The 54,071-nt window shown below is 38.3% G+C and overlaps 1 protein-coding gene across 1 annotated transcript; it reads right to left on the bottom strand.

The window, feature by feature from the left end:
* Positions 1-18,700: 18,700 nt before the first annotated feature.
* EIF3E (eukaryotic translation initiation factor 3 subunit E) lies at positions 18,701-40,540 on the bottom strand. The gene is made up of 13 exons (XM_054059413.1): positions 40,383-40,540; positions 37,690-37,804; positions 34,679-34,796; positions 32,064-32,106; positions 31,513-31,617; positions 30,529-30,654; positions 29,380-29,504; positions 28,174-28,300; positions 26,020-26,121; positions 24,916-25,025; positions 20,394-20,496; positions 20,008-20,142; positions 18,701-18,870 (listed from the first exon to the last, which is right to left on the bottom strand). The coding sequence occupies exons 1-13, from the start codon at positions 40,470-40,472 to the stop codon at positions 18,832-18,834; spliced, it is 1,338 nt and encodes a 445-aa protein (XP_053915388.1). The 5' UTR covers positions 40,473-40,540; the 3' UTR covers positions 18,701-18,831.
* Between the last annotated feature and the right edge of the window lie 13,531 nt (positions 40,541-54,071).

The following is a 54,071-nucleotide window of genomic DNA, read 5'->3' as shown; positions in this document are numbered from 1 at the left end:
TTAAGATATTTTTAATAAAAAATTACATCCTTGAGATGTAATTAGCCCTTAGCCCTCAGCCCTGTCTCATCGAGAAAACTACCTTGTTTTCCCACTCTTTCTGTTGATCACAGAAGGAAAGAGGAGCAAAGACCTGGAAACACAAAACTGTTATCACTATGAGCACTAATAATCAAAAGTGGCTCTCAGAATGATTCCTTACTGAGAGGAAAGTGATATGATGGAAACTTTGACTTGAAATGTCAGAATTTGCGCGTTATTTTCTTATCACAGAGGCATTGTTCAGCATAGACATATTTTGTATTCAACATCTTGTCTGAATAACCTTCTAATTTAGTAAGTGGCTTTGGAGATATCATCCATGTACAGTTTAGTGACATTTACTACTTAATGGTAATAAAGGCTATGTGTTAAATGTTGTGATGTTAGGCACATGCTTTCCCCAGCATATGTTTAGCAATAAAGTGATTGCAATATTTGTTGGAATATACAAGAAGCATCTCTGCCAAATGATAATAAAGAAGGGAGTTTTAAAAGAATTTTGGACAGTTAAGAATTCCTAGATAAAATCCTAACAATTTTTGTAGTGTAGTTAATCTACAGTGAGTTTCAGAAGTAAAATTGCCTCCATTAACATAAAAGCATATGTTCAAGACACTTCCATAATCTGCAGAATATTGTACTTCTCCACTGTCACGTCATCGATTACCCCTTGTCCTATATATGTAACAAACAAAGCTCAGGAAAACAAATTAAAAGAGAACTCGTGAGCATTCTCTCCGAAACAGTCACCTCCTTTAGCCCAGTTCAGAAGAAAGCCCAGAGCAGCAGATAATTTTACACCAAAGGTGCAACAGATAGTAACACTATAACAAATGGGTATATGATCTCACTGTGTGCAGGATGCTACCCACTGATATGTTGTTGTGACAAATATCTAAGCAATAGAAATTAAGGTTCTCAGAGAGAGACAAAGGAAGAGCTTATATTCAGTTTTGTCAGAGGAATTGCATAGATGTACCCAAGGACATATTTTCAGAATCTGAGAGCCATAAAATACAGCTTTTAATCTTAAAAAGTGCATAAACCACACTAGAATCCTGTTTTGTTTGGGCTCTATACCCTGCTAATCATGATGGGAGCTGAATGCCAGCTTTTGCTTGGTTGCAAGCTTTGGAAAGGTGTATCACACCTTTCTTCTGGAAGAAAAGTTTGACTCCATTCTGCCCTTACAGTAAAATAGAACTAAACCATAAGGGGGAAAAAAATGAAAATTTAAGGTCATCATTCCTCAGAATAAAATTAAATTAAAAAATAGGGCAGAGAAACTGTGATGTCTGCCATTTCAACAGTACCCCAGGGGCTGAGAAGGGGACTCTCGGAGCCAAAAGTATGAACCACAGTATGTAAGTAGCTGTAGACTTAACTATGCCTATCTTCTGTTGATCAGCAGAAAGCCTACAAATCATGTTCCTTAGGGAATGAAAGGCTCAAATAAGTATTAAAAGACTCAGTTCTGCACTGGCAGAATAATACATATGACAATCTAGAAGATGTTGTCTGCCTTTAATTTCTACTTTCTTTTGGACTCTTTCCTTTTCTCCGCTGAGCCGTTTAAAGGAGAACATGTGTGGCCATGCCAAATGCAGATATTTCACTTTGCTTTCCCTGAACTGAACACTGAATTTTTTATCATCATTCCAATGGATACTTTCAGATTGGTTGGACCTCAATGATGATTTTCATTATTTAATGCCAGCCTCTCTTCTTGGAGAAAATACAATGTTTGGGTTTTAGACAGTGTGACAATTAACAAAGGGAATGTTACAAATCACATGGTTCAGTCTAAAAACAGCTACTGATCATCTGCAGTGCCCTCATGACACTCCCAAACCTTCCTTCACCCCGGCCTTGGTTTGGCCCACAGCTGGCAGCTGAATATTTTCTGACAGCTGGCTTGGTAAATACAACTAATAATAACACTGGGCCCAAGTCCACTCCCCACTGTCTAGTACTTCTGGGGAACAGCATCTTGCCCAGTAAGCAATTGTTGCAGTATCAAAATCCACATTTTATCTGCTAACATGAGGGACGCAGAGGGATGCGGCAGGGACAGTTTCGGGCAAGGATTTTTAAAAGCCAATTCATCTTGTGTTACTGCTGCCCCCTTAGCAAAGTGCCACCTTCAACACTGAAGGTATTTTAAATATTAGGAAAAGATAAGATAGTTTATACCATATGCATATATATGTATATGGGGTAAAAACTATGCACTAAACCCCTGAAGACTTTGTAAGGATCAATCAAGTGGAATGTATTGAATGTCTGCAACTAAATTTCACCTGATGCGATGCATGTAAATCCAAAGTGGAAATGACGGTAAGAAACCCCCCTCTCTTGGCTTGCTCCTCACCCCAGAGGTATTGAACTCAGTGGCACCATTTAGCTTAATTTCAAAAGTCTTGGAGGAACAGAGCTTTGCTTCTACCTCAAATCAGCAGACATGGAAGGCCGAGACCCTTCTGAGAAATTTTTGACCAAAAAAAAAGGTTTGTATTCACAAACCTTAAATGCAAAACAAGAACACAATGTGCATCAGTGTCGTCAGTCTATCCCCGTATCCCTGTCAGTCTGATTTATCAGACAGTTCTGAGGAAACCTCTGGCAATGGTCTCCTCCCAAAACACAACTATGTGAATTTTTAGTTAAAGGCACAGTTGGTGCCTGTACACTCATGCATAACAACTGACTACTTTCCCTCATTTGCCTGATGATACCAAAATCTACCTCTCTGGTTGTACCCTAAGTAATTAGAAGGGGAAGGCAGGGCAGGGAGCGGGTGATCAATACGGTCCCTATGGCAGCTGGGCCTCTATGCAGGAACGAAATCAGGATTTGTTAGACTAGAGAGATTCAGGGGAAAGTAACCCATAGCTCACAAAAAGGAGCCATACATGGGTTTCTGCTCACCAAAAGATGTAGCTATAAATTAATCAGTGACTGCATAAAACGTTACATGCATCAAGCTACAAAAACATCTCAGAATGGAAGGCTGGGAGTCCACAGCTGTACATTTCCTTTGGAGCAATCAGCACATGACACACTCTGCCTGAGATCAATAACGATAGAGTTGCCGTGAGAGAAGGAAGCAATGCTGGAATCTCTTGCTGGTTTCCAGTTAGCAAAACACATGGCTACCAGCAAATGGAGGGCAGGAGATGTGGATGTGGATGAACATTGAGGATAAGGATGGGTTTGAGTACCTGCCTCTCACTCCCTGGCTGAGTCACCAGTAAATTACTGCGCAGAAAGAAGACATGAACTTTGCAGGCTTCTTTTAAAAGAAAATGGTGAACTTTGTTCTGTCCTTTGACAGAATGGCTGTAGGTAAGGGCATGTGATGACCATAGTTTTCAAAACCCTTAGTTGGTGGAGGCTGTATCTTCCTTATGGCAGCTCTTTGGAGAGCAGTAGAGACACTGTGCTGCCTCCCTAATATCTTTGATCAGGGTATCATTCACAGGCAACTGTAATCTGCACCAGGACTCCTTCAGCAGTTTCCTGATCAGCTCCATGGAACAAATATGGGTCAACTTTTGGGCACTTGCGAGGGAAGCAGAGATTTCTGTTTCACTGGCTTACAGCTCCTACCATTTCATGAGTTTTCATAAAGGTCCTTGAAGAATCAGGGATGAGAAAATGGTCAAAAAGAGTACCAGCACTAATAGTGTACACTGAGCCTCAAACGCATCTCACGTTGCTCCAAGACTGCTGTGTAACACACCAGGGCATGAAAGTCACCTCATCATCCAAGCTAAATGATGCCCAGACCAAGATGCTTTGTATTGTTATCTGTTTCTCTAATATCATTTGATACACTGATATGGCAAAGTGTATCAAATGATATTTGCTTGCCGGGGCAGCCAAGGAGGCTGCTGTTCTATGAAATATTAGGTGAATATTCCTTTGCTAACTCAGGTTAAAATTCACAGATGTCAGATCTTTGATACTTAAATTATGATCATCTGCAGGGAAAGAATAGAAAAGAAAGTCAGGAAATAGTCCATAAAACCAATCTAGCCGAATAAGTTTTCTATGGTCTTCTTTTTGTAATAAGACGTGTTTGCCATGCCTGAGCCTGTATTTGAATGCTCAAGATTGCCACCATGTACCTGGATGTGATCTACCTGAAGCAAAAAGCAGTGAGCACAAAAGAGACCAGGCCGATAGAATCACAACATGTTATTTTGTCAAAAAAAGTCTACTTTTTACCCAACGGCCCACTCTCTGTTTGGAAGAGGCCTGGAGAAAGGCAAAAGTTGTTGTCTGCAGAGGGAACACAGAGCAGAAGCTGTTGCTCAGCCAGCAGCACTGCATCCAGCAGCTGCAGAAATAAAGGAAAACCGCACCTCACAGCTGTAAAATTAAGGTAAAACTTCTTAAAAGCTAATCCTAAACTTACAAGGTGGGATGGCAGCAAATCATCTTTCTTACCAGCGGTAATAAAAGCAATAGAGTTGCAGTATGAAACTCTGCTGGCTAGACTTGGAGCAGACCTCTCCATACCACTGATGGTTTTCTAACCTCACTCACTCACTCACTCACTCACTCACTCACTCACTCACATCATACGTCATTTTTATAGAACACTTCCCTCCTGAGAAGTGTGAGCTGTATTTGGAAGAAGATGACTCCTTCAGAATCTCTCCCATTCATGTTTGTGCCCAAGGTATGACTGAAATCTTCAGAACAGGAGCAGGACGCTTTTCTGTCTCCAGAGGATCCATCAAGGTCCATAAACTTTCTTCCAGACCTTCATCAAGACACAGCTTTGGCCAGCCCTGTGTCAGAGCCTGGCTATATTCATATTGCAGTTGCTGGGACCAATTTATTTGGGACATTCCCAGCTACTGTCCTTGCGTGGATGGTGTGTACTGGTGGAGATATTGGACCTCCAACCAAGGCAAGAGGGAGCATATCATGCCAACCTTGGAGAATACACTCCTAGTAAGTCCTGGGGCCTGACTTTAGCTTTGGCACAGCTGCATGGCTGTGTCATACTTTTTGTATTAAATATGGGAAGTTGCACTGTTTAGTACTGGCACGTTTCCATGGAGTTTCCAACTCATACACGAATGGGATTATGACAAAATCACAGAATGGCTAAGCCTACAGGCAACTCCGGAGGGTCATCTGCTCCAACTGTCACGCTCAGTACTGTCACGCAGAGCTAGCTCGCCAGGACTATGCCCAAGTGGCTTTTGGATATCTCCAGGGAGGGAGACTCCACAAACCCTCTGGGCAATCTGTGCCAGTGTTTGATCATCCTCACAGTAAAAATGTGGGGTTTGTGTTCAAATTGACTTTATGTATTTTAACTCACGTCCATCGCTTCTCACCCTGTCACTGGACACGACTGAGAAATATAGCTCCCTCTTCTTCATTACCTCCCATCAGGTATTTATTTATACACACAGGTAAAACCCCTCTGAGCCCTCCCTTCTCCAGGCTGAACAGTCCCAACTGTCTCAGCCTCCCCTCATACGTGAGATGCTCCAGTTCCTGAATTATCTTTGCGACCCTTTGCTGGATTCAATCCAGTAAGTCCATGCCTCTCTGGAACCAGGAAAATGAGTGGTGGATCTCAGCTGGCACAGAAAGGACAAGCAAGAGGGACGCAGGCCTGAGACCGCCTAGGAAGCCCAAGGACAAAAGATCTAGGCATGGTTGCTGACAATCTAAACAGGCTGATAAACTGTCATGAACGTACAATCCCAGATCCAGCAGAATAGAATTCACATCAAAGTTACATGACAAATATTATTTTAACATCTAACCTGATAGAGTCTGTTTGTACTGGGTCAGAAATTTGGCTGAGGTAGCTGCAGTGTGTTTAATTAAATCCCAAACTGTCTGCAACTGTTTTTGTATTTGGCTCTGTAATACATACAATATTGACTGAGAAGTTTATTCATTTTTATGATTTGCTTTTTCAATCTTCCAGCAAGCTACTCGGGAAGCTGAGAGATTTCATAAAAGCAAGCAGCACCTCAACGGATAGAACATGCCAGAGCAGCTAATGAAAACAACCTAATACTTTTAGTTTACATATATCTAGATATATACAAACCCCAAACTATTTATGTCATACATGTCCAGCATGGAAATGTGGGCATATAAGAAACATCCTGAAATACTGTGTGAATTGTTCAAACAAATAGTAGAAGAGAGCCACCCTTTGGGCCAACCACCTGAAGTCAGCAATTAGCATAGCTATGCTAAGAATGACTCCTGTTGCAGTTATCTCATATGTCAGAGATATCACTCATACCTCAGTCAAAATAAATCCACTTCGTCGCTCTGTTTACACCGCTCAGGAGTTCTGGATAGACCAAAACCTTTCATAAACTGCACTGGTTTGTATAGAAGGTATAGAAAGTGTGTTTGGGTTACCGGACTGGCTTCTCCATAGTTGATTTCTTTTTCTTAGAAATAGCTGGTTTGCTTTGAATTAACCACTTAAACATCAATAAACTTGCTGGGGCAGACCTGCTCCAAAAATCATTTAAGAAGTATGAAAATGGAAAGAGCAAAAGCCACCCTGGTGCTTTCTTGAGAGGTAAGGTATTTACATTCAAATCCTTGTTCTAAATCAAGAAAAAGGGAGACGTAAGCCCACCGCTGAGTGTCTCAGGCATGTGCTCAGGCTATAGACCAGACATACCCCTCTTCATCTTCTCTGTTTGTTTTCCTGCTAGGCCAGGTCTCATGGGTGCACTCAGAGAGTGCCACCATGCAGGATGGATGCCACGTGTGTGCCAGGCAAAGGAACACATCATCAGCTGCTGCAAAGCTCAGCCTGCGTGCACAAAACTGGCATTTAGCTATACAGGGAATTCAGAAGTGTCAAAGCTTAGCTCACAGCTGTGGAAAGTATCACAGGTTTAATTTTTGGATGTAGGCACCTGAAAGCAGAAGGAGGATTTTCTAGCACTAATTCATCCTGAGACTCTAATAGCTATCAAAGAAATTCCCCAATTACTGTGAGCCCACTGCCTGGCTGGAGAAAGACGAATCAATACTGGCTGTTCTTACACATTTCTGCCTGTTAAACTAACAGAACCTAATGTGTTAACTAACACGTCTCTTCCTTCTGGTTTCTTTATCAATAGAGTTATGGTTGAAAACAAAAATTAAAAATTAAGTAAACACCATACTCCAAGACTTGGAGGATCTGAGTAAACGTTGCAGAAGATTTCCCATAGACTTGATGCCAAACATAAAAGTACAATTAGCTACACTGTTCAATTGAAAGCCAGACCATTTTGGAAATAGTGCAGCTGGGACAAAATTGCTGTAGCAGTCACGGCACGTCCTTACTTTTTGATATTTACAGGGCAATCCTACCACTGCTATAGTTTGGAGGACTTGTAACACATAGATTAAATCTGCAAACGAAACTGCAAGTGTAAGCCAGCAGGCAGGTAGGAGAGGAGTACAAGGTGTTTGGGCTTCACTGTGGGCTGTGCACAATTGCTGAGGACACCAAGACCTTTCTGAGAGTATGCCTGCAACATGGCATCCTCATTGCTACTAGCATCTTGATGACTCCATCAGTGGACATGGGAAAAGCAATGGATGTCATCTATCTGAAATTCTGTAAAGCCTTTGACACAGTCCCCCACAACATCCTTTTCTCTAAATTGGAGAGATATGGATTTGATGGATGGACTGTTTGGTGGATAAGGAATTGTTTGCGTGGTCACATTCAGAGAGTAGTGGTCAATGGCTCCATGTCCAGATGGAGATCAGTGATGAGTGGTGTCCCTCAGGGGTCCATACTGGGACCAGCATTGTTTAATACTTTCATCAATGATATAGACAATGAGATCGAGTGCACCCTCAGCAAGTTTGCACATGACACCAAGCTGAGTGGTGTAGTTGCCACACTGGAAGGACAGGATGTCATCCAGAGGGACCTGGACAAGCTGGAGAAATGGGTCTGTGTGAACCTCATGAGGTTCAGCAAGGCCAAGTGCAAGGTTCTACACCCGTGTCAGGACAATCCACAGTTTCAATACAGGATGGGGGATGATGCAATTGAGAGCAGCCCTGCAGAGAAGGACTTGGGGGTGCTTATTGATTGAGAAGCTTGTCACGAGCCGGCAATGTGCACTTCCAGCCCAGAAAGACAACCATATCCCGGGCTGCAACAAAAAAAGCGTGGCCAGCAGTTTGAGGGAGGTGATTCTTTCCCTTTACTCCACTTTGCTGAGACCCCATCTGTGTCCAGTTCTAGAATCCCCAACATAAGAAGGATGTGGAACTGTTGGAATGGGTCCAGAGATGGGCCGCGAAGCTGGAACACCTCTGCTATGAGGACAGACAAAGAGTTGGGGTTGTTCAGCTTGGAGAAGAGAAGGCTACAGGGAGTCCTTACAGCAATCTTCCAGTACCTGAAGGGAGCCTACAAGAAAGCTGGGGAGAGATTTTTTACAAGGGCATACAGTGATAGGGTGACAGGGAACGGTTTTAATTTGGAAGGAGAAATATTTAATTAGACATTAGGAAGAAATTGTTCACAATGAGGGTGACAAGACACTGGAACAGGTTGCCCAGGGAAGTTGTGGCTGCCCCATCCATGGAAATTGTCAAGGCCAGGTTGGATGGGGCCTTGGGCAGCCTGGTCTAGTGGGAGGTGTCCCTACCCATGGCAGAGGGGGTGGAATTAGGTGATTTTTAAGGTCCCTTCCAACCCAAACTGTCCTATGATTCTATGATCTTTATCAGGTAATTTCAGGCTGGCATGGGTATATCCTCTCATGCAATGGTCACACCTCTGTTTTGTGGGGTACATCCTTGGCTCTGTGAATAGTTTAGATTGTCACACACAACTGGTTATCAAAATTTTTATGGGCAGATCAGGTGGGTGTAAAGAATAGGCTTAAGGCTCTTAATTCTTCAGTGAACTTTATGTTCCCAGTTCACCAGTTTGACAGATGCATCTAGAAAGGGGTTTATAGAAGGATCCTGAAAGCAGGTCTGCAGTTGGAAGGTCTTGACTAACACAAAAGCTACATTTCTAGTTCCATATTCCAGGCCTTTTGACAGCATCAAGACACATAAGCCACCTATAGTGCTTGGAACAACTATGCCCTGTAATTTTTTTTATCCTCATTTTAGATCAATCTAGCAATAATAAACTCATTCTTACGGTTCCTGGCAGGCTGCCCCAATATGGGAAGTATTCTCTCCCTTGTTTAAATGAAGGATTTTTCAGCCAGACTTCTCTAGCTCTGGGAGATTTGGACCGTGGCAACTTCTTGCTTTCTGCCATCCCCATATCATGTTATTTGTTTGTGGCATTTTGTATAAGAGCTCCTATGCAAATTATAGCTTGGAGCCTTTGTCTGATGGATAGAGAGAGCTGCAGTGTGCCATTCCTCTAGTGGCAAGCCTGCTTTCGTATCACTTAATAAATCACCATTCCAAACACAAGAGAAAAAATATAAGTATGTTGGAAATTTAAAATTGGATCTTTTCTGTCATTCTTCTCTCATCACAAATAAACCAAAAAGAAAAGAATGATGCTTGTGGTACTAGAAGCCTTTGGATTGTTATAACTACTAACCAAAACCTCCAATCAGCTGCCAACCAGACTACTCTCCTCAAGCTTATTATTCCATTTCTGTTTCTGCCATTTAAGTCCTCAACTGTAATATTTCCATGCAAACAGCACGGTGTGCCCAAAATATCTTATCTTACATTAGAGAGAAAACAAACTTTTTCAGGGAGGACACTGTATCTCTTTTTCCCCATATGGCCACAACTATCCAAAACCAAAATGGTTTCTCTCCTGGCAGGCAGGCTTCTTAATGAGCCAACACACAGAAAACAGACAAAATTAAGACACAAACACAAGAGCCTATTTTATCCTCTTTCTTTTCCCATCGTGCTTTGTCCAGCTCTTACATCCCTACTATTACCACTAATTACAGCTGACAGATATTTAGAAATTGTTTCAACCAATGTCATTGGCTGATGATCCCCATACATTGATGCAAATTTATCACTTCTCCCTCATACTCATGACTATCAAGGATTTTTACTCTGCCTAGCACGTTGTCTTCTTATCTGACAGCTTCTTCTCTCTCCTTTTCCATAGCATGCTTTATGCCATTCCACACTTTGTGCTTTCCCTAGGCTTCTCCTCCACTCGAACATCCTGTTTGTTCAGACATCCTTTTCAAACTTTCTGGAGTGAATACTCTCCCATGTCTTCCCTTCACATCCCTTATTTTTACTCCCTTATACAAATCCATAATAATTTCTCAGCTTGAGAATGATACACCTGGAAAAACACGCAGGGGGCAAGTACCACACCTCTTATTCCCCACTGCTCTGGAAGCTGCAGTTTGGAGTTGATGTATCCTGCAGAAATGTTAGTTATGCAGATAATGTTAGTTACATATATGGAACCTGCCAGGATAGATATCCTTTTATATCCTATTTACTTTTCTCGCAGGTGTAGTTAACACATAGAGGGCGTGAAGGAGAGGAGGGCTGTGTTGGCTCTCTCCTTGGGATCAACTCAGAACTTGTAGAGCAAGTGAAGATAAAAGAGAACATGATGGGATACCGGAATATGTGGGCTTAAACTAACAGAACATATACCACTTTGTGGCTCCCTCTGCCTGGATGTTTGACAGTCCCACTGAGTCTGGCTCTATTCACGAGTAAAGCACATATATAATAACCTATTAATAATGTTTTATATATCGGTTTGATTTTTTTCCCCCAGAAATTTTTGTCTAGTATTTTATCAGCTTTCAGTTCTGCTGACTTCTAACAAGATTTTTGGCGATTTTTTTTTCCCTGAGCTGGTTTTGGTGGTGAGTAGGAGTGAAGAAAGAAATTCAATAAGCCTGCAGGCAATTGCTGTACTGGCAGCGTGCATGGCTTTTCATTTCAGAACTGGCATGAGGGCCCTCCAAGTAACACAAGCTCTTCTTTTTGACAGAATTGACAGATAAATTACATAACAAGATGCAGCCGGATAGTTTTTTTGGGGGGATGAGGATTGAGTGAAGTCAAAACGGAAAGCTCATTTCACATCAGGGCTATTCCTTCACTGGACTATTAAAATAAAGCACCTTTGATCCAAAAAGCTTTTATGGCACTTTACAAATGTAGCCAAGATTTGAAAGGACATGGCTGTCTAAATTAGGTTCCTCAATCTATAGCTGGATATACCAGTAACAACTCAATAATCACAAGCGTTTGACCTCTCACAAATTCTGTTTACTTGGCAGGGCAGGGACACTGCAGATTATTAGTACCTTTAAGCTGTGCAAGTAATTTCAGCTGAAACTGTATATTCTTTGAAAACACTGATTGAATTCGTACAAGAAACTAATACCTAACCATGTTGAAAGCCAAAATAAATGAGTGTCCTTCTTTCTTCTAACTTAATTTGAACCTCCTGGAGCCCCACAGAAATTCTCTGACATTTCCCATTCTTAGTACCACTTGCTTTATATTCAAATCACACAGCACATTGGAATATTTATTTCGTACTAATAATTTCCAATAAATGTTTTCAAAGCTTAGGAAGCTGTCTGTCCTAAGTGAGTTTCGGATCCTTTGGGGAGATTTATAAGGTGGTATGAAGTGAGGAACAGAGAAGAAAAGAATTTGAAATAAGTGTTTTCCTACATACAAAATAAGAAAGGCATGGCACTGAACAAATAGTCCTAGTTAGATCAAAAATAATTAGGAAAAAGGTTTTTTATATGAAGGAAATCATACAACACAAGGTTCATATTAGTGAGAACGATGAACTGCAGTTTTATGGAGAATCAACTCCTACTGTCTAAATGTCATCACCTTTATGGCTCTTCAAAAAGGCATTCATCTGGTATCATGGGATGAAAAATGCTCCTTAAAGCAGTAGAAATAGCAACACCCCTCCTGCCCTCAAATTAAGTATCATCTGAACAAGTATTATTGAACAACACACTGCATTTCTGTGGTCTGTACTGGTCAAGAATATGAAAACATACCAATATAATTAAATTAACATCCCAATACTCCAAAAATGTTCTTTAACTTCTAACTCCTAAATGCAGACACAAAGATTACATTTTTTTCATGAGATTACTCAAGAACTTTGCATCCAAGCCATGTGTAGAATCTAAATCCTTCTACGACCAGCCTCCTCATTCAATCACAAGGTCCATACCTCCAAACATTGAATAAAAGTCTCTTTGGCACAGCACAATTTCTCCTTTAACACCATAACTTCTGATCACTGAGGGACAACATTTGTGTGTTTCCAACATGGGTATAAAAAGATAGTTGTCTGAAATAGTTGCTTCCACATACTCTGCCCAGGATCATTATTAGAGGCATATAATCTGCACGTTCCCACCTCCTAAGAATGCACGCAGTACAGCTTCCAGCCTGTGGCTGTTTCAGCCGAGCCACCCATAGCTGAGCAGCATGGCTAGCACCTCTCCACACTTCTGTTGCAGTATGTAAGCTCTCACAAGCATGTTTGTTATTTTTTTCATAACAAATTCTTCCACTTACATGGAATGTTCACTGCAACAAGTAGCTCAACTTCTTGAAACAAACTTAACCTTTTGTTTGCATTAAAATTTCTCTTCATGGCCAGGTTAGTATATTCAGGGCTGATTAGTTCCAGGAAGACAAGCTCCAACGTCGCACTCATCTAATTCATACACATTTTCAAAACTCCTTTAAGCTATGGAATACGCTAATGCATTATGATTTTACTTGATACTAAAGTTCAAATTTGTCCAGTAGCCATAATGCATGTATGAATGCAAACTCACACAAATCTATTTTGTGACATGGTGGGTGGAGAAATTTAGTCCATACTATGAGCGCAGTGTGGATGAGCAAGTTGTACAGCGCCAGGTCTAGTCTGCTACCACACAGCCTCTGTGACAAGGGAAAATACCGATTGCACACAGACTAAATTTAAAATGCCCTCCTACTACTGAGGATGCACTGAGCAAGAAACAAATATGGTAGTTATGAAGACATCCGTGGAGTCAAAGAAGATGCTGAGGTATAGCTTACATGTCAGCCCAGGCTGCTAAGCAACCAGAGCGATCCTCTACTTAATGTAAATATCTTTAGATAAGTACAATACAATGATTGTTTTACCTTTTGTAAAGCATTTCTCATTCTCATACAAATTGAAGACAGTCGTTAGGAGCCTTGCAGCTTTGCATTTTCATATATTCAAATTATAGTTTATTTAATTAGAACTGCATTATACAAATAAAGAGGAAAGTTATTTTACTGCCTGTCAGCTTTTTGCTCAGTCATGGAAATAAGTTGGATTCACAACTGCTCCTGTGGCCAACTGTGAACTCAGTACAGAAAGGATGACAGATTCAGTCCACCACTGCGTAACTCATGTGTGGACATGCCGCTCCTGCACGTTTTACCCACATTCTATTCTCAGTACTAAACATCCTTTAGGGCTCTTACCTGCTGGCCTCAGAGGTCTTTCGCTTTCCTCTTCGATATTAAAGGTTACACAATTCCAAGCTAATTGCAGGGAAGACAGGAGTTACTCTCATTCTCCCACTTGTACGTGCTACAAAAGGAGCCTATTATCAGAGACAGCGGTGCTGTCCTTACCACCACCCTCCTCTTTTAATTAAAGTATTCGAGTGGCTTTTGCAGGCATAATTCCTGAGGGCATTTCTGAAGTAGGAATTGAGAAGACACTTACTGAAACTATTAAAAATTTTATTTAAAAAAATCACAAATATGACAATACATCTTCTCTAAATGAGATTAGAAATGAAAGTTTAAACCCCAGAAAATCATAGGTTTACACATTACACTGGTTCAAAGAGAAAACTACAATCTTTATTTTCTATAAAAGCAGCAGATTTTGACAATATAACTTTGTAACTGCTCAACAAATTTACTGAAAAAATAAACCAATTTGGTTCAAAGAGTCCTTGCAGAAGTACAAAATTTCCCCATCTTCCACCCTTCTTCCCTCATCCCCCAAAAAGAAAAAGAAGTCTTAATGCTTGTCCTCTCTCCCCTTTCCAAGGGCTTCTTTTAGCAGTTACAGCAAATCTTTTGGCTTTGCTTTTACAAAAAAAGAGCAGCACTAAGTGGGTCTTATCTTCATGTGATTTCTTAAGAGCAGCTACTCTTGCATGTTTATAAAATATTGCTACTAATGATATTTCTAAAGCTTAGTCAATGGACAGTTATGACAAATTTGCAATTGTCATACTTGGAAGTTTCATCTGCTGCCAACTTACTGCAAACTCATGCTCTAGCCAGCCTCGTCCTTCTGCTGAGAGCATGCTCTCCCCTCCCTGTGTAATTCAATCATAACTCAGCTATTTTATGAAGACCTCCTCAATTCACTGTGCGAGGAAGAGTGTGTTATCAATTTCCACGGCAACAAGCATTGCTGAGCACACATTTAGCCATGTGGAAAAGCTGTACAGAGCATCAGCAGTAGGGCAGAGCACTGTACAGCACTGTCATGTGCATCCCATGGGAAGGCTCATATTTTTGAGATTTAGGTTCAACAAAACTTCTCTCTGAACAGCAGTGCTGGCACTTACAGAAAAAAAATCAGGGGACTAACTTCTTACTGGGCCACTGAAAGCACACAGTGGATTTACTCCGCCAAAGCCACCTGAAACTAAAGCCCTTCCTATCTCACAGGATACCAGCACTTTGAGTAAGACATTCTTCTTTCACCCATCAAACCCAGGTGAGATCAAGAGAATGATTTTAGCAACATAATCCTAACTGTGTAACAGCAGATAAGCTTCAGAACACACACACTCCTCTCCAATGACATATCCACATTTGTGTTTTGGTTTTTCTTTTAAAAAGAGCAATATAAATACTTTGACAACTTCTCCTAGGCAGAGATAATGTCAGGTGATCAACAGATCAATTAAAACCCAATCATCCAAAATCTGAATTTCAGAAAACTGGAAACATTACTTACAATATACTTGCAGGTACCCGAGATATCACCAGCAAATGCAGCTTGCTCCAAATTTTACATCATTTTTTTATGATTTCTATTTTAGTGAACTGACTAGTAAACGTCTCTTCTAGAAAGTGATATGAATTCTCATTTTGAAGTCCTGTTCTGAGATCTACCTGTGTAGTTAAAGTCAGTGGCTTCAGTGATCACTGCACCAGGATTTAAATGCTAGTATAAATCAAGGAGCTCCTCATCTACCACCCCTATCCAAAAAAATGAAAATCTACCCACAAAAGCAGTAGTTTTACACCTACAGCAAGTTTAATAAACTTCACACTTTAAGCTTCCTGGAAAGGACAAAAAAAAGCAAAAGGTGACAATCATTTACTGCATGTGTATGTAGTGGAAGCATTGGTGTTTTGTGAGCCGGACTGAAGTCAGTCAGATGTACAGTAGCTGGTTACTGCATGGATCACAAAAAAATATTTTGATGCACAATACATTTACAGAAGGTACTGTAAAAATTTTGAACTGAAGTTTTCCTGTAAGGTTTACACATGGAAAAATTTTTCAAGCCTCAAGAACTGTCCATGTCCATACTCACATTTCACTCAGTATCCAAGAGAAACTACCAAGAATTTAAGCAGTGTGACAATCTGCACATACCTTTTCTATGCATGTGCACCTGACAGATGAAAGGTCAGAAACAGAAATCTATAAAACAGCATTGTGCTCCTGAGATGAGGTGATTTTAAAATATTAAGCAAATCCTTCCTGTCAAAAGGAAAGCTGCGTGTGGGCCATGTCCCTGCTGTTTACAAAAAAACATTCCAGTTTTATCTCATTTAAAAATTCTTTAATTATTACACAACAGCACTTTTGTGATTGTCTTATCAAACAGGGAAAATGGCTCTTACACAATCTGGATTGTTCTGCAATGAATGCTTTGGGGCTGCAGTGATACAGAGTGAACCTAGAGTTTGTAATTTAGTCAATCTCTTGCGAGAAAACTTGAGGAACAATAAGAAACTTAGCATAAAGAGCATGCTTAGCTTTGGGAGACTCTGCTCTCCAGAAGCAACTTGGCTAACTTCAGCTATGATTTCAGACTCTTCATCCCCATCACAGGAACCAATCCTATACATAAAGTGAATCCTTTTGTTCTTTGGGCTGATGTATATATCCAGCAACCATAACTGCTTATTTCCACCACCTAAATTCCATCTGCTAGGCCAGCACATCTATCTTGACACTCAAGACAAAATAATAAAGCGTATCGAATAACATTTATTATAGCTAGATCAGCTCTTTGAAGGCACAAACCATTGTGCCACACAAGGGGTTTAGACAAAAACATTGTCGCACAATTGGCCAAGGAGCACTGCTGCAAAATCAGAGTGCTTACTGAATGTTAGTAACCAAAACCTAATGCTTTCTATGAAAAAGGTTTGTTGAAATCATCAATTACATCCCCATTCCACACGTATCACAGTTCTAATTTTATTCTTCTACAGTCCTTTGTGTAATGATAGAACACCTCCCACTGCACATGCCCCATACACCTACTACTTTCCAAGTCATGCAGGTAGGATTTTTGCCTGCAGTCTCTCCTTTTTACACCTATGAGCATTACAGGATTAGACTGTAGCATAGTGAGGTTGCATTAAATCACCTACTGAAACCCATTTTGATTATCCTGTTGTATTAAAGCATGTTTTAAAATAAGTTATTACTATGCATATTAATAAATAGAACGCATTAAATAACAAAATATTTAGACTGAAAAGGATCTCTGGAGGTCACTGAGTCCAACTCCCTGCTCAAAGCAGGTCCAAGTCTATCAGGACGATCTGGTAGTTAACTTGGGCATCTCTAAAGGTGGAGTCTGGGTGACTGGCTCCAGTGTTTGCTTGTCTTTGTGGTAAAACAACAAAACCATTTTTTTTTTACCCTTAAATTAAATCTGAATTTCCCCATATTCCAATTTGTGTCCATTGCTACTCATCCTGCCCCTATGCACTGTCAAGGCCAGTCTTACTGCCAATCCTCCCATTGAAGGGACCAAAGACAGAGATAAAATTTGGTCTTAGCCTTCTTTTCTTAAGGCTGAACGTACTCTGCCCTCTCAATTTCACCTTAATGTCACATGCTCTTACCTCCACTGTTTTTACATCTGCCCATAGACTTGCACCAGAGCATCAGTTATCTGCCTTGTATTAGAAAGCCTAAAGTTGGTCACAGTATTCCAGCAGCATTCTCACAAGGGGGAATAACCACTTCCATAAAGCTTTTTCTGCTCTTTGCTAATCAAGCCCAGACAGGACACTATGGTTCTGGTATAGGCATGTCTCTTACCACAAGGGCACCTGCTGACTTGTGTTCAACTTGCTGTCCACCAACTCCCCAAGTCCTTCTCCATAAAGCTATTCTCCATTCAGTCCATGACCCCCACCTGCACTGCCAGATGAGGTTATTTCATATCAGGTGCAGGACTTGACACTTGGCTTTGCTGAACTTCAAACATGTTCCCATCAACCAATGCCTGCAGCACAGGGACTTGTCATCCACAGTTCAGTATGGTACTTAGTACAGGATGAAGAGTAAAGAAAAGCCTGCCTTGAAAATAATTTCTAAAGAAAGACATGCCATATTAATGGATAAATCAGTTCCTATAACTGTTTACTGGCAATGTGTACTGGCAGACAGTAGGGAGGAGGTTTGGAGAGTTAAAAAAACCAAAAGCAAACAACTTTCCACGTGCAGATGACTTCCAGAACTTTTAGAGCAAAGAGGGGAAAAAGATACATGGTTGGAATACGGTGAAGGCATCGTTAAATTTTCTGCTTAACCTTAAGGGCAAAACTGGGAAGAGATACAGCCTCTGAATTCCTAGTATTCACATTCACCTCACTGATTAGTCAGCTACACTTCACAGAATCTGAATAAGGGCCTTGAATTTTCTGGATTAGAGGTGCTACGACATTCTGGAGTGCAAAGGTGCTACGGAAACGCAGGGAAGTGTGAAACTTGCTGAAAAAAAACACCACCAGAAGCTTAATAAACCCTGCAAATTACGACAGCTGAAAACCACAGGGTTTTGTTGCTTCATGTTCACATCACGAATCTTAAGAACCTTAGGTTTAAAAATAAAAGCTTTAAACCATACCTAGCTTTTCTGAAAGGCTTGCCCTTCCCCTCCACCCCCACAACAAAACCCTCTACTCCAAAGTTTTCAACACTGGGCAAGATGAAAAATGAGATTAAGAACAGGAAAAGTTCTGAAGCATGAACACATATGCCTATCCATATTCTGCATATCCTATTCTGCACGTAGATTATATAAGGTTTCAATAAAAGATGCAGGCTACATATATCTTCATGCTACCAAGGTTCTTCTGTGACAAACAAAAACATGGGAGTGCAGAAGATAATTGTGGTTTAGCCAGAGGTTCAGTGGGGAACCATTTATTTGTATCATCTGCTTTTAAATTTTCATTTGTGATGTTTGCAATAGATAATAAATAATTTTCCACTTCCAAACTCTGACAGCTCTGAGAGCAATAGCATCCTTTGGTACAAACAAATCTAACAGAACTGACATCAAGTTTTGCAAACTGCAATCCAAAATGCTACAGAACACCATTACACTAAAAAGCCCCTGTACAACATAATTAAGAGATTCAGAGACTGTTAAAATTCGCCAATTTTATTCAAATAATGTTAGATGGAATACATAATTACCTTTTCTCAAAAAAAGTTATATATTTATGCACTTTTTAGTTAAATGAAAACTGATTTTCCCCCCCCTCTGCAGAAGTATTTCAGTAGAAGCCAGAGTCTTGAGTAGCCCAGTTAGGTGCCTAAAGAATAAACAAATAAGGATCACTAGAAATGAAACTATTTTATTATCTGTTGGTTACTTATATTTAAGAGAAATGATAAAAAACGTTAATACTGACATATGGCTAAGAAGTGCGCATATTGTTAATTATTGAAGTATACCCTGTAAGTTTAAAGCAAGTGTTAATACACAGTAGAAATACATGTTGTAATTATAAAGTTGTACAGCCCAAGTCCCCCAAGCTAGTAGTTTAAAAAAAAATGAGAAGTTCTAAGAGATTCTAAAATAAGTATAAATATACTCTGTATACAGATATATTTTTTTCAAGAAAACAGTACCACAAATTTCATATGACTTCATTTTAATAGAATATATGGGATTGGACTAGATCTCCAGCGGTCCCTTCCAACCCGACTATTCTGTGATTCTGTGAATAAACTATTCCATCACTATTTGTACAACTTCCATCAATATTTCAGCCAAGCAATGACAAAGTCCAATCAAGCTTCTAGCATGTTCTAAGTTCTTTTAATACGTGCTTTGTTTTTTTCAAGTATGCACGGCCAGGTACTTAGTGGACCTTAGAGTCATCCACCTTACATTGTTCTCTTAAAGCTTCCCATATGCAAAGTGGATAGAGGCAAAACCAGACTATCTTGCCAACTTCCTTATTTTCACTGGTTCTAATTAAACCTATGGCTAACCTAATTATATTCTCAAGAATTTAATGAAATTGATTTAACAGAGTTTTGTATTCCTTCACCTTCCAGACTTCTCTCACTCCTATGCATACATCTACAGATACTTTCAAGTACAGCTCACTTGAAACAAGGTAATACAACTACTTTATAAACGTCACCCTTCAAAACCAGCCCTTTTCAGGTGGTGAAGGAGACAACAAAGGATGCAGAGAATCAAATGCATCCAGTTATGCAAAAAAAAAAAAAATCTAGTGATGAGAAAAGGGATGAGAGAAAAAAAACCTGAAGAATCACTATCTAATGCTCACTGCAAGAGAAAAAAACCTTTTCAATTCAATACCTTGTGCCAGAACTAGAAGGTACATGTGATTAATTAAGAAACAGGTTAAGAATTATACTTGGATATCTCACAAAAAAAAGATAGAAGGAATTCAGGAAAAGTAACTTATACCAACCTCAGATCTACCACTCTGATTCAATTTCTTCTCAATGTTCATAGCCAACATTTGACTACGAAAAGACAGGCTTTTGGTCTTTTCAATCACTTGTTGATAAGGTGAGACTGCATTGTTGCCCATGACTACATGGCCCTAAAATACAGAAAGATACAGCAAATTTAACAATCACTAAGAATGTATATACCTTTAATGTTTTGCTTTCAGAACTTTCACAAATTGCGTCACACATAGGATCAAAAAAAAGAATAAATGGAGTCTACTACAGTTCATGGGCAAAGAAAAAAAAAAACAGCAGAAACTGGAATTCACTGTTGCTGAATAAGGCAAAATAAATATAGTTAAAAATTCAACAAATTCACTTGGGTTTATCTATACAGACTTACCAGCTTTGAATCCAATTTAGCATCTAATCGCGCATTTCGAATTAGATTGACAATCCATCTTTCTGCTTCCTCAGGAGTCATATTTAGTTTGTCTGCTAACATACTGAAAGATAACAGACTTAGTCAAAAGGTGAAATGGAGTATCTCTGACGCTGGGGACTATGGGATACAAGTTAAATCAACACAAAATCTGGCACAAGCCAAGACATGTATTCAATAAATTCCACAGATATAGGAAGCATATATTCATTTGACTGAAATGACTTTAAAGCTCACAAACATGCACTCCTGCACATCTCCCACCCCCACTGCTTTACACTGGGACATCGTGAATAAGGAATTCACACGCTGAAAATATATTCTAAGTTGTTCTGAACTACATCTTGCACTAAAATTTTGACCTGCGTAATTTTTCTATGTTCCTATTAAGCCCTGCCTACATGAACATTCTTTGAAAAAATGTCAATTAAGTAATCTCACAACATAAACCAGCAACATAAACCAGCAATATCAGAGAGCAACTGAACTGCTTTTATTCTTACTTTAATCCAGCCATCAGTCATGAACATTTAGATAAATTAATCCAGGAAAAAAGTGTCTCTCAGTAGCTCATTTAGCAATATACTTCACCCTGAAGTTTCATGAGCAAGAGTCATGACAGTTTGGTATAGAAGATGCAACAGAAACAAAATGCTCAAACCTTAAACCTATTGCAATTTCAAGGAGGGATGGGGGCAGGAGGAAGAGAAAGTAAAATTCTTAATCAAACAAGCACTCTTATCCAGGAATAATAATTCCTTCTGATGGTGTTGCCTATGGCTTTCCTGCCAACTCATTCAGCTTCCTGCTGGCAGTTGGCTCATACAGGACATTTGTAACGCTCATTCTTTCATCAGCTTTCAGACTAAAGTAACAAACATGAGGTCAGGACTACAGAAGTGACCAAAACACCAGCTGGCTATGCCCAGTTGCACAGGGAATCAATTTATCACCATTTTACTGCATCTTAAACATTTTTCTCTACCTGAAAAAGAGATTTCCCTCATGATGATTCATGTCAAGTGAGTACTTTATAGCATATCAATTATTACTTCATCCATCTAGCTAGACTATATAGTCTTCTTTAAAGTCTTTTCTCCTGTACTTTCTTGATCCCATTCCCTTCTACCAACCAAAAATAAATTCCATTTTTTGTCAGAGACAAACATGGAGTAACTTAAAATACCAGATTTACACTGAACTCATTGCAGTGAGATGACTACAGTTGCAAAGTAGCTGGAGTTTGGCAAAGAAAGGAGAAGCAAAAATCCAACTATAGTTGCTACCGTTCCACTAGAACTGTTAAATCTGTGATTGAATTAGCACTTATAGAGTCCAGGCAGACGAGCCAAGCAAACAGACAATATCAAAGATGTAAGTTTTGCAATCTACACTGAAGCAGCCAGCATCACCCAAAGTGCCTGGACGTATAACACGGAGGAGGTACTTGCCTAGTAAAGCAACATATACATAAAAAAAAAAATAATTCCCCTTCCTTCCAGAGCAAAAGTACTGAAGAGTTATCCCGATTATGATTACATAACAAAACACTATTCTATCACACTGTTAAAACAGTTCTGATACTCTCAAGAGATGCAAACTACACCTTAGCTGCCACACGCTTACCAGTCCAGTAATAGTGACAGTCATTTACAAACACTTATTAGAGCTATTAATACAAAGGAATGGAAGCAAGGAAAGTTATATTTTAGATTATCACTGCCTATAAAGATCCCCACTATAATCCAATAAAAATTATTCAATTATAATGAAATAATTTCATTAATATTTAAAGACTACTGACAGGCAGTTCAAGTTACAGGTGATTCTGAAGGGTAGTTTCCTTATGGTAGCTTCAAAAATATTTCTTTAGATTGTTTCTGTTCCTCTGTTTTGTTAGGGATTCACTTATTTGGGTCATGCTAGAGCAAATCTTATTTAAGTCTTCCTTTGCTTAAAAGGCAAGTTTACTGAATTCCACATGCCTATCTTGTACTGTGCACAGAAGAAAAGCACAGAAAAGAAGAATGAAGCATATTCAGCTCTTTAATTAAACAGAGGCATATCAAACTATCCAAAACACATCCTGAATTAATTTCATCTATCACTCCCAAATTAAACGTGACATTTCAAACAGTAAACTAACTGCAGGATTATTTGGGACGCATACATTTTAATTACAACTGATAAAGCAAGTACATCCTTTGGAAAAATGTCAGCTGCCTAACAGATGTGAGTAGCTAAAAGGCAACATTAAACGAGCCATCTATTTTCCATTTAGCATAAGGAATAGCAGATTTGCCACTAATTGTTTTCAAATTTGTTCTGAATAATTAAACAGTATTTATCAAGCACCGTGGTACAACCAACTCGTTCTCAGCTCCAGGAATAGCAGTGGAAACTACGTGAGAAGTGTGAGAACTATAACCGAGTCCAATGTTTAATTAAAAGCACTGACGGGCTAATTTCTCCAAAACAAGACTGAAATACACTAAGACTGAAATACACTAAGAAATACTTATGTACCCTACCTAATAAGCCCAAATCTAATGCTTGTTACAGCTTGCACAGAAATTTAAGGCTTAAATCTGTAATTTAAAATGACTGACCTACTGAAAAGAATCTCCTTACTGACAAGTTATTCCACATGCAATCACTGGAATTGATACACAGTATCAACATACATCCATGTCAATCTGAAATATAGGTCTCAACTCAATCACTTGACTTAGAACATACCACACTGCTCATGAAGTGAGGATACTGCTACCCATACTTTCAAATCACTTACAAGGAGAGCCAACTACAATATTTTCTCATACTTAAAGTTGAAATACCACAAATGGCACAGAAAATACAAACCATAAAACAAGTACTAAACACTACCTAAGTGATAATCATCTACCAAAGACCTTGATTTGTTAAATCAATCTTGCTGTTTGGTGTAGTAGCCATAGTTTCATTATCTTTAGACACAGACTTAAAGCATCCTCCAGACTCTGCTCATTGATTGGAAGCAGATCAGAGGAGATTTCTTAGAAAGACACCTAGTCTTAAGTTAAAAAAGCTTGTTTCATTAAAAACTTGTGCTTGAATATGTGCAATATTCACAGTACTAAAAGTGATTTATAGGAAACAGCAAGACACTATGGGGTTTTATATTTCCCACAGAATTCACTCCAAGGGAATTTTATTTACATTTTTTCTTACAAATACTTATTCAAAACCCATTTATCCCTAAATGTGCAGTACTATGCTTAAAGCGATTTCAGATAAAGTATTAGCCTCCTTATAAAAATCAGTGTAAGTATGGAAGGTTTTTTTCACAGCATCTTCAGTTTACTGTTACAACTATGCTTAAAACTTAATACACCATGGCTGATTAAAATGCTTTAGTTTGCCATGGAAAAAGATGGAGCAGTAAGAACCTGTTCTTTCTCCAACTATACCTATCCATGAAGAAAATAACCCTTTTAAGGAGCTTGCAAAACTAAAGACAATTTTCTCTCAAGTTTTCCTTTTGAAATCAAGCAGCGTTAAATTGCTTCCTCAGAGGACCAGATGCACATATTTGCTCTGCATGCAAGCTGGTAACAAGACTTCATTGAACTTGATCGATTTAACAACTTTAGTTTCTGCTGTCTCGAGGATCTCTGCACTTCTTACCAATGAGATTTTTATAGCATTCAGTTCTTCGCTTTTTCCCTTTTTAATTTAAGGGATGTGGAAATAGGAGGAATGGGGGCAAAGGCCAAGTGGAAAGGGATCTCAAGCATGCATAGTAATATCTTCCTGCCTAGTTTCTACAATAGAGGCATCAGAGCTGATCCATTTGAAAAGTCTGCTTTTACAAAATTGATCTGAGTAAACAAGAAATAGCCTTGCTAATAAGAACATCATTTTCTTACAGTTCAATCACTCTCTTTGCCAGAGGTAATAAGATCCATTGTTTTCTATTTATTTAATAATAAAAAAAGCAACATAAGTATTTCAAAGAATATACAGATAACCATGTCTGTCTCATAGGTGTATATAAACTATAAAAAATTTAAGCACCTGTTGTATTTGCAGTTTGTTTTAATTTAGTATTACTACTGTATCACTGTGTGGAATTGATCCTCAAATTACGACACATGGAATGTGGTGACATCAGGTATCAATGTTCCCATTAAATTCAATAGACCCAACTTGAAACCATGCAGAAGTTTTAGCTTGAAAGCACTGCTTGTCTGGGGGGAATGGGAAATAGTAGAGAAGTCGTTTTAAAGTTAATCACAAGTACCCAACTTTAAAATACACTTGTTCTAAATTAAGTATATCACATTATAGCTATAAAGCTAGAAAGACAACTATATAATTAAATTTTAGTTTAATTTTTATCTTATCTGGTAAGCGAATATTTTACTACTGATGTTTACACTGTTTGTCAAACTGTCATCCATGACTGGTTTTTCTGAAATGTGGTATTAAGAAGTTATCTTACCCAATGCTGATACATTGATGGATGCGACAAAAAGTCTCAAATATAAAGAGACGGGCATTCTCAATGAAGTCTTCAAGGCATGCCACTAGGAAAAAATCATTCACAAGCACCTGCAAGTATAAGAAGAAAGGGAACACTGAGAACAAACATAAAAATAGTAATTCACTGGCAGAGATAGTATTGAGCAAGATCAATTAACAGCATACCTAAACAAGTTCTTGGGGTATTCCAAGATGTGAAGAAAAAGATTTAGCACAAGTTTTCATTGTTCTGCAGTTTGCTACATTAAAATTGCATGCTAACATGATCACTGGGGTCTGACTCAAGAAGAGAACAGGTTTTGTGCTGTCATTCTACTGAAGATCCCTCCAAACAAAATTCATCCTCTCCCCTATATTGGGAGCTTCTCCTTTCACTCTGCAGTTTGATGAGCATTCTCTTTACTGTGCATATCACGTCACTTCGCGGTGCAAGCATACCTCTAAAATTCAGCTTACAAGACCACCAGTCCCCCGCAGGGAAGGTAAGCCTTCTGATCCACTCAATTAGGTGACTAATACTAACAGAAGGGAAGTCAAAGCAGAGGCTATAAGAAATGGTACTGATATCCAACTATTAGAAATACTTTTGTACCAGTCAACCCAAGCGTTATGTATCTTTAACTCTTCATAGGATATTAACTAAGTTTTCCAAGAAAATCTGTTGAACCATCCTAATGTTATTTCACATTACTTTTCACTTTTACAATTCCAGGATGCAGTATCTTTCACAACAAAAGCCAATTAAAGCTTTTCTTCAAGCGCTTCTCAAACACTAATGGAAAAGCTGAAGCTAAGCCAAGTGTATGATTAGCTATTCACCTCTTGTTCTATAACTGCCTAAACATACCTTAAAAGCAAACAAGACTTATTGGTAAGGCTATAAAGTATTACAAAATAAGTTGAAAAAAACCCCAAAACAAAACCCTCCACACACACCCATGAATTAAAGGTCATCAGAAAACACTGGCAATGGAATCAAATACCATTTCAAACAAATTAGCTGGCCACTGTGAATTTTAGAGATCTTTACATCAAGGAAAAGTAAAAATTTTATAAAACTTACTGTTTCACACTCTCTCAGCTTCTTCTGTGCACCATCGAAATCAAAGTTAACATACAAGCATTCCACAAACTCTGTGATAGGGTCCCTGTACGTGTAGGACTCCTGCCAAAAAAAAAAATAGGAACAACATTAGAAATGAATGCCACACAATCACTTGAGTGTTCCTTATAATAGTCAAACAAAATTTAATATCATAAACAAGTCGTACATCATCTTAGGTAAAATACTTAAGTAAAACTTCCAAATTCTTCTTATAGAAGCTGAAAAAAATGCACTCTTCCCCCAGTTCCACCTTCAGCATTTAGTGCTGCAGTCTTTGGGTTAGAAAAACGGAGACTACAGTTGGTTCTGTATCAAACCTCCAGATTTCTTAAAATATAGTAGCATAGATATTCTTCCTAAACTCTGATTTCAAAGACTAGTTCAACACCAAATCATTCACGCTTCAAACTGAATGATCATTTGATCTACCCTGACAACACAGTTAACACAAATAATGCTACTTTCCATACACAAAATGCTTAAAATTATTCAGGCATTACAGGAATTACTCAACTTTTAGCTACAAGGCAGGAATAGCATTAGACCTATATACAACTGTGCAAATCAAGACATAAATGAACATACTCCAATGTCTCTAATGCACTTTTTAAGAAAGCTTAATCCAGTATCTGTCAATATCTGCTTCAGCATATAAAAAAAATTAGCAGATTAGAGGAATTACTAAGATTTTTTTCTTCTGGATCCAAGTTACTTTTTATTCCCCAAAGAACAGTATTTGTAATCTCATTATTGAGGCTTAAAATTCAGTTTTAGATGGAAAGGGTGGTCTTTTTACATCAAAATTGTACTTTATAACCATGTAATTAACATTCACTATGTAACACAGTCTTGGATTTATTGCCTTTTAAATTGAATAGATCAACAACAAACTGGTTACCTATTGATTCAATACTTGCAAAGGTATTGCAAGTATTACCAATCTCTAATTGCTAGTAGAGCAATCAGCCCACCATTTGTCAAATCACTTAATTCAATGCTTTGTGTTTCCTATGTAGGCAAGTTGCTAGTTACCCAGTCTGAACTGCTTTCAGATCTATAAAATCATTTTACCTCATTATTTAATATAAAGAGCCATACACAGTAGAATAGTATCAAGAAACAAATCTCTTCTCAAGTATTTCAAAGCCAAAGTTGTCAGAATTGTTATTTTCAAAAAGAATACTCTAGCGACCCTCTTCTATTTATACTAATAGTACAACTAAACCAAAAGCAAAACAAATTGTAAAAATGTTACTTTGTATGTCAAATATTACAAGTTTGCATTACATTGGAAGTTCAATGCTAAAATAAGATTTTAGCTTAAGATAAAAGATGAGCCTTCATCTAGACTGTAGCTTCTTATGCTACTTCTTTTGTGAGCAATGCTTAAAAACAGATTAGGATATGCTTAAAATTTGGTCTTTGTGTTGATGGTGCTTTATATAGGTAGTTATATCAATGCTTGAAGTGGATATTACAACGCTAGTCTGTAATAATTGCACTGTCACATATACACAACAGCTTATTATTCACAATATATGTTATTAAAAGTGTTTCAAGCATGATTGCTGGTATATAAATTGGATGCCGACTCTGGATTAAAAAAAAAAAATTTGCCATAATTCCCTTGATTGCTATCAAGCACAATTCTTTTATTGCTTATGTGAGGATGTAGACATGGACAAAACTGAAACAGCTGAAGCATTTTCAAGAAAACACATGAACACAAAACAGTGCATACAGTTCAGTGGATTTGAAATACAAACAAGATCCCTTATTCATATAACAGTTCCTTGTAGGGACGGCTGATAAAGAAGAAAAGTTCCAAAGCCGTTTCACATCTCACCGAGTGTTCTACATTTAATCGTATAGAAAGAAAAACAAAATTGAGTGCATATTCCATTTTACTCATTGCTCACTCATGCTAAAGGAGGACAAAATTCTGCCCTCCCACTGACTGACATGCATCTCACTTAATAGTAAAAAATTAGTTTAGAGAAACTGAGCACTAAAAAGTAAGTGGAAGACCTAAACCAAGCATATTGTTAGAAGGAAGTTATATTATAAGTGTCACAAAAAACGATGGAAAATGACAGGTATTTTGGTCCTTACCTGCTGAATAACCTTAACTAGATCTTTCAGCACTTGTCTACGCTTTCGGACATCCTTATTTGTTATGACTGCAGTAGTCAGATATCTGAGGATGTGTGGGCACATGGTCTGAATTGCATTGAGATATCTAGCAAGATAAAAAAAATATATAGAGCTCAGTTAATGCAATTTTGCATCAAAACAGTATTTGTGACAAATAGCTTATGCATCTTTTACACAATAAAATAACAAGGCTTATTACTGACCATTTAATTAAAATATAGAAGTTTGATTTATTTTTGTTAGCCTTGTGATCATCATCATCTTTTTTGGACAGGGAAAGGAGGGAGGGAAGCAAAAGGAAAAGAAGTCAGCAGTGTGCAAGGGAGAGAAGAAAAGGGGCTGGCACTGACAAAGAACAGTCTGTATGCTAAGTTCAAGCCAACAATGGCCTAAGCTGTCACCTACACTGCTCTCACAAGAAGGGTCTGCCACAGGAAATCTTTTTCTATCAGCATCTGAGACTGCTGTTCAACTCTCCAACAAATAAGTCCATATTTAAAGGTGAGAAGTATAACTTAAAATTAAAAAACAAGCCAACATACACATTACAAAACAAAAAGGAAGCAAAAAAAACCTCCACTACAAGTTACCAGTCTACTGAAATAATGATATAAAAATATTCAACTGCTTTTCTTTAGTACTGTTCTCCTATTCTAACACATTAGATCCAATCAGGTATTAGAAAACTTAGAACTAATTTCTTAGTGTTAAGCTGTTCTAGAACCCTAGATTACTTGTAAGAAATCAATGACAAACGACTATATCATTTTAACTTTCTTTTTTATTCTCCCAAGATTTTCCTGAAGAACCCTAGCTAGGTTTTCTAAAATGAAAATAGAACAATACCATCCCCTAGCATCCCAGTCCTAAAGATGTGGTAGGATTCAGTAATCTAGCAAAACAGGTTGTTCCATCCTCTCTAAAACACCAAAAAAGAGCCAGCTCTTCCTATTTCACCACCTCTTCTCCTTGAGGAAGTACAACCACAAAGAAAAGGAAGTTAGACGCAAAACAAAGGTTTGAGGGAAAAACATACTCAAAGTCTTAACATCTTTTAGAACTTCTGAAACAGCTTTGGGCTGAAAAATGTTGTACAAGCTTGCATATTCATCGTCTGCCTTCATTTTGATTTAAAATACTCCAATAGAGCACAACACAACTTACTGTGGTTGATAGAGGAAAAGGTCAATGATATTGTCTCTCCCTTTAGGATGATTAAAGAACACAAACAAAGACCAGTGGATGAGCCATGTTCTTTGCTGAAGAGACTGCAGTGGAGAGCTGACAGACTAAGAGAAAACATAACATTGGTTTAATTCAAGTAAAACACAGTAAGTTTTTGTATGAATACTCTTGCATGGACACCTGTTTGTTCAAAAATACATGATTTTTCCACTGTCTCCTTTTACAATTTATCATCACTGTCAGGCTGTCTGTCCTCCACCTTTTTAACCTGTCATCTATTAAAGACAACTCTGCTCGAAGTTATAACCAAGATAAATTTTCCAATATTATATTCCAAATTGTTTGCTGAAATTTGTATTCTGTTCACGTAAGAGCATAGATTTTGGTTCTCCAACAACCACCATACTAACATAAGTTATTACTTCCCTTTTGAATCCTGAATTTTGCTCCTTGTATTCCCTCTTCATATGTGATCGGAGGAACTATTTGGTTTCCCTAGCTTTTCAGTTTTTCTTCCTCTCTAAAGCTTCACAGATCTTTTTGCCATACATTCCAAAAGGAGGGAACACCACAATCAGTTTCAGCCAAGAAATAACAATGCAACTATGTTCATTTAAACCAGCTGATACTGCAAAAATAAGGATTCAGCTCTAAATAGTTGCATTAGCTCCAAATTTCATCAGTACTTCAAATACAAATACTTCAAAACAATTCAGATATGGGCTGTGGAAGCCCTAAGAGCAGAAAGGAAGACCGAGATCCTTGTTCTTAATGCTTACCTGAACTCATGAGCTGGTAAGGGAGCTGAATTGCCTGAAATCTATTTTCAAAAAATAACCTGTCTTGTGTTTTCTGTTATAAGTGTTATTTAAATGCGAGTATAGTTTAGTTACATGCATTCCATTCTTTACAGAAAATAAGTACCACAACTATCCAAAATTTAAGCAGCAATTTCACACAACGATGAAACTTGCTCTCAAACTCATTCTTGTGACAAGCCATTATTAAGAATCTAGTGAAAAGGTGGTAAACTACTCCGAAACAAGACTGCAAGTAATTCCTAAAAAAAACTTGGCTACTAACACCACTAGCCTATCATCTTATCAACATAACCAAGATTTTACTTACATTGTTATCTATTGTCTCCTTTAGTCTTGTGAGATCTTCCATGGCTGCATCCCAATTCTGCATCAAAATTTCAGATGCCAGTTTTCCCCACAGAGAACTCAAAGCATTTCTATCTGTTGCGGGAACCTATTTTCAACAATGCAAGAAAAAGTCATACTCTTGGAGAGGGTTACTGTTATTTACTTTATGAAAAATATTTTCTGGCAGTATTTTTAATTTACAAAGTATCAATTTACAAAATAAAGTAGTTGCCTTAAATTTCCATTTGTCAGTTAAACAGCACTTGCACTGACCACCGCCAATAAGTTTACTGTGTTGAGAATCTTAGACACTGAATCTTCATTCTCAAAATTCACTCATGCCATTTATAAATGATTATAACAACATGAGAAGGGCTGCTTCACAGACAATGGATTTGGTTCTACAATTCTCACTTAAGCTGTTGACATTTCCTACGCAGATGACTTATACTCTTAAATCCATCACAAAATTCAAGAGAAGACAGATGAAAGTTCAGATAAGAAGCCTGCAGTTCACCATTACTTCCAATCACATTCAATCCACCTGCAAGCTTTGCACTACTGTTGATAATATTTGTGTACAAAAGCAAGTATTCATTTTGCTGATTTTTTTGTTAGTATTTTCCCAGGCTAATTTTACAGGAAGGAAAGTACTCTATAATTAAATGCTACCACAAGACTGACAAACTCAAAAGGACAGTTCTGAATTCAGCCTGACAATAAAAGAATAGCAGGACAATAGTCAGCGATGATTGTTAACAATTTTTTCAACTTTTCTTTGGTGCACACTAATTGCCTCAAAAAAGCTCAAAATTATTACAGTTTAAGAATTAATACAGACAACTTACTGGTCGAAGTATTTAATTGGGGGGGGGGGGAAAAAAAAAGCAGCCCACTACAAAACCACAACACCCAAATACAGCCACGAAACAAAACCCAAAACCAACAAATACCACCAACTTACCAGAACCCTAAAGAAGTAGAGATATTCTGCAGCTCCTGAGTAATTACCACATTCATACTGGAATTTTGCATATCTATAGAGTGTGTCTAGGTACTCCTGTCTAAACTGAAAAGAAATACAAATCAGCTTTTCTTCTGGAAGCTGTTACAAGCCAATTTTAATAGTAAAGTAAGCTCTGAAGTCTCTAGGTTCTTTGAAAGACATAGTACACAGTAAAGACAACAGAAAACTATATACTCTTAATCCATGCTACTGAATTAAAGATTAAGCCAATAGAGGAAATAAGGTGGAAATTCAGAAATACCTCACATCTTAGGTACAATGATGCAGCTAACATTAAGCTACAGCTTTATTCTCATTTGTGTAAAAAAGCTAAAAGGTCAAAGGCATTCCAATAAAATGTTAGCATTAGGAATTCTACCTATTAGCTACAATGACATAAAACAGGCCAAAATGCTAGTTCATAATTGATCAGAGGTGTTGGCTGTTGGGCAGGTTGCACTGAGAAACTTAGAACTGAATTCAAAGAGATAAGAATTTAAAACACTTACACCATGCTTCTCAGCTAAATAGTCAAACAGCATCCGACCATCCCTATAATAAAAAGATAAAACCTGCTGTTTTTACAAAGTAAACCCACTACACAACACAACCTTCAGCTGTTAACAGTAAAACAACCAAACAGAGCATAAATTTACAGCATACACCCACACTTTTGCTAAAACAACTGCAGAAATAGTGAGCTAGGTGTTCCTAAAGTGTCAGAGGAAGTTTCAAAATGTTAGAATTAGTTATTCTTGCAGGTAGAATATTCTAAATAAAAATTATACTAGAATTAAGAAAGGGTGGGAGGTTTTACATGTGAAGGCATCCTCAGCTTTCAGTACGGAAGTTTGATTAAGATGCAGAGCTCTTCCTAGTCTCATATTCCAGTTCCCCAGTAGTTACTCTAGCCAAACAGTTTGAATTTAACAGGAGACAGGGAAAAAAATGGTAAAGACTGAAGTAAAATAGTTAGAAAGGAAGTTTATCCCACTGTTAGCACTGGGACACGGTGATTAGCAGGAATACCTCTACCATAGGAAATGCCTGCAAAATCTACAACTACAAATCGTCATACTTAGTAATTCTAAGCATTTAGTTCACACCTGACATATCTGAAGCTTTTTTTTCACTTAACATGGTTAAAAGGATAAGCAATATCATCTAGACCAAAGGAAAATTCAAGCCTCCAGTAGGGAAACATGAAATTATCTACCATTTGCAAGTCTCATTAATGACCACAGGACTTCAGATACCCATGGTTATTTTTAAATACTAGTTTATGACTAATTATTCATAATGTATCTGCAAAGGATATTGATCAGCTCTTACATGTGAAATTTTAGGACACCAGCTTTTCAACACAAAAATTCCATTCAAACTCTGCTGCAATACAGCAACAAGAACCACAGCTGAATTAACATTCATAAATAAAAAAGGATTTTCAAATTGGCAACTTAATTGTATGGATTGCCTTTCTACAATTAAGAAAGAATTAATGGCATTTTTTCTGTTTTCAAGCCCTCTGCTCCCACAGGTATGCTTCTACACCAGTACCTACTCTCCACTTCACCTCTTCTGTGCATTCACACTGTGCCTTCAATCACGGTAAAGATTACTCGGACAATTCATGGAACTATCATATTTGATAGAACACATACCAAAGATGGCTGAAGAGAAGAGCAGCATACTATAAACTCCTCTTGAGGGAAGGATACAGTAGAAGTGTATACATGGGAAAATTTCCCCATTTAGTCAAAAAAAAAAAATCAACTGACTGCTGGGAGTCAGTTTTATTAGAAGTCACTTTTATTTATTTTTTTTTATTTTTTTTTATTTATTTATTTTTTATTTAGTCACTTTTATTAGAATTTAGGGTATAAGATTCTACAGGGAAATGGCACATTGTTAAGGTAGCCCGGAATGCTTCTACAAGTATTACAGGGAACTGTCAATGAAGTCATCTCGCGGGTTTTTTTCCCCAATAGAACATACTTCAACAATGAGGAGTACTGAGTATTCCTCTACAATTTTGAAGTCAATGTCCTCCATCAGTTGCATACAAAAAAAAAGTGAGACGTTTTGGCTTACTCTTTAAAGAACTTCCACATGCAAAACCTCCTTTACATATCATCCACCATTTCCCAGACTTCGATGTTTCCAAACATCATTGTCATGAATCAGAAGCAGTGATCTAAAACTCTGATAATACGCAGCTCTAAATTTGAAACAAATTCCAAATCACCAGCAGGAATTCACGGAAGTCAAAAGTTGCTTTCTATTACCTAAAACACAATACTACAGATACTATTCAGCCCGATTTTCTCCATTACCGTATAACCTCAACAATCTCAATTAGAACCTCCATTAAGCCAATAATCAGAACCAATATTTCTGAGCTGCAAAGTTTCCAGATATTTTAAAAGCAAAACCGATGTACCAGTTCTGAAACAAAGCTTGCTGCAAAGTCAATGCACAAAGCTTGCCAACAATAAATACAGGTACAGGCTTCACCTTCCAATTCAAGTTGAGCCATAGGTACTTTACCTGATGTCATATGCTCTATTTGACATTTTAGAGCAGGTAAGGCCAAAGAAGGAATCCTATTAATTGTCCAGAACCGGTTAGATACAACAACAACGCTTCTGATAATTTACATTAAACTAACACCTACCCACCCCTCTTAATTCCTCAATGACTACAGTCAAACTCTTTCCTACAGGGCTTGGGTTCAGGCTTAACCATAAGGAAACTCCCATAGCTCTTTGATATAACGTGCAGACAAACTCATTCAACTTTTATTACACCCATAAGCAAAGTGAAAGGAAATTGGATGCGTCTTAAAATGATTACCACAAGCACTATCTTATACCAACAAGCCGGCCAGTTCTGGGTGTGGGGGAGGTTAACGGGAGAAGCGCAGGACTCCTGAAAGAAATGTCTGCTGAAGCCAAAAGCATGTTTATTCACCAGGCTTCCTAGGTTAAGTAAGACTGCACTCCATAATCCTCTGAGGAAGGCAAAAAACCAGAAAGAGGGTAGATGGGTCTCCTAGAAAAGAGCACCTAAATTGTTTCAGCCCATATTTCCCCTCAATTTCCTATGAAATTATGTTAGAAATTACCTAGTGGACTGCATTTGCCTTGTGGTCTCTGGATCCTCAAACATCTTGACAATAGGTTCAGTTTCAGCTTGAAGCTGCTTCAGCTGCGCAACCACAGTTGTTCTCTTCTCCCGCAAAGCTAAACATACAAATAAAAGAGATTTTAATGTAATGCTTTAAGTTTTTACAGAAACCAACCTTTAATCACACAGTGCTGACAGCACATTTGAATGTCCTCCCAATTCCTACATCATTTGTCCTCTCCGTCAAGTCACAACATCAGAAGCAGCTAACAACTTATTAATTAATAAAAAGCTTCTAACACCTTATTCCTTTCCTCCTCTGTTGAGTTCTAATCAAATCACTAAAGAGCTGGAATAGATGGAATAGTCTCTGTACTAGAGGGCATCTTCAGGCTTACACCAAGAGAGAACAACCTTTTAAAGTAAGTTCCCTTATTCCAAATAAACTTAGAATAAAGTACTATGCTATGATACCAGTAAGATTGATTTTCCTTTAACTGACCACATTCTGAAAGCAAATCTTTAGAATGCAAAAATTATGATTTGGAAAACTATGCATGCTTAGATAGAACATAAAAGGCTTAATGAAAAATTGTTAAGAAATAGAACTAACAGCTTCAGACCAATTACTTCACACAGACCCAAACTTCCTCACCAAGTGCTACGGGTGCTTAAAAAAAAACTAAAGAAGAAACACCCCAAGACTGGCTACATGAGCAAAGAAACAAGAGGGGCTCAGAGAAGCCAAGATCAAACCCCAGGAGAGAAGAATATGCACGGAACCATGAAAGTGAACCACACACCAGGACACTCAATGCCACAGTGAACATATTAAACATTTTTCTTCTGATTTGACAATATATATATTCATAAAGGAGGTCCAAAGTGGATAACACCATAATGGTGACCCAGCCTAAAACCAAGAACTACTTGCCTGATAGGAAGTGTTCCAGTAAGGAGAAATTATCTCCAACTTCAGATGAATCTTGAGATTATAAAAGAGGAAGCGAAGACAGATGAAAGAAAAGACATTCAGTTGACTTAACCAGAGCACAAAAATGTTTTCGTGTGACATCTGGCTGTGTAACTGTAAGCTGATCTTACAGAATACAAGACAAGAGCAACTACAAATTGTACAGAGACATTTCTAATCATACTAGTGTAAGTCAACTTTGCTTTGAGTATTTAAAATTGAATTCTTAATGAAAAATGAATCAGCATAGAATTCTAATGAAGTCAGCAATTCCACAAATGAGAAGAAACTGTCTGTACGTACATTCTGATTAAGTGTGGATGCAGGAAGATGACACATTGTAGAGGGATCTCAGAATAAGCCAGGACCTTTTCAAGGAAAGCTATACCAGCAAGCACCCTGAAAAATGACTGACTCAGTACTAAAGTATTACCTCTGCTTAATATAATTTCGTACTGTTGAATAAAAGCCGTGAATAAAACAACAGTAAGTCACCATATAAAACATGCCTGACAAGCCTGTGACTTAAAATGTTAGAGATAGTTAAAAAAAAAAAAAAAACACATTAAATACGGAAAAAAAAAAAGCAGAAAAATCCTAGTGACCAAATTCATTCAACTGACTTGCAACTATGACCTTAAGAAATTATACACTTGGCAAACGGCTTAGATAAGTGGCTGTAATCAGAATACTGAAGTAATTAGAGTAGCTTCTTCGTGAAAGTGTGCTAGGATTGCCATTTCTTGTACTGTTTACTACTTTAGCATTTTACTACCAACAACAGTAATATTCTTCAACAGTTTAGAAAGGCTGGAGCAAAGAAAGAAGAAAACCTATTCAGCATCGAGACTTTTATAGCCTTGCAACAGTATGACTTTTTAGTCAATAGAACTGATAAGTAACCTAAAGGTGAAGGTATCATTACAACTGTTGCTGAGATTACAGCAGCAAAACCCTCTGGTTCTTATTATTTGTTATCAGTCCCATGCAACATTGCAAGTACCCCCAGTAAACACCACCACCTAATGCTAGTACATCAGAGATTAGGTCAAAACATTACATCCAACATCCATTAAGTCTGTCAGTTCCCTTCATGTATTTCTGAAGAGGCCAACTGCCAACTCTGCAGTTTAAAGAGTCCAGAAAGAATAAGGCAGAACAGTTGGATCTTGTACCTGACTATGCAAAAGCACCCGAGTCTCTTCCTCCTAAGCTGCAGGCAAGGCAGACTTTAGTCCCACTAGTTTAGAAAAAGGTAAGGAATTTCACAAAATGAAAAGAGGGAGGAATAGCAAAAAAGTGTATATGCAAAAGACTAGAGTCAAAGGAGAAGAAAACAAACAAAAAACAACCCGGGGGAAAAAAAAGGCAGCAATAGGAAAAAACCCCTAACCCAATTAAGGACAAAAATCAAAGAAAGCAAGATATTCTAATTTTCTCTCCCTCCCCAGAGGCTCCTCAGGAACAGAGACTTAAGAAGTAAACTGGAAAGTCTCCAGAAAGTTCAAGTTTCATATTCATTATGATAATAATTAGCATTTATTTTCTTCTAGAGAAACAGCAATTTATATGTTGATGGAAGTGTGGAAAACGGATTTTTAGGAACAACTATCTCCTCAAAGTCTAAAAATCAACTATGGACAGATAGATTAATGGCACTACTTACAATGGAAATCTACCCTTAATATACAGGATGCTTTGAAGAAAGGGTTCAGAAACCCTAAATTGTTGTGCAATATTGTTTCATCTGACAGATGAAAACCAAAAGTAACTCTGTAGGCTATGCCTTTAAAGTGCTTGAAATGACCAAATCAGCATTTAAATGCTTCAGACATCACTCAAACACTATGCCCCTGATAAATCAACAAACTCAAACTTCCCAGGATTAGGAGATTCTATTTAGGTACTGTACATCCTTTCATTAAGGCCATGGTTAAAGACTATTCTAGTTTGAGTGCAACAAGCAAATTACCACTAGCTACTTACTATTTTAGAAAGGATGCAAAGCAAGTTTTACTGCAAAATGAGCTGCTTACCATGTGGAATTTCGTCGGAATAAAGATTTTTGTACACATCCATAGCAAAATCCACCATGTTGGTATCACTAAGGAGATCCAGTTTGCCTTGGAGTAGCTCTTTTTCATTGTATATCTGAAACAAGAATTATTAACAGATTTCTTTGAATATTATTAAATAGTTTCCAATTCTTATAATGTTGTTACTGTTTTGCTCTATTTTTTATGAGGTTTTGTCCAAATAAATAGTTTTAAACATCAAATTTCATAGTTCTGCAAGATCCCACAGCTCTGTTGTTTAGTGTGCTTACTATACAGCCTGTCTACACTCCCAGTCATGGCAAGATACCAGCAATTCCCCGCTATTTTCGAATGTAAGAACTTGAAAGACTAGTTAGAAGAAAAATAACATCCTAGATTATTGTTCCTTTAACAGGAACAGTGATTCCTGTCACAATTCATCGGAAAAAAACATTAACAATTCCTGAAACTTATGATTTTTTATTATATATATGCATTAAAAAAAAAGCTTGGTCAGATTTTTCTTTCAAAATAATGAATACTTCCCACAAAACACGCTGAACAGTGCATACTAGTCAAATAATTTAGAGTGGATCTCAAAACAGATACTTGAGATCAAAGTTATAATTAAATTGACACACAGATTAATCCAATATATGTTCTTAGATCTACAACATAAAAGCAAAGTTAGTTTAGCTTGTGTAACCGGATGGTGTTCTTTTAAATGTATTAAATTGCTTTATAGAGTTCCTACCCCATAGTTCAGCAATGAGTTGCAAACTGCTGTTACGTCTTCAAGATGCAGGTGAGGGCCTAAACTTAAGTACGCCTCAAAAATACATTTGCATGAAAGCTGTATTGTAATAATTCACCACAACACATTTATGGGCATTTCAGATACAGAACTTGCAAGACTTGGCTCTGAACATTGTGTTGTTCTAGATTAACACTATAAAAATAATTGTTTAATTAACTTAAGCCAATGTACTAAATAATGTAATGCCAAAACACTAAAAACAGACCCTAAGATGACAGATGCCAAGTGAAGCCTATGCACCAGACATGAAAACTGATTAGGTCAAGACAACTCAATGTATACATTCTTAATACATTCATTTCTGAAGCCCAAAATAGTATCTAATTTAAATTCAAAGCTTATGTGATTTTTGCACTTTTTTTTCCATTTTACAATGGATGAGTTCTTCAGATGGTTTAGATTGATGAGTTCAGTCTAAAGTACCTCTAGCATCAGTGGGTTCTTCATAGTAATATAATTAGAAATATACGTAAAAAGACCAACAAGGGACAGCACTAGAAGAGACTTACACTTGGTTTAAACATGAGTTTGTGATGACAACGCTTTAAAGTTAAAATTGATTAGCAAGGCTATGTACACTGGCGCAAATCCCCAGCCTTCCCGCAGCTCCATGGCCTAGGGGCAACGCGAGTGACGCGAGCTCCCCTCACGCTGTCGGGAAGCCGGCAAGAAACGCCGCGCCTGCGAAGGAGAGATTTTGCTTTTCCCTCCCACGAGCACGGATAAAGAAAAGAAGCCACGCCAAATCCGAGGAAGGGGAAAGAGGCGTTCCCCCCTGCCTCGCAAGCTGCGGGAGAAGCGGCTGCCCCGCTGCCCCCATCTCCCTCCCTTCCCACGGGGAAGGCCCACAAGCCTCTTCCTCACCCTCGCCTCACGCGGCGCAGAAGCCCCGAGCTCCTCTCTCAGGTGAGACCGAAAATGCCGGCAAATAAAACTCCAAGACACGTTTCGGAGTCTTTTATCAGGCCCGACAACAGGAAGTGATCTCCATCAATCGTGTGCAGCGAGACCAGACCGCTTACAGAATATATTTCCGACTTACATGCATGCGTGTAAGTTTTCCCAGAAATCTTACCCGTATTCTATTACTCTCGAAGATCAAACTTTAATGTTATCATGAACTTCAGAACAGTCAAAACTTTTGCCAGTTTGGAGGTTTAGAGCCAGCTCCGTGTCTGACCTTGCATTTGAGACAGGAAAAAGCTCCAAACAGATCCCGTACTTAAAAGGGGCCTACAAGAAAGCTGTGGAGGGACTCTTTACAAAGGCTTATAGGGATAGAACGAGGAGCAATGGCTATTAACTGGAGAGGAACAGATTTAGACTAGACGTGAGTAATTTCTTCACAATGGGAATGGTGAGACACTGGCACATGTTGCCCAGGGAAGTTGTAGAAGCCCCATCCCTGGAAGCGTTCAAGGCCAGGTTGGATGGGGCCTTAGGCAGCTAGATCTAGTGGAAGGTGTACCTGCCCCTGGCAGGGGGGGTTGGAACTGGATGATCTTTAAGGTCCCTTCCAACCCAAACTATTCTCTGATTACAGAAGAGACATCTGTTCAGCATAGGCCACACTGTATGCAAGGCGTTGCCGTCCCCAGTGTCTGGAAAGGCACTGCTTGAAACACGCTACCAGAGGAACATTCCCCCTAGCTTACAAAAAACACTTTCACTTAGATAAAACTTAATTCTACACTAGCTTAAATGAGAAACGTCTCCCTTTGTGTAAGCAGGGTTCCCCGCGCCTCACGGGCCGGGCCGGGCCAGGCCGCGCGGCGCCCGAACAAGGAGGCGACTCAGGCCCGCGCGAGACGCCGGCAGCTCTCCCGCTCCCCGACCCGCACGGCCGGCCCGCCCAGCCTCCGGGGCAGCCGCGTACCTCCTTGACGGAGAGAAACTCCAGCAGCGGGAAGACCAAGTGCCGGTCCAAAAAGTGCGCTATGCGGGTGGTCAAATCGTACTCCGCCATCTTGGCCGCGGGCGCGAGCGCAGAAGGGCGGGGCGGGGCCCGGCGGCTCTTACAGGCGATGCGCGCGCGGGCGGGCGGGGCTGGGGGGAAGTGCGCGCGCAGTGGGGCGGGGCTTGAGGGGCAGGCGCGCGCGCGGGCGGGCGGGGCTGTGGGGCGGGGCTTGTGCGAGGCCGCGTGGAGCTCGGGGCAGCGGGTGTGGAGGGAAGGGATGGGGAGAGCGTGGCCGGGCGTGAGCTGCTCTGCCCGCGGGCCCTGTGGGCATCACGGAGTCGTAGGATCGCTAGGTTGTGATACCGAAAGTGCCGGGAAATTCTGCAACATGAGGGAGTGTTCTCCATAAATCCAATGCAGCGAGACCAGAGCTGTTACAGGATGTATTTCCCACTTATGTGCATGTGCATAAGTTTTCACAGAAATCTTATGCATATTCTAATATTCCAAGGAATAGTTTTAATTTTAATATGAAACTTGGCAGCAGTCAACACTCTTGCTAATTTGCAGCTGGCTGCAGCTCCCTGCCTGACCTTGCCTTTGAGATGGGGAAAGACTGCAAGCAGGGGCGATTACAGAAGAAGAGAGGAGTTCAGTTGAGTTTAGGAACAAAACCAGAGAAATCACTAATATTATCATAGAATTATAGAATAGTTTGTGTTGGAAGGGACCGTAAAGATCATCTAGTTCCAACCCCTCTGCCATGGGCAGAGACATCACACTGGATGAGTCTGCTTAAGGCCCCATCCAACCTGGCCTTGAACACCTCCAGGGATGGGGCATCCACAACTTCCCTGGGCAACCTGTGCCAGTGCCTCACCACTATTATTGTGATGAAATTCTTCCTCATGTCTAACTTAAATCTGCCCCTCTCCAGTTAATAGCCGTTGCTCCTCGTCCTATCACTACAAGCCTTTGTAAAGACTCCCTCCCCAGCTTTCTTGTAGCCCCTTTCAGGTACTGGAAGGTCGATCTCCTCTGAGCCTTCTCCAGGATGAACAACCCCAACTCTCTTAGCCTGTCCTTGTATGGAAGGTGCTCCAGCCCTCAGATCATCCTTGTAGCCTTCCTCTGGACCTGTTCCAACAATTCCATATCCTTCTTATGTTGACAATTCCAGAACTGGACACAATACTCCAGATGAGGTCTCACAAGAGAGGAATAGAGGGGCAGAATCACCTTCCTTTACCTGCTGACCACGCCTTTTTCGATATTGTTGATAACTGAGATATTTCCACTAGCCAGAGCAAGAAAAATAGCAAGTTCACCATGATGCTAACTCACCAGAACACTGAAAGCTATAAAAGGCATTTTTTGTTTTTACAGATTGTAAGATTACTGCTGAGTTTTGTGAGCACGTGCAGTTGATTCTAATGAATCAAGCTTGAGCTCTTCACATAAAGCATGACTCAAACCTTTGTCACAATGAAACTTTTCCATCTATGAACAGGGTCATAAATCATCTGCTTAGTGAATCATATAACTACAGACTATGTCTGTAGCTACAGTAGCTCTTTATGCTGAATAGTAAGGTAATGTATTTCTAGTACAGTGAGTTTTAGAGTTGATTTGTTTTTAAGTATAAATGGGAAATGAAAATAAGGAGGTAATACATTTACTAAGCCATTTTTTTAGGCTGCTCTTGATGTTTTCGCTACCTTAACGGGAAGATGTAAAGGGTACAGAATTCAGGATGTGAAAGGCTGGTTCTTAGAGTTAGGTCAGAGCAGCTCAATGATTACAATGGTAGAAGGTATCCTGTAAGGAAAACAAGCGTTTATGCAGGATAAGTCAAGTCAGTTCTACACGTGACCCTGAGTCATTAACACTTTTATATAAGCCTGTGATGTGTGTAGTTTTGTATGTAGTAACGGTCTTCTCAGAACATCAGCCATGGAAAAGAATTTTTATCTGCAAGACAACCTTATATTTTTTCATAGTAATTGTAGATACTATTTAAAATAGTACCTATATGGTACTATTAAATGTACCTATATGATTTAAATTAAATGGTACTTATATGATACCTACATATCACTGGTGACATGCATCATCTCTAATGGTGAAAGCTATCCCTTTATAATACTTTTCCCATGTTAACCATATAGGTTTAAGCAGGGCCTCTTTAGTCTCACTGCTGATTGTTCCTCCTTAAAGCAGTTAGGTTACAGAGCTGCCAGTGGAAGGCCCTCAGCAGTATAAAAGCCTGAAGCATCCAGGGCACTGAGCAGTGCTGGATTCTATTTGACGAGTGACTATCTGCAAGAAACAAGTATGGTAATGAGTGAAAAGGTGTAAAGAACTTGCTGGGGAGAGCCTTTTAGCAGAAAAACCATTACAACAATACTGTGCCAAGAAGACCTGTCAGGACAACTGTTTCTTGTAAATTCCCAGAATGGAAGATACTCTGTGCTGGGGACTATTGTTCTGAGAAAAGCACTTCTAACTACTTTAGCCATATCATTTAGTGAAATAACTGTATCCATCTTGGTGAAAATTGTTCCAAAATACATTTAAGCTTCCATGCCATAACAGTCTTTGGCAGTCTTAAATGAATAACTGGAAATTTGAGTTAATTTTTAACTCTCACACAAACACCTGAGGAATTATGTGAGGTGTAGTGACCTTTAGGCCAAATGTCATTTTTGACATAGACCAGACTTGAAGCTGAAGTATTTTAACCTAGCGGAATCCTTCCCTCCTGGAAATTCATTACACTGTTCTTAAGATTGTTAAGTACCAGTGTGTTTAGGATTGCTAGTTTGGTTCATGAAATAAAAGCCATTTGGCTAGAATTATCTAGAAAAATACTGTAAGAAAATCAACAGGAATGTATTTTGCTTGGACTGGCTCGTTTGATTTCATAGTTCTTAAATAGTGAGAAACTTTTGCCTTAAGGATTCCTTTAACATAATTGGTTGTCATTTATCTTATTGTTAACATAAAGGTGGAATCCAACATTCTTTGAATTGTTAGAATTAAATCATCACTAGGAAATCATAGTAAAATATTCTTCTGTCTCAAATTATCAAGAGGAAATTGAACCTATTGACTTCTTCCACGTCCTTTGACACAGAACATAGACTGTATGATTCAAATCTTACATAACTTCTAGTTTATTTTTTCATTTTGGTATTTATAATTAAATGATATGTCTGTCTTTTGTTTTAGCTTTGTTTATATCTGAAAAAAAAGTTTTAATTCCTGCATTCCATAAATATTTTACACTTCTTAAAATAAAAATATTTCTAAAATCAAGAATGTGACATCTAAAAGAATTCACTGCTGTCGACTATTTCTGAATAGCAATCAAAATTACACTAAGAATATCTCATAATTCAGCTGAATCATCATGAAATAAACTATTTAAAGTATTTGGAAAAAAAAAAATGAGGCAACACGAGAGTCCAAAACAGAAGTTTGATACTGATGCAAGGATATTAGTGAAGAACTTGTCTAATAGAATGATAATTAAATCAATGGAGTTACTCTGCATTTATTCTAGTGGAACTTGTATAAGCAGGTTTTCCTCACTTGGAAGGGTGGCCGTATTACAAAGCTGAGGGCAGCAATGCTTACCTGTTTATACTTCACCAATGAGCAGTGTTAGGCTCTGTTGTCAGCTTTGAATGTGACGTTTTCCGTCTTTTTTGGAAATATTTCTCTTATAAAAAACCCAAACAATTTATGGAACTAGTGTTGCAAGGTTTACCGATAATTTGAATTAAGTGAACATTTGAATAGAAGTCAATTAGTAGTAATACATTCTCTCTCAAAGTTTCAACCCAACATATTTTTTTGTAAAAAAAAAAAAAAGGAAGAGGGGAGATAATTATTTCATAATGAAAGGGATTTTATGTGTATAATCCACTCGTGGAGAAAAATATTCCCTTTCTTGTAGCTTACAAATATTGGATACCTGTCAGAATAAAGGCTTAAGAGTTGAATCTCTTATAAAGGTAGATGTTTCTGCTTACTGCATCCTCTTAAAGGATGCATCATGTATCGTAATATACTGGCAGTTGATATGGTTAAATTTCAGTTTTGGAAAAAATCCACAGGACTTGTGGATTTGAGTCTGTTCTTTGTCTATTGCTTTACTTTATATGGAGAATGCAGTGTGTCAAAGAAGTGGAAGGGGGAACCTTTTACACTGAAATAATCCTTATCTTTCCACCCCTGTGGTACATTTTTTATTTAGTTCCTCAAGTTAACAAGAAGAGAAAGTATAACTTGATTTGAAAATAACAAATGCATCTTCAGTGTTACCAGCTTGTCCGATTCTGTGCTTTCAAGAGAGATTTGAAAGGCCTATTGGAAGACAGAACTAGATCTGGGAGTTACAGAAGGCTTCAGTGAGCTTAGGTGGATTGCTTAGGAATAAATGAATTTGGCCCTGTAAGTATGACACAGTGTACTTTAAATATACAAAACAAGGCAAAGGAAATTGTAAGTTAATCTCTGTATCCCAAAGTATTGGAATCAGTGAGGAAGGGTGTAATTTAATTTAATCTTTATTATTGGTGATGATGGATGAACATGAAAGAAACCAGCTTTACTTTCCAATTCCAAGTTGTTTACAGGAGAGAAGTTTTGAGAAAAACTGTGAAGAGTTGAAGTATACTTGAACTGGAGATCAGAGAAACAAATGAGTTTTTATTAATATCCATGTTCTAAAGTTATTTTTTTGAATAGCATTACACATTAAGGAGTACAATAAATCATGGGTTAAGTAACCTGAAATTCCTTAGGAAGACTGTTGCTCCTTTGTTTTATTTTTTTTTTAAAAAGTGGGGAGTGGGGGAGGGGAAAAGGAAATTTTCTATTGGGAAATATTTTTAAATGTTTTACCCCTAGGAAGTATTTTAGGAAACATAACTTATTATGATAACATAATCAGTTATGTACAATTAGCATACAGCAACTTGTAGTCAACATTGTTTTATGAGTTTATGTGTGGAAAGAACTTTACAGGCTGATGAACACCAAATGGCTCTTATTGTATCTTCTTTCTTCGTCCTTGACCATTGGATGAGTTCAGGTTCATTTATGAAAAGTTAAGCATGTTTGGAATGATGGTACGTGAAAATCTGAGTTGAAGGTGATATGGATGCTTATATCACCAGACTTTTTAACATCACTTGAAAACCATCTGAATTTGATATAAACTTTGTTGTAGCCACAAGTTTAATGACCTCTGTTCCTGTTACATGGGTTTCTTGTTGATCTCATATTATGTTTTCTGACTTTAAAAATTTGCACCTCTCTTCATTGTTCAGGAAATAGGGTTTGAAACTATTTCAGCTGTTTAGATGTTTACCTCCAAGTTTTAGTGTTTTAAAATATTTTTTAATACTCATGTGTACCTAGTGTAAGAGTTGAAAACTGCAAGCATTACATTGCAAGTGTGTGCATGTATTGGAAAGGGAGGGTAAAATCATTCTTTGGCATGTTCATTTATGTTAGGTAGTGCCTGCAGAATTTTACCAGCCTGCAATGAATTTATTTTTGTGGTGTTTCCTTCTTTTGTTATATTGTAGATGTTTTGTTACTGCTTCATTTAGTACTGCATTAGTTTCTTTATTTGGTTACTGCATTATTTAAATCCGGCTTTGATTAAACTGGTCATCTTCTTTTCAGTAATTACAGCAAATTAAGGATACTATGTTGCTCTGATAAGGGCTGCAAATGTGTAACATTCACAACCCTAAATCTGACTCCTAAATACAGGATTTTTAAATACCTGAGCAAAAGTAGCACCCAAGTTTAAACACTTCGCATGCCCTGCTTGCTCAATAGGTTGATCAGGAACGCATCAGCTATGATCTAGAGGTCTGCAGCTCTTAACCTAAACACTCCACAACCTTCTTAAAAGCACTGCTAACTGGAGAACAAATGGACAAATTAGTCCCACAATAAATTAATGCTCAAATAAGCTACCCCAAGACTTCAAGGAGAAGGAGGGCAAAACAGGAGAAAAGAACTGTACAATACTTGATACATGTTCTGTCTTTTTTAGGTTCAAAGTCTATATCTTTGTAAACAGGTGATGGTTGGGTCTGGCCAAAACGTTAAACGCATCAGAAAAGAATTCAGAATCAGTACGAAGTGGAAGGAAGCTGTATCTCCTCCACTTCTCATTGTTTTCCCACCTAAATTTTTTTTTCATAAACTCACTCTTTGTGCACTCTGTCCTGTGTTGCCCAACATCTCATTTCACATCTCAGAAGCACAGATTATTATTCTCTTGCAGCAAGAGAGAATTTAAAGAGAAGAGTGACTTAGGATTGTCATCTGGGCAACTGAGCAAGGCAGGTGTGGCAAATAAGTTGAGAATGTTCCTCTATCCAGGCTGTAAATGTTGCTCTGAGAAAGTGTCCTGGACATTGGTTTCAGGTATCTTAGGAAGAGCTTACCATTAAAAACAGGGGCAGTCTTTAATAGATTGTTCCCTGGCAGCTGCACATTTGTCTGCATTTACTGAAGAAATAGTTTGTCATTTCTCAGAATCGTTCATTAATCACTCTGCTGTCGGCCTGCTCTGTAATTGGGGTCCAGGCTGGTCCCAGTAACATGGAGGATGGAGTATCAGGAATCCCAACCCTGTAACCATTCTCCTGCTGTATTCAGTTACAGGACAGGACTGGGGCTGGCAAGCCTGGTCCCCCCTGTTTGCAGTAGCTGCATAGAAATGGGTAGCTGGGGGGAAGGTGGTGGTGAATGCTTGCTGGTAGTGCTAGATGCCTTTGCTGTGGTAGCCCTCTGGGGTATATAGCGTGGATTCATGGGCAATCTGGAGAGATCATATGAGCATGCTCTATACGTTTAGGCAGTGTATTTTACCTTTGAATGCCTTTATTGCACCTAGCCTCAGGATTAATGTAGATACAGCTGCAGTGGTGATGGTCACAGTCACCATGGCAAATCCTATGAGAAACTTGAATTCAAATTAGTCCAATACACCCTTGGCCTTGTGCATTGGTGTCAAACAGCGTTTTTTTTTCAGAAAGGGTGGGACTGCCACAGGCTACAGGATACTAGCTTGTAAAGCTTATGAGTAAGGCAGAGTAGCCAACAGCCTGTAGTGGATCTGGGTACCTGGATTTATATAAGAATGACAAGATTAGAGCTTTTACCCTACTAGATTATCTCACATGCACTCACTCACTCACCTCCAGCATTATGTTCAGTAGGTCTTAGCTTCCCTCCCCAGGAGTGAGGTTACTGCTGCTCTGGGAACGCTGGAGACAAAGTTGTGATGGACTGTGGTGTGCTGCTGCTTGCAGTTACTGGCCTCAGGTGTTTCACACCAAGGTCCCTGAGCACCCCCTGTCAGTCGTTTCCACACATACCCCCTCATCTCCAAGATCTTTCCTCCAGCTGCGATTTTTAGCACATTCTTTCTAGGCCCCTGTCTTCTTTCCAAAGCCCTGTCTTCTTTTCAGGGCCTTCTTTGAGGCCCCTAGCCTCTTGTTTTCTCAAGTATCTATGTGGAGAAACACAATAAATTATCAGCCTCCTACTTGAGATTCTATCTCTGTATTAATTGGAGGAGAAGGGATATGCAATTCTTTAGTCCTATTTTTATCAAAATCTATTGCCAGACTGTCCTGGTTGCCGGTAGGAAGCCGCAGACATCCTGAGAGTTCAAAAGTTCAGTTACAGGCATTTACACAGGTACAGACCCCGTTATCAGCTGCCTGCTAGCATGTAAACTTTTTTTTTTTTCCCCTACAACAGTAATGGGCCAGAGATGGCTGAAAATACAAAAAGAAACCATCACTGCTCTCAGGCTTTGTCCATGGGAAGTGGAATGAGTCACCATGCTAACAACAAGAAAAACATTCCAGTCTTACAGTGCTCCCTGTACTCATCTCAAATTAACTTCTCCAGGAAGGATAACATTTTAGGCGCATTTGTTGAGGAGGAAAATTGAAGCAGGGAGATGATAAAGACTTACTCAGAGCTAGCACAATAGACTGGTGGCAGAACCAAGGAAAGAGGAAAAGATCTGACCTCAGTCTGGTCTCTTGCAGTACTTAATTGTTGTAGGGGCCTCCAGTCGGTAATGAGTCTTAGACAGTGGAAAGCAGTATTTCTCACGGGGGCGGGGGTTGTGGTGAAGATGTTCATTTCTCTTCTTTTGTTTGAGAGCTGTCTTTGAAGGCATTGTTCTTCCACAGCTGCAGTAGCTGCCATTCATTGTGATAATTGTGGGACAATATGCAGAATGGATGATTGATACTTGAGATAAAGTTGTGTAAGAATATTACTAGAAGATCATATGGAGATAATAAATTATGCAAAGGCAGCTCAAAGAAATAAATTGAGGACAATTTTTGTGGGGTACCATGTGGGAGATGGTACAGCAGATCCAAACAGGAATTAAAATGGGTAAGAGAAAGAGCAACTAAAACATTTGCTGGAACAAGTCACGTAGCAGGATATGAGATAGGTAAGGCATAAAAAAATACAGTAAGTTGCTTATGGATAGAAAGGGGAAAAAAAATGAGGAGCCCTGTGCTCTCCACACACCCTGTCATCTATTTTCCATGTCAGAAGTAGATCTAAATGCTCTTCTTTTTTTTTTTTTCTTTTTATTTAACTTGGGTAGGAATTCCAGGTGTACAGGCAGGGTCTGCATATTTGGGAGGCTGGGACTGAGAGGCACCACAGAAGTTGCAGAGCAGTTTCGACACATCAGAAGAGTCAGGAAGATGCAATAGCAGAGAAATTGCTGCCTTAAAAAATGTGAGACGAGCTCAGTGCATTTGTAGCAGAGCAAGTGTGGTTGGAAGGTACCCTGCTATACTCCTGAAGGCTGTAGAATATAGACAGCTGTGAGCAGGCAAAGTTTATTTGGGGTTTGATTTTTTTTTGTATGTTTTTGAGACACCCTGAATAGGTTTGTTACCAGCTCTGTGCTAAGATTTTTGAGAGACAAGTATTCTCACATTTTGCAACTCTTCTTGCTATTAATTGATTGTACTGTATGGCCTGGACATTTTGAACTCTCAGAGAATTTAGTTTTATCAGCATCTTGAAAGATTTTATCACAATGTTAAAAAAAGTGGATAATAAAAAATTGGAAGACATAGCCTACAGTGAGGAGAATTTGTTCTTGCTAAAAGAGTAGCTGAAGTGAAGATGCTAATTCGTTATTAATATCCATCTACTGAGTCCACCACTTAACTAAGGCTTTATAGCAGATAGTGTAATAAATGAAGACCCAGCTGGCTGCTTTAGGATCAAGCAGTGGAAGGAAGAATAGTGTAGGCACTCCTGTCAAATTATCAAATTCACCCTGTTGTTGCGGGCTGCCTTCTCCTTTGACAATAAAAGATTAACTACTGACTAAATTGCTGAGATTGCCCCTCCCAGTACGAACTGGCTCAGAATACCTATGCTAAATGCAGCCTCAGCAAGGAAGGTGAACAGAAAGCCTGCTTTCCTTTCTTACTGTTGTACACCTAATACTGATCTGCACAATATATATTAGCATTTTCAGTCAACAGAATATGTCTTAGATCTCAATAATTATTCCCTCCTTGCCTCACAAAGCTGGTATTTATAACTCTGTTATTGTAGACTAGTCTCCCATGGTATAATATAATCTTTGGGAGTTTGATCCAAACCTATTGAAGGCAGTGGGAAGGATCAGTTAATTTCAGTGGTTTTTAGAGGATCAGAAACAGATATAGGATTTGGACTAGAGCATTAGCATAACAGATAATATTACTGCCTGCAGCAGCACAGCATTCTCCCCACTATGCTAAATCACCTTAAGATATTAGATGCAAGAGGTCCAGTTTTTCTTCCACCTCCCTAAATATTGAAAACATTTCAGTTGTCAGTGCTAGTTTATTACAAGATTGTGTTTCAGAAATACAAGCATCACAGTCACAGAATGTTATGAAACTGTGAAGTTTTAAGTTGTTGAAGCAACTTCCGTTCGTGATGTTTATGTTAAGTTTCAATCCCCATGAAGGTGTGTGTGAGTTATTTGTTTTGTCCTTTTTGGAGTGGTTGTTTTTTTCAAGCTGAGTGATTAGGCCCTGAAAAATGGAATTGCTGATAAAATCTGAAATACTTTTTCCTGAAGGGCCATATTAAGATTCTAATAAGCCCTACTGTGAGAGTCATTTGTCATTTTCTCTCTATGGGCAAATTTGTAAAGGTTAGTGAATGCTATTTGTCAAAGTTACATGCTGCTTAAAAAATTTGTTTGTAAAATACTAGGTGTTTGTAAGTAGTACTCATTGTCCTTTTCAGGTTATTTTGGTAAAACCAGTTTTTGATAGGTTAGATAGGGAAAACAGTGTCTGAAGTGAAAGCCTTTATACACTTGCTTAATTATGAAGAACTCTTTTTCTGGATCAACAGTTTCAAGATGAGCCTGCAGAATTTTAATCAGAAAATTACAATTATCTGTGTGTAAAAACTCCCTGTGCCAATAGCCAATACTTGGAAAAATGCAGATACTTTAAATGTAGAACTGGTTTCAGAGGGCAAACTAGTGTATTAGTGGCTAAAAGTGTATGAGTTGTGTATCTAGCTCTTTGTTCGTCTTTAAGTGCGAATGATGTCTTGCAGTCCCAAAATGTCTTTGGCAGTATATATTCCAAATGATTATATTTGTAGGTGGAACTTAAGCTTCCAGTCTAGTGAATTCCACCTCCTTGACTCAGGTATGGTTTAATAAGGTTTTTCTATAAAGTATTTGTAATGATAGGGAAAAAAGGGTGATACAAGAACTCTGCCTTTACAGTATCAAGTGCGTTGTAATTGTTGCATTTTAACATGTTCTTTGAAGTGTGACTGTATGAAAATTCTTACAGTTGAAAATCATATTCCACTTAACTATAGCATTAGGATTTTACAGGGAGTTGGGTAAGAAGGTTTCTTCATTTACATTAGGGATGTTGAGGGTTTTATTTTTCATCAAGTTACTAGTTATTTTCTGACAATGCAAAAAATGGAGAGTTTAAGTAATTGAATTGACAATAAACTTGTAAGCCTATAGATCCTGATTTAAAGAAGCCCTTGGATAGGTGATAGTCCTTCCACGTAGCTTGACAGCCAGTCACCCCAATTCACAAAACAAATACTGAAACCAAAAAGGGAGTGCTTGTTTTTCTGAAGTTTTAATCAGCAAACTCTTCCCCAAAGATGGATAAAATCATTTTTTTTTTTTTTTTTTAATTTCTTCAGCATAAATTAATTAAATTGAAACCTGATTATCTCACAGTTGGGAGAATCTTTCTGCAACGACTTGGAACACTTGCTAGGGATTAAGCCCAAATCCCAGGCCCTGTACTCTTCTGCGCTGCCTTTTCTAGTGGCATAATTTGTTCACAGTAAGAGACTTCAGAGCCCTCCTTTTGGAGGTTGCTGACAAACTTATATGCCTCTCACCTGTGTTTTAAAATGCTTGTATGTTAAAATGCTAATGTAAATATTAGACTCAACAACTCCTCAGAAAGATTTTTCTGAGAACCAGTTAGTGAATCAGTATTCATGAAATTGAGTGTACGAATTACACAGTAGTATTATTTTACTCTAAGCAGTATAATTGCCGTGACTGTAAATAGCAATTGCATTAGCTTAATGTCACAGCTATGCCTGCTTTTCTGCTAAAGACAAAAGCCCTTGTGAAAGTGCTTGCTCATTATCAAGAAATAATAGGCTAATACTATGCAGTTAAGGATGAAGAGTTTTACTCTTACATCAACAATACGTTAATGATAATAGCCTGTTGACATATTGAATTCTTCAGAATACTCATGGTATGTCAAATGTTTTTTACAGGCTTTACAGACAAGTCAGTCTCATTTTTAAGTCCGAATCATAGCCAAAAGGTGGCAGTATTCTATTCAATATTCAATTGTAAAACAGTATAAAAATACATGTATTTATTGGCACTTTGCTTCTAATATCAGATCGAACTGGTTGATTGAATCCTGAAAATAAAGTAGGGTTTTTTTCACAGAATCTATTTAGAGAGAAATTAGAAATTATATATTTTACTTATATCTGAAATTGCAAAAAATAATTTAGTACATAAATTTTAAATATTAGGTGTGCAGGGTTTCACATGATATCTACATAGTCACTAAAAGATAACTTTGGGATCTGTGTATTTTTATGGAGTACTTAAGAACTTCAGAACTTTTCTCTAAGTGTTGGCAGAGTTAACTCATTTTACCTTCAAAAAGAGGGAGATGAAGCTCCACATGCTTTTAATATGAGCCAAAACTGCTGCATTAAAAGCAATTTGTTTTATACACCCTAGGGATGTTGTAATGTTTTTTGTAAAGTGAGTATGGGTTTTTTGTGCTGAGATAACAATACGTTGAAGAGTTGTTGAAATATTGCTTTTCCTGACTGCCAAGTTCTTTAACTATACATCAATGGTGTGTCTTGGAATACTTTGAGATAAAAGTTTAAATATTAGTGGGAGAGAATGCTTGCAAGTGCAGTTATGGTCAAGCAAACGTTTCCATGTGAATTTTGATCCATATTTATGACAGATGTAAATATGAAATTATTGGTACTGCTTTTTAATATGCTTCCTTATTCACCTCCAGTGGAGTATAATTCACACCTATCCATCTATTGCAGTGTCAAGCAAAACATAGTTGGTACAATTCCAAAGGGAACTTGAATTAATAGGCCTTGAGATTTATCACTGACTTCTCTCTTTCGCCATGTTGTTTTCTGGAATAGCCTCCTCACAATGTCTCTGAGGGCTGTTCCTTAAAAAAGGCAAGAAACACATTTTTGTTCAAGAATCATTTTGGTGCTCACATTGACAAGAAAATTATATGAAATTTATTCCTTTATTTAATAATCAAAAGAGGCAGAGCATTGTTTCACTAGCACAAATTTAGGAAGCATCATGAAGGTAAGCAGGATGAAGATATCAGACAAATGTAGTTGGGTGCCAAATATATAACTAAGAGACTGTTCAGAAGGCCAAAATGGTTTATGTTAGTTTTTCACGGATAACTCATAACTCTTTAAAAAAAGAAAAATCCTAGTGTGTAAATGCTGACACTGCTAATAGTCTGTTTCCTGCTGGGCTCCAGCGTTTGTGATCCATCTGCTTCTAGAGTCTATTCTCAAAGAGTATTTTAGAAAAGCATACTTTTCTGAAGGCCTAGAAATTTCCTGAAATTATTCTGGGAACAAATCCAGAGGATAGTGAAGACTCTGGGATATGTACTTGTGTATGGATATTGAAAAGAATCATTGCTTGAGGCACTGTGTTCCCAAGATATTTAATATATCCTTGGAGGAGGCGGGGAAAGTCTTCTCAGTGTATGCATCACATTTTAAGGAAATTTGATCAGGAAGCACAGCACGACTGCAGCAATAATATATTTACATTACATTTCAAATACTCTGAGCATATCTAAATCTAAAAACAATAATATGCACTTTGAACAAATTGTAATTGTCATAGCTGTCATCAAATAGGTTAAAGATATTTTATGCGTGTGCAGTCACATAAGAGAGCAAATAATGTTCAGAGTTTTCTTCCTGTAATTAAACTAGGGGGTTTTATTCATTCAGGTATTACTCTTAACAGTAAACTTCTTTGTGAAC

This window comes from Cuculus canorus, chromosome 2, assembly GCF_017976375.1.
Source record: "Cuculus canorus isolate bCucCan1 chromosome 2, bCucCan1.pri, whole genome shotgun sequence".
Lineage (NCBI taxonomy): Eukaryota > Metazoa > Chordata > Aves > Cuculiformes > Cuculidae > Cuculus > Cuculus canorus.
Note: the sequence above shows the minus strand (reverse complement) of the source record. Positions and strands in the feature narration are given on the sequence as shown.

Bases quoted from the DNA above. Each gene is read 5' to 3' on its own strand.
- EIF3E (XM_054059413.1), bottom strand. From the start codon at position 40,472: ATGGCGGAGTACGATTTGACCACCCGCATAGCGCACTTTTTGGACCGG. The intron at 20,497-24,915 runs GTAAGATAACTT...GTTATCTTTCAG, and splicing joins CATCAATGTATCAGCATTGG to TATGTTAGCAGACAAACTAA. The intron at 18,871-20,007 runs GTTGGTATAAGT...TTTATTCTTTAG, and splicing joins ATCAGAGTGGTAGATCTGAG to GCACCTAACTGGGCTACTCA.